Source organism: Carcharhinus amblyrhynchos, chromosome 8, assembly GCF_965287045.1.
Source record: "Carcharhinus amblyrhynchos chromosome 8, sCarAmb.v2.hapA, whole genome shotgun sequence".
NCBI classification, from domain to species: domain Eukaryota; kingdom Metazoa; phylum Chordata; class Chondrichthyes; order Carcharhiniformes; family Carcharhinidae; genus Carcharhinus; species Carcharhinus amblyrhynchos.
In genome coordinates, this window is record NC_137331.1 from 103,126,421 (window position 1) to 103,181,263 (window position 54,843).

At 43.4% G+C, this 54,843-nt stretch overlaps 2 protein-coding genes, 1 long non-coding RNA gene and 1 other non-coding gene across 4 annotated transcripts; 3 read left to right on the forward strand and 1 right to left on the reverse strand.

Annotated features, from left to right (window-relative positions):
* The first annotated feature begins 1,635 nt into the window (after positions 1–1,635).
* Positions 1,636–1,791, forward strand: LOC145347135 (U1 spliceosomal RNA). Its single transcript, XR_013887790.1, has one exon. It is a non-coding gene; the product is annotated as a U1 spliceosomal RNA (small nuclear RNA).
* Positions 1,792–21,841: 20,050 nt separating this feature from the next.
* Positions 21,842–26,955, forward strand: LOC145347079 (uncharacterized). The gene is made up of 3 exons (XR_013887764.1): positions 21,842–21,906; positions 23,345–23,389; positions 26,923–26,955. It is a non-coding gene; the product is annotated as an uncharacterized LOC145347079 (long non-coding RNA).
* A 604-nt stretch (positions 26,956–27,559) lies between these two features.
* Positions 27,560–39,953, forward strand: LOC145346389 (uncharacterized). Its single transcript, XM_080193547.1, has 6 exons — positions 27,560–27,568; positions 28,513–28,659; positions 32,093–32,147; positions 34,559–34,741; positions 36,999–37,076; positions 39,063–39,953. The coding sequence occupies exons 1-6, from the start codon at positions 27,560–27,562 to the stop codon at positions 39,272–39,274; spliced, it is 684 nt and encodes a 227-aa protein (XP_080049673.1). The 3' UTR covers positions 39,275–39,953.
* Positions 39,954–47,537: 7,584 nt separating this feature from the next.
* On the reverse strand, positions 47,538–49,700 carry LOC145347080 (uncharacterized). The gene has a single exon (XM_080194986.1). It carries the CDS (start codon positions 49,627–49,629, stop codon positions 48,904–48,906), a length of 726 nt encoding a protein of 241 aa, XP_080051112.1. The 5' UTR covers positions 49,630–49,700; the 3' UTR covers positions 47,538–48,903.
* Positions 49,701–54,843: the final 5,143 nt, after the last annotated feature.

Genomic DNA, 54,843 nt, shown 5'->3' on the forward strand with positions numbered 1-54,843 from the left:
AGAATCTACTCTGGATCATGAAACCATTGTCGATTGTTGGAAAACCCCATCTGGTTCACTAATGTCCTTTAGGGAAGAAATCTGCTGTCCTTACCTGGTCTGGCCTACATGTGACTCCAGACCCACAACAATATGGTTGACTCTCAACTGCACTCTGAACAAGGGCAACTATGGATGGGCAATAAATGTTGGCTAGCCAACAACAACAATGTCCCACGAATGAATAACAAAAAGCATGACGTTAGATTCAATCCAATCATATTATTACCCAACATTCAGGTTTTGGAAGGATCACCAGATCGCAAGAGTTGGTTGATTTGCTGTCAAATTGAACTGAAGAGATTGAGATTAGTAGGAAAGCTCCCAGTGTGTGAGCTGAGTTAGCAGCATACTTGTCTCTGATTTCACATGATTCTGAATTCAGTTCTCACTCTCGGACAATACTGAGGGTGTGCTGCACTCTCAAAGTTTGAATAAGAGGATAAATCAAGGGCTTAACTGCCTATTCAGATGACTATAAAGGATCCCTTCGCGTTATTTTGAAGAAGAACAGAAATGTTATCCCTAGTATCCTGGCCAATATTTATCCCTCAATCAATGGAGAAAAACAGACTAGCTGGTTATTATGAGCATGTAGGAATTTGCTGAGTGACAATTGGCTGCCCCCTTTCCTACATCACAACATCAACCTCACTCCACAATGGACTTCATTGACTGTGAAGCACAGTGGTGATGAAAGCTGCTATAAAAGCGCAAGTCTTTCTTTTTCACTGCTTTCCAGTGGAAAAGAATTAGCTTGGCATAGAAAATGAATCAAATCAGAAGCAAAGGTGAACAAGTCAAGAGGGCACTCGATAGAATGTATACCTCTGCCACGCTGTATTAATTCAATGCTATTATAATTATGTAGCTCTTCCTTGCGGCTTTTCCCCTATCTGATTAATAATACTCCTGTAGCTACTAAGGTGCAAAAATATTTTTTTTCACTGTGAGCCCCCATCTCACTGAGGATGTTTCAGATCAACAACCTGCTTTGAAAAGTCTGCACGCATTTTGACAGCTGTAACAAATTGCACCACAACAGCTGAGGCAATCCATAACTTTCTAAAACAATCAACCACACTCTAGATCAAATAATTCACACCATTCTTTAAAAAAAATTCAATCGTCCTATCTGCCAATGTTAACAGAGATTTTATGAATTTGAGGATCTGGATCCAGATCCACATCTTCATAAACAGTAATCAATTCTTCCTTGGGCCAGACCCTATCCATCCATTGAATTTACGATAGGGGCCTGAACATGACCACGTTGCTCACCCCGGAATCGGCGCAGGTAAGGGTCCCGCAGTGGAAATCTCTGTTGACCTTGGGCGGGATCTTGCTGTCTTTCCAAGCGAGGCTGTAAAATCCTGCCCATGTAGTTACAAATAGACTAACAAAGAGGTGTCAAAACATTACCGTATGCACCTTCGGTGATGGAAATCATAAAAACTAATCATTGTTGAGGTAGCTTGTGTTTATTTAATCTTTTTACAGCTTTTCTTTGTTTTCTAGGGTCCAGAGGGGCCTCGAGGACCATTTGGTGCTCCTGGACGTAAAGGTGAACATGTAAGTCTTTAACATTATTGGTCCATACTTACCTGGCAGGGGTGAAACCATAATCAAGCAGGTGGTTCGCCCAGGACGAGGCTAGCCTATTGCGCTTTGGGTGTACTGACACCTGCGGTGTCCCCAAATGCGGAATACTCGACTGCAAAATTTGTAATGAACATAATCATTGATTTATAAAATAAGGTGTAATTTTCTGGGCGAATAGGATCAAAAGTTATGGAGAGAAAGCAGGATTGGCTACTGAGTTGGATGATCAGCCATTATTGTAATGGCTCAAAGGGGCAGATGACCTCCACTTGCTCCTATGTTTTTATATTTCTTAAATTTGTCCTCCCAATCTTTTCCTGAAGGTGCCTCAAACCCTTGCTGGAATAAATTTCACGTGCAGTGGTTGGGCAGGAGCTCATGTAGCTAATATTCACGCCTAAGCAAAATACTGGGGGGTGGAGTTTTCCCATCCTGCCCGCCACGGGAATCGTCGGGGGCGGAACAGGACCAAGCAAAGGTCTGTTGACCTCGGACATGATTTTTTGGTCTTGGGGCAAGCGTGGTTGTAAAATCCCGCCCTGAGTGTCAGTGGACTATCTGACTATGGCGGATTACAGCCAGACCTATTTCTATCCTTTCAGTACATTGTCCACAAGACCAGCAATATGAGATAGTGTTAAAAAGCAGGAGCCAAGGCTATCATTTGCTTCCCAAATTCAGGGGCATTGTGATTAATTTTGTAAATGCCTGGCTGGCATGAATTATTTTCATATAAACCAGGGTGGCTCCAAGCTAGGACACACCTGACCTACCTAACACTGAGATACACGGGGATGAAGCCTTGTTTCCTTTTTGAATTACTCGGGAGCACATTTCTTTCTCCTCGGCAACATCTCAGCCAGTTAGAGTTGACTTATCAACTATCAGCACTCGTTTTTCCTGCAGTTAAATTACTGAGATCATTTGAAATTTGGAATCCTTGTGTTTATTCTGAAGAGTGCAAGATGAAAAGCTTTGGCAATAAGTCACTCTTTTCACCAATGTTCAAATTCTGTACAACCAAGTGACAGGGTATACTGAAGTACAGAATAACATATAGCTGTGCTAGGGCCATTAATTTCTGCCGCTTGTCTCCATGTGGTTCATGTACTTCTTGGAGCTAAAGGGATCAGAAGACATGAGGGGGAAGGGCATTGAATTTGATGATCAGGCATGATTATAATGAATAATGAGGCAGGCTTGAAGGGCCAAATGGCCATCTCGTGCTTCTATTTTCTATGTATGTTTCTATGTATGTGTTTGAACAAGCTGATTCTCAACCTGGAGATCTTTGAGCAAATACAGCAGATCAACACATGAAGCAGTGGGATTTGGAGTAAGGATTGCTTCCTTTCCTCTCTCTCACTGTTGCCACTCTGTCGTAGCATTAAGATTTTGTGACTCAAAGCATGATTATGCTTGATGGACAAGTTTTCATCATTCTGAACGTTTGGTAGCAATTTATTCTCAGTCATTAATGTCAATATTGCTGTGCTTCAGGGAGAGCTTTGGAATGTGTATGAAGCAGTTTCTTCACCCTTTGGCAATTTGAGAGTTGATAAACAGAATCTGTCGGAGGAAGCAGTCTTTAGCCATTTGGATCATCCAATTGATCATCGTTGATTTTACAGGAACTTTGCCTGAATGTTTATGGAACTGAATTCAAGAAGGACACTGGCATTTGTTCAATGATCCTGCCCTTGAATGTGGAGGATTGAGAGGGAGCATTGCTGATGGAATTTCTCTGGTGCTCTCATGTGTGGCTGATACACTGTCCTAGAGTGTGGCGACGACAACTGCCATGCACATGAGGACTCCTGTTGACTTGCAGAGGTCTTTGTTGCCAAATACTCACTGCCGTAGTTTAGTTTGTACAAAGCTGCACTAGTGCAACTGATTCAATGTTGGATCACCTTGTCAATGGTGGCCTTTTGAGAGATATGACTGCCAAGGTACGGGAAATGTTCAACATATACTGACTCACTTTTTTAACCTACATGGGAGGTGGAATATTTGTCAGACCAGATGTGGGTTAATATGAGTTTTGTTTTGGCAACACACAAGGACAGGTCACGTTTCTTGTACGTAGAATTGAAGAGATTGAGAGTTGCTTGAAAGCCTGGTGCCGTGAGTCTACTGTCATTCACAAACTGTAGATCTACGTATATCCGTGGTGATCTGTTTAGATATGGCACAGAGGTGACTGAGGGTAAAGAATGTTCATCCAGACTTAACACTTGACACTAGAGGACAGTTGATCTTTGATGCAGCGAATAACCGCTGTCAGGTGGATTGTTAATAGTATAGGAGTTATCACACAGCCTTGCTTGGCACCTGTCTGGATTTTAAAAGCATCTTCAGGACTCTGGCTCGACAGTTGCAGTCATATTATCATGAAACAGGCACAAGATTGTGATGAAGTTTCTTGGCCATTCAATCTTTAGAGCATAATCCTTAGAGATTTGTGATTTCGAGTCAAATGCTCATACTCTGAGAGGACTGATTCAGGCTACTGAGCATGGCTTGCACTCTTTCTTAGCTGAGACTCCACGTGTTGCTAGATGTGTGTCTCTGTGAGATTGACCATCTTCCATGGTCAAAGTTTTTTTCACTCAGAGGGTCGTGGGTGAGTGGAATCGGCTGATGTTGGTGGTGGTGGAGACAAATTCGATAGGGTCTTTTAAGAGACTTCTGGATAAGCACATGGGACTTAATAGGATTGAGGATTATAGGTAAGCCTAGTAGGTAGTGATATGGTCAGCGCAACTTGTGGGCCAAAGGGCTTGTTTGTGCTGTTTATCTGTTTATAGATAAACAGCACAAACAAGTTATTATGGTTGACCTTCTGTTACAATGTGGAGCTCACGTGAAGCGATGGACTTCTCCTTTCACAGTCCTACAGCTCTCACTGCCTCAGGGAACTCTGCCAGATGTCCACACATCTACTGCTGGTTCTCTAAATGCTGTTCCCCAAAAGGTGACACCTGAGGCACCATGTTCCCAAAGGAACATCATCATTACTTTGCTCATCTGTAGAAATTCACTCTGCTAAGGAGCCGCTTGTTTTAGATAGAACAATATTAAATATTGAAGAGAAAAATGTTCATTCTTTGTATTTGTATGTTTTAGGGTTTACCTGGGCAAGCTGGACGAGATGGGAATCCTGGAGCAAAGGGCCAAAAGGTAACAACAAGAAATTTGTTGAGGCTGCAATTGTTGCTAAGTTGATAACTTAGATTTGTTGATAACAATGAAGCAGGTGTGCTCACCACTGACCTCCAAGAAAGCTTCATTAAATGATCTAGTCATTTCTGTGGTCAGAATTTTCCTTCTCTCACCATATAGTATACTGTAGTGTAATTATTTAAAAAATTGTTTACACGGGTATGAAGAAAAATTGGCACATCGGCATGTGTAGAAGCTGAAATGTCATGGACAAACTTTGGAAAAAGTTTTCATCACACAACAAATCAAATTGAAATGACCTAGCAATTAGTTATGACAGAGAAATCTTACAACATACCCAAGGACAACAAGATCAGAGGTTATTACTCAAATCATGGATAAAATCCCAGTTAGTCAAGACTTCATGTTATTTGAGGATTCTAACAGTGATATGAATGTGGAAAGGGGGAGGTTCTTATTAAATTGATTACCTATTTTGAGTGGGGTTCAAAGAGCAGCCTATGACAGAGCTGTGAATGACAGACTTATCACAGAATCTATAGTGCAGAAAGAGGCCATTTGGCCCATCAAGTCTGCACCGAAAACAATCCCACCCATGTTCTACCCTCGTAACTCCACATATTTACCCTCCTAATCCCCTTGACATTAAAGGGCAACATATCATGGCCAATCAACCCAACCCACACATCTTTGGACTGTGGGAGGAAACCAGAGCACCCGGATGAAACTCATGCAGACACAGGGAGAACATGCAAACTCCATACAAACAGTGACCTGAGGCTGGAAGTGAACCCGGGTCCCTGGCATTGTGAGGCAGCAGTGCAAGCTGCTCTGAGGCAGGAGTGCAAGCCACTGCGCCATTGTGCCACCTCAAGTTCAGGATTTCCATATTCGTCTGCATTGATGGTATATCCTGAAGTTGCTGTCAGATTCATAGAGGTACTGATAGGGGTCATTGACAGTTCATTATCAAAAAGCTCTCAAATTCTGGAGCAACATCTCTTCTACACAAATTGAAACTGGGCTATAATTTACCTTGGAAATAATGTTAAGGTGATCATTGTTACTTATAGAAATTTTAAAAAATTCTTTAATGAGATATTTGTTGGTTAGGCTAGCGTTTATTGCCCATCCTTAATCGCCCTTGAGAAGATAGTGGTGAGTTGTCTTCTTGAGCAGCTGCAGACTATGTGGTGTAGGTATATCCCCAGTGCTGTTTGGAAGGGAAGCGCAAGTGAAGGGCAGTGGTATGTGGTTTGGAGGGGAAAGTCCAGATTATGGTGTTCTCATGAATCTGCTGCCCTGTGGTGAGTTTGGAAGGTGTTTTCTAAGGAGCTTTGGGGATTCCTGCAGGGCATTTTGTAGATGGTACACATGGCTGCCGTCTGTGTCCAAGCTAGCTTCATCTTGGCCTCGGAGATGTCTTAATGACTTCTGGTGAAATGTTGTTCCTCCCTTTCCCCACAGTGGTTTGCACTGTTGACTCAGTGCCCCAGGTACCTGGGTTCGATTGCCGGCTTAGGTCACTATCTGTGTGGAGTCTGCATGTTGTCCCTGTGTCTGCAAGGGTTTCCTCTGCCTCCTCTGGTATCCTCCCACAATCTGAAAGACATACTGGTTAGGTGCATTGGCCATGCTAAATTCTCCCTCAGTGTACCAGAACAGGTGCTGGAGTGTGGTGACAAGTGAATTTTCACAGTAACTTCATTGCAGTGTTAATGTAAGCCTACTTATGGTATTAATAAATAAACTTAAAAGTTTTCTTCAGGGAGACATCAGAAAATCCTGGAACAGTCTTCCCAGTCACCCTAGCTGACCAAAAGCATTTTCCAACAGTTTGAGTCAGTTTAAAAATTGTTTCAACTTCAGGACTGCAATGGGGAAAGATGTGCATCTCTGCTTTAAGTACAGCTGGGGAGAATTCTCATAGAAAGAATTTTCATCGAATCCCTACAGTCCAGAAGGAGGCCATTCAGCCCATCAAGTCTGCACCGACCACAATCCCACCCAGGACTTATTCCCATAACCCCATGCATTTACCGTAGCTAGTCCCCCTGACATTAAGGGGCAATTTAGCATGGCCAATCCACCTAACCCGCACATCTTTGACTGTGGGAGGAAACCGGAGTACCAGTTTCCCCGGAGGAAACCCACATTGACACGGGGAGACCGTGGAAACTTCACACAGACAGTGACCCAAGCCGGGAATCAAACCCGGGTCCCTGGCACTGTGAGGCAGCGGTGCTAACCACTGTGCTATCGTGCAGCCCCCTCAAACATCAGGAGTACCTGTAACTCTCCACCATGAGGATTGGCAAAGTGATGGAGGAGTTGGGGTTGAGCTGCTGCCTGAATTCTGAAGCCTGTCTGCAACCCTGCCCCCACGAGTCCAGCCTTAGAACGATAATTTTCTTTTCACTGAGAAAAGGATCAAACCTGTGGGATAGTGGCCATTAACCATTCCTACAAATTCTTACATTTTCAATGCAGGGTGGTGCTGGCATACCAGGTCGGATGGGAGAAACTGGAGCTCCGGGTTTATCGGTAAGTATTTGTACTGTAAACACAGCAATTGTCTTCATGAATGATTTATTTACTCTGCTTATATTAGTTCCTAATTGCCAAGCTGGCTGTGCCCTCTAACCTCTGAATCATATAGCCATGTATTCTCCAACAATCTAAACTGGTCCCTCCACACTGTTATAGTTAAGAAAGCCCAACAACTCCTCTACTTTCTCAGAAAGCTAAGGAAATTCAACATGTCCACCACGATTCTCACCAATTTTTACAGGTGCACCATAGAAAGCATCCTTTCCAACTGCATCACAGCTTGGGATGACTCCTGCTCTGACCAAGACTGCAAGAAACTACAAAAAGTTGTGAACGCAGCCCAGTCCATCACGCAAACCAGCCTCCCATCCATTAACTTCATTTACACTTCCCGCTGCCTCGGGAAAGCACCCAGCGTACTCAAGGACCCCAAGCACCTCAGATATACTCTCTTTCATCGGGAAAATGATGCACAAGTCTGAAATCACATACCAAACGACTTAAGAACAGCTTTTTCCCTGCTGCCAGCAGACATTTATGCTAATCTTTCTCCTTACTCTATCGGCAACTGCGGCACTATATCCTGCACCCTTTTCTTTCCTTCCCCCCTATGTACTCTATGCACAGTATGTTTTGTCTGGAGAGCTCGCAAGAAACAATACTTTTCAATGTATCCCAATACATGTGACAAATCAAAGAACAAAGAACAAAAACAGCCCGGGAAACAGGCCCTTCGGCCCAACGAGCCCGCGCCGCCATCTCAACACCACCAGTCCACCACTCTACCCATGACCCCTATCTAATGTTTTATGGCCATCCAGATAGACGGAAACTGATTTAGGGACAATTTATTCCTGCCAATCAGCCTAACAACACATCTTTGGGATCTGGGAGGAAACCGGAGCACCCGGAGAAAACCCACGCAAGCACGGGGAGAATGCGCAAAGTCCCACAGACACCAGCCCAAATCCATGTGTCTGCACAGCAATCAGCGATAGTCACTGAGCTGTCGTCTTGCCCAGTATCTTGTCCAGTTTAGGCACACACTAACGACATGAAGCACTAGGCCAATCTTGAACAACCAAGAGCAGCCCCAGTACGACCTGTCGCGTGTATGCCCCTCGTTGGACACGAGGTGGACCGACTTAAAACCTGTGAATGAAAAGAGAAAAAACATTATTATCATACTATACCCATTTACATTACCAGGGACGCCCCAATGCTAATGACCCTTATTTAAAAGGATCTCCTATATCCACCCATCTCCAACTCAGTCATGTGCCTGTCTAAGTTACTCTTAAAGGACTCTAGCGTGTTTGCCTCCACCACCTTACTTGGCAGAGCATCCCATACCCCCACTACCCTCTGTGTGAAAAATCTCCCTCTAATATCTGTGTTATACCGCTCCCCCCTCACCTTAAGTCCATGGCCCCTTGTCCTACATGTCTCTATTATAGGAAATAGCTTACCTCTGTTTACTCTATCTATACCCTTCATAATCTTATATACCTCTATTAGATCCCCCCTCAGTCGGCGTCTTTCAAGGGAAAAGAGCCCCAATTTATTCAATCCTTCCTCATACCCCAGTCCTTCCATACCAGGCAACATCCTGGTAAACCTCCTCTGCACTCTCTCCAGAGTCTCCACGTCCTTCCGGTAGTAAGGCGACCAGAACTGTACGCAGTACTCCAAATGCGGCCTAACCAACGTTCTGTACAACTGCAACATTAGACTCCAGCTCTTATATTCTATACCCCTTCCTATAAAGGCTAACATACCATAGGCTTTCTTCACCACACTCTCCACTTGCACTGCCACCTTCAAAGACTTGTGCACGTGCACCCCCAGGTCTCGCTGCGACTCTATACTCCTTACGGGCTTACCCTTTATCATATAACTTCCTCCTACATTATTCCGGCCAAAATGCATCACCTCACATTTATCCGGATTAAACTCCATTTGCCACGTATCTGCCCAATCAACTAGCCTATCAATATCCTGCTGTATTGCCAGACACTGCTCCTCACTGCCCGCCAATCCAGCCATCTTGGTGTCATCAGCAAATTTGCTGATCACACCGCCTACTCCCTCTTCCAAATCATTTATATACACTACAAAGAGAAGAGGTCCCAGTACTGAGCCCTGTGGCACACCACTAGTGACAGACCTCCAGCTAGGAAAAGACCCCTCCACAACTACTCTTTGACTCCTCTTTGCAAGCCAGTTCTCTACCCATCTAGATACCTGACCACATATCCCATGAGCTTTAATCTTCTGTGCCAACCTACCATGAGGGACTTTGTCAAACGCCTTACTGAAATCCATATAGACAACATCAACGGCTCGTCCTTCGTCAACCGTTTTTGTCACCTCCTCAAAGAATTCTACCAGATTCGTAAGGCAAGACTTCCCCTTGACAAAGCCATGCTGTGTATCCTTAATCAGATCGCAACGCTCCAAGTGCGCATACATCCTATCCCTAAGAATCCCCTCCATCAACTTACCTACCACTGACGTTAAGCTCACCGGCCTATAGTTACCTGGGCTATCCCTCCTACCCTTTTTAAACAACGGTACGATGTTCACTATCCTCCAGTCCTCTGGGACCTCACCTGTGTCCAAAGAAGAGACAAAGATTTGCGTCAGAGGCTCAGCAATCTCATCCCTCGCCTCTCTAAGCAGCCTAGGATAAATGCAATCAGGCCCCGGAGATTTATCGGTTTTAATGCCCTCTAAAAGCCCTAACACTTCTTCCCTCGTAATCAATAGATCTTTCAATCGGTCTACCGCTCCCTCAGTGACCGTACTAGACATCAAGCCCCTCTCCTTCGTGAATACCGACGCAAAGTATTCATTCAAGATCTCCCCCATTCCCTCTGCCTCTAAGCACAATTCTCCGCGTCTGTCCCTGAGAGGGCCGATTTTACCCCTAGCCACCCTTTTTTTCTTAAGATAGGAGTAAAACGCCTTTGGATTCTGCTTAACCCTACTTGCCAAAGCCATCTCATGTCCCCTCTTTGCTCTCCTAACTCCCCGTTTGAGATCCCTCCTACTCTGTCTGTATTCCTCCAACGCTCTCTCCATTCCCAGCTGCTTAGACCTGACATACGCCTTTCATTTCTTCCTAACCAGGTCTTCTATATCTCTAGTAATCCACGGTTCCCTAATCCTATCTTTCCCATCCTTTCTCCTAACCAGCACATGCCTTTCCTGCACCCTTTGCAGTTTTCCCTTGAAAGACTCCCACATGCCTAACGTGGTCAATTTAATTCAATCCAAGTCTTACACAGAGCTGGAGAATGCAATCTAGATGGCTATTGAAGTGCATTTCTGAAGCTATCTTTCTTCAGATGAGATGTTAAGCTGAGGTCACATTTTTCCTGTGATTCAGGTGGATATTAAACATCTTGTAGTACTATTTTGAAAGGTAGCAAAGAGTTCTCCCAGCACTTGTAGCCAATAGTCGTTCTTCCTCTCCCTAGCTATTCATTCTAATTCTAATGTTGTTTGTGGTCCTTGGCAATGTATAAATTAGTTTCTGTCTTTCTCCTCTAAAATCAGTAGCAACATTTCTGAAGTAATTGATCTTCACAAATAAAAATGAAAAAAAGTTATAACTATGGCCATTGTGAGTTCTGTGTTCATGTGATTTGAGACATTTTTAAAATGTTTTAGTAAATTTAAATACTGCTCTCCATATATTTGAATTTCCTGAATAAAGTGTGAGCATTAAAGGATACTTCCTCAAATTACCCAACTTAAGGTAATGAATGTGGCAGAACTGCAATTGTTCACAATACCAGGCCATACAATACTGGAGCCCCGAATGGCTTGTAATTAAACCAAGTTGCAAGGTAAATGATAGGACACTGAAGAGTGCAGTAGAACAGAGGGATCTGGGAATACAGACACATAATTCCCGAAGAGTGGCATCACAGGTAGATAGGGTCGTAAAGAGTGCTTTTGGTCCATTAGCCTTTACAAATCAAAATATTGACTATGAGAGTTGGAATGTTGTGGTGAGATTGTATCAGGCATTAGTGAATTTAGAGTATTGTGTGCAGTTTTGGTCACCTAATTACAGGAAGGATATTAAAAAGGTTGAAAGAGCGTAGAGAAGGTTTACAAGGATGTTGCCGAGACTTGAGAAACTGAGTTACAGAGAAAGGTTGAATAGGTTAGGACTTTATTCCCTGGAGCGTAGAAGAATGAGGGGAGATTTGATAGAGGTGTATAAAATTATGATGGGTATAGATAGAATGATTGCAAGCAGGCTTTTTCCATTGAGGCTCGGGGAGAAAAAAAAACTGGAGGACATGGGTTAAGGGTGAAGGGGGAAAAGTTTAAAGGGAACATTAGGGGTGGTTTCTTCACACAGAGAATGGTGGGAGTGTGGGATGAGCTGCAAGATGAGGTGGTGAAGGCGAGCTCACTTTTAACATTTGAGAAAAACTTGGACAAGCACATAGATGAGAGAGGTGGGGAGGGATATAGTCCAGGTACAGGTCAGTGGGACTAGACAAAAAATGGTTTGGCACAGACAAGAAGGGCCAAAAGGCTTGTTTCTGTGCTGTAATGTTCTATGGTTCAAACTGAAAATTAATAATAATTCATGTATCTTTTTTAAGGGACTGCATGGATCACCGGGACAGAAAGGACCTATGGGGCAAAAGGTAATTGTTTATATTTTCGATTATGTGAGAAATTAAGTGAGGACTGTTGCATGTTACAAATGATAAACCCAAAGCCGCAGGATAAAAACAGAAAAGTGGGTTCAGAGTATGAGGCCATGTGATGAGTTTCGATTCCAGTATAATGATGAACCTATGAAGTTCAATAAAGCGGACAGAGTACTTTCAGTTTCAGAGAACCATTTGTGAAGCGATGGTTAGAATGTTATTGATATAGACCAGAAAGATAGTGACAATGACAAAGAAATTGGGAGTACAAAGTGAGAAATGACCAGGAAAAAGAGAGAGCACGAGAGAAAGTGATATCCAAAAACTATCTTATATTAAGAAGCTGTATTAAAATATTGGATGAAATAGAATTATGAATTGTTGGAGATGGTTTAGGGGTGGAGAGGTCGGGTAGAGGTGGACAATCTGGAGTAATTGATAATAAAAAACAACAGGGCACTTTATGGAGACAACCTGAGCAATAGAGAGATGTCAACATTTCATTTGAGAACAGAGAAGGACAAATGCAAATGAGCACATACAAAACTGATTGATTCTGGCCAAACTCTTTTGATGAAAAATGCAATGTTTCAAAAATCTTGCCAGCAATGCAAGTTAAATGTAGACAGAGGATTTTCCTCTGTTCCAGTCTCTGTGATGTTGCTGTGTTGATTCTTCATCATGAAGGTTTCTGATCTTTGGTCTTCTGCCTTCAGTCTGTTATGGGTTTTGTTTGAATCAGCATTCTTTGTGATCTGTTTAAGCATATATTACTGTAGGTGAAGTTTAGTGTGAGAAAACTAAAGGTGTTAATCGCTAGTAATCTGAAACAAGGGCAGAAAGCATTTGAAATGTTGTCAGGTTAATGTTTTGTTTGTGGATCTTCCAGCAAAGATGGAGAATGGAGTGTAAGATAAGATATCAAATCATAGAATCATAGACCCTATGGGCCAACATATCTATGCAGTCCTTTTTTTAACCCCAAGCTAATCCCAATTGCCCGCATTTGGCCCATATCCCTATGTTGTAGCATAAGGTTAAATCTCACAACATCCACGGTGAGGTAGCAAAATGGATACAAAATTGGCTTGATGATAGAAGACAGAGGGCGGTTGTAGAGGGTTGTTTTTCAAACTGTTTCCCTTTCCCCTGTGGCAATTCCCCTTTCCCCTATTCCCCTGTTATTTGCGAGGTGATGCATTTTGATAGATTGAACAAGGGCAGGATTTATTCAGTTAGTGGTAGGGCATTGGGAAGAGGTATAGAACAAAGAGATCTAGGGTACATGTTCATAGCTCCTTGAAAGTGGAGTCACAAGTGGACATGGTGGTGAAAAAGGCATTCGGCATGCTTGGTTTTATTGGTCAGAACATTGAATGCAGGAGTTGGGACGGCTTGTTGAAGTTGCACAAGATATTGGTAAGGGCACACTTGGAATACTGTGTACAGTTCTGGTCACCTTATTATAGGAAAGATATTATTAAACTAGAAAGAACGCAGAAAAGATTTACTCGGATGTTATCGGGAATTGATGGTTTGAGTTATGAGGAGAGACTGGACAGACTGGGATCTTTTTTTTTCTCTGGAGCATAGAAGGCTTAGGGGTGATCTTATAGAAGTCTATACAATAATGAGGGGGATAGATAAGGTAGATCATCAACATCTTTTCCCAAAGGTAGGGGAGTCTAAAACTGGGCATGGGTTCAAGGTGAGAGAGAAGAGATGCAAAAGGGTCTAGAGGGGCAATTTTTTCGCACAAGAGGGTGGTGAGTGTCTGGAACAAGCTGCCAGAGGTAGTAGTAGAGATGGGTGCAATTTTGTCTTTTAAAAAGCATTCAGGCAGTTATATGAGTAAGATGACATTGATGGATAGGAGCCAAATGCAGGCAATTGGGACTAGCTTAGTCGCTTAAAAAAAATTGAGCTGAAAATCCAAGCTGTAAACCTCTATGACTCTATGACTATTTCCATTCTATTCTATCATGTAGTTCTCCCCTTTTATTCAGTTCTTTCCCTTCCCATTGCTCATTTACTTTCCCACTTAATGTCCTCTCAGTTCAATCACCTTTCTTCTTTAACTTGGATTTTCATACATTTTCACAACTGTGCAGTGAATTCTGTGTCGTATGAATTGTCCCTATTGCAGGGTGATACTGGTGAGTTGGGAGAAACCGGACCTCCAGGAACCCCAGGCGAGCCTGTAAGTATCATTTCTAACACCGAATGATTTTTTTTTACAGTTGAACACTTGGCCATCTAGTATTTTCCCCCCTTCAGGCAATTTGCTTCACTCCCAAACTCGAATTTGCTAGAGGGTTTGAAGGCATGGGCACATTAAATCCAGTGGGATGTGTGCTGTCACCCTCCCCAACCACCTCTGTCCCCACCGAACTTTTATCAGAGGTAAGAATGAGTTGGGGCAGCCTGCGTGCCAATGTGTCAGTTATGGCTGAAACTGGTGGTGGGAGAGCACCATGCAAAAGTGGTGAGCCCAACAGGTTCCCCTGGCTGGTGGGGGCAGGTGGACCCTTCTTAACCCGTGTGCCTCAGACGCTTACGCACAAGGTGCTGTTCTGTCTCTCCAAGGTTCCCCTCCTTCAAGGCCCCTCAAATTGTAACCTCCTCAGTTCTCATTGAACACCACCCCCCCACATATTTACAATGTTGCGGTACATTGCTGATTGCAAATGTCTCAAGAATGCAGTATCTGCAGTATCCATACTGGCATTGCCAGTACGTTCTGTCCCTGAGAGGTAAATTTCCCATTTCCAGGGTAGGATTTTCCGATCCAGTCTATCAATGGCCAGTTTATCAATAAGTGGCTGAGAGGCAGCACTTCTTCCCCTGGATGGATCCTGCTCTGAACCTTTTTTCCAGGAGTGGTGGAGGGATGGGCTGGTTAGGTGGCATGGTACCCTGTTTAACTCAGCCTTAAGCTTTTCACTGATTGACGGGGAGCTCCTGCAAGTGATTATTTGTTATGTGTGGCCTTGTCTAATCCCAGTGGCAAACATGTAGGCAATTTTAGTCAGAGGTACAGATAGTGTGAAACATGATATTATCTACCCAATTCTGAGCAGCTAAAGCCTACTAAAGCACCTTTGCTACAATCCTGACTGACATCAGCTAACTAAGCACACACTGGGCAAACAAAGCTAAAAAGCTAAATCTTTCTGTTCTATATGGCCCCAGCTGCTTAAAAATTTACCTGTTAGAGAATTAATACCTCACTTATTAACTGTTTTTTTCTTCAAATTAACTATTGTCAACTAAACTATTTTAGATTTTGACAGAATGAGTAAAATAATGAAGAGGATAAGGTTGAAGGAAAAAAAGGCATTTTGTTTTCAGTATCTTGCCATAGTCCAGCTGCAAATTTCTATTCTATAGCCTTGTTAATTAAAGTGTTTCTATTCTTCAGGGTAACCCAGGAGCCCCAGGACAAAGGGGACCCCAAGGACAGCAAGGCCCTCCTGTAAGTACAATAACACTGATATTGCCCCTAACAGTTTTTGTGCTTGTTCAAATTGTACAATATAAGATGAGAAGGCAGGCATAAATTTCCCACTGAAATAGATAATGCTAAAGAAACTGAAATATTAGTGTTTCACTAAAACAGAAAAGAAAAACCATGACCCCTAAAGACTCAGTGTTAAGTAATTTTCCCAGTTGGAACTCAGTAATGTGGACCAGATCTCAGTGTTACAAGATTTCTTACAAGATGGTGGCTGAGGAACTACATTTGGGGCAGGGTTTTCTGGTTGCGCTCGCCCCAAGACCGGAAAATCCCGCCTGAGTTCAACGGACCTTTGCACGGTCTGTGTCCCTCCTGCTGTGATTCCTGAGGCGGGCAGGAAAGGAAAATTCCGGCCCAGGTTTCAAATGTCCCTTTAATAAGGAAGAGAAAGTGTCAGCGAACACAGTAGTTCATGCCAGACAGGAGGACAGGGCAAGGCTTGCCTGTGATGTTCACAACATCCAAATATCCAACCAGCACTTACGGAATGACACAGCGGCACACTGGTTAGCCCTGCTGCCTCATAGCTCCTGGGATTTCGGTTCGATTCTGGCCTTGGATGCTTGTCTGTGTGGAGTTTACACATTTTCTTCGTGCCTGCGTGGATTTCCTTTAGGTGCCCCGGTTTCCTCCCACTGCCCAAAGTTGTGCAGGTTAGGTGAATTGGCCATTCTAAAATGTGTAGGTTAGGGATGTGAATATGAGGGATTATAGGAATAAGGTGGAGAAGGGTGCAGACTTGATGGGCCAAATGCCCACCTGCAAGAATCCAAGAATTCCATGAATGTGCTGGAGCAGGCTTCACCCATGTAGAACGTCTCATGAGTTCTCTGTTTTAGGAAGGCGATGAGGAAGACGGTCAGGATGAGTTCTTTAGCCCTGCTTTAAATAAAAGATTAACCCTCAGCAGAGTAACCTTAGTCCAAGGTATCTCTGCTTATTGTATGGCCATACATCTTGCACATTTATATTGTATCAAGCCAAGAATTTAGATCCTTTTGATGTTGGCACGCAAACTGAGTTATTGCATTACTTACATAAACTCTGATTGCTTCAGATTCAACCAACTGGGGGAATGAGAATAATGCTTTTATCCAATGCGATTCAGCCAAGTAAATATTTTGGCAACTTCAAAGAATCCCTTGGCCCATATTGCAGAGTTGATGAACAGAACAACCTCAAGCTACTTCTTAAAAGCAAATTACCACGGATACTGGAGCTCTGGTGAAGGGTCATCAAGATTCGAAATGTTGGCTCTATTGTCTTTCCACAGATGCTGTGAGACCCACTGAGATTTTCCAGCATTTTCTGTTTTTGGACAAGCTACTTGAAATAACTTGTCAGTAGCTGGTGTCCCTTCATCAAATTCTCTTTATTACAAACTCAGTTCCATTCCTAAGAGTGCATCAGGTACAACGTTAAAGTCAGGAGTGCCAGTAGACTTGGCACTTCTATATTTATGTAAAGATGAGGCTCCCTGATTGAGCAGGTAATTATGACCTCAATCAGGGAGCTCATACTCATGGGTCTAGTTGAAGTCATTGCACTACTTCTTTCCCACTTTTTGTTCCGCCCTCCTTCCTGGATGACACTGGGTCCTAGTGATAATATCATCGTCAGAATTTAGGTTGTGTGTGGCAAGGGCCAGTCCATATTGCTAATGTTGGCAGTCACTTTAATGGCAATGAGTCTTTAAACGGATGTTATAATTTAACAAGCATGCAGCTAATTTATTGCTCTGAAAATGAGCTAAGAGCAACAAAGCTAATTTCTTGGCACTTCATCAGAGCTGAAGTCTGTTGGGATTTGTTGCACACATCCTAATTGAATGAATAAAGGGCACAAAACATTTCCAAAAGATTCTGTTAATTGTTCAGTTTCTCAGCTGCATGCTTCTATCTCACGGTGATACTCAAAATTAGGTTAACTAAAATAAATGATTTCATGCAAAGAAGAAGCGAACAAGTTACGACAAGAAGTCCTTGTATTTATATAGCAACTTCCATTCTCTCAGGACATCCCATTGTATTTTAAAGCTAATGAAATCTTTCTCAAATGTAGTCATTTATTATCCATGCCATAAGACCATCAATTTTGGAGCAGAGTTAGACTATTCAGCCCATCGAGTCTGCTCTGTAATTTAACGCTGATATTTCTCAATCCTATTTTCCCATTTTTCCCCTGTAACTTTTGTTTCTTACCAATCAAAAAGCTATCTGTCTCTGTCTTAAATATACTCAATGTCTTGGCCTCCACAGCCTTCTATGATAATAAATTCAATAGATTCAGCATCCTCTGGCTGAAAAAATTCCTCCTCAGCTCAATCCCTTTACTCTGAGGCTGTGTCCTCAGATCCTAATCTCTCCTACTACTGGAAACATCCTCCCCACATCCACTCTATCCAGGCCTTTCAATACTCTGCAAGTTTCAATGAGATCCCCTCTCGTCCGTCAGGTTATCCGAATCCAAAATCCATCTTGGATACCAAAGTCAGGCTAAGTATCCATTCAGTTTCCATTTTGACAGACTCAACCATCCCTGTATCCAATGAAAGTCTTATCCAGCTATGTGCACTGTTGGAAATCTTACAAAGCACATGTTATCATTAATATGAATTTTTTTTTACAGGGAAATGCTGGAGAGCAAGGACCAAGTGGACCCCCTGGTTTGCCAGGCCCTCCCGTAAGTAACACCAGCAGATACATTTAATTCTGTTGAAAAGCTCACCACATTTATTGTTTTGAATAATGAAGTTCAGATTTTCACTCCTGTGTTGCGTGCGCAGTGGTGGGACTGTGAGCAAGACCTTTAAAAAAGGTTGGCCACACTTTTGACTTTCATTCTGAGGGTGTGGTTTGCATTTTGTACTTTCCACTCCTAGAATGAATGCAGAGGCTGCCAGGGCCAAAGTTGAAACAAAAAATAAATCCCGGCAGTCTTCAGTCCTCACCCCTCCCACACACGCTCCATGCCCCAATCATGGTACCCTATGTCACCCAATGTCCCCTACTCTTTCTCCCCCACACCCCTGTATGCCAACCTATGCTCCCATGGCATCTTTATAACCCCGACCCATACTTTTTTGAAAATGCAAAGAACATAAAAACATGAAGAACATGAGTAAATCATTGACGTGCCCACCAACCCCTCTCCCCTGTCTCCATGATGCCACATTTTCACTGGTTAAACATATTTGCATGAATTAACAAAACCGGAATCAGTGGGTATCGGGTGGCAAACTCTTCACTGGTTGGTGTCATACCTGATACATCAGAAGATGGTTGTGGTTGTGGAGGGTCAGCCTTCTCAGTTTCAGGACATCTCTGCAGATGTTCCTCAAGGTAGTGTCCCAGGCCCAACCATCTTCAACTGCTTCAACAATGACCTCCCCTTTGTCGTAAGGTCAGAAGTGGAATGTTCACCGATGATTGCAAAATGTTCAGCACTTTTCGTGACTCCTCAGACACTGAAGCAGTCCAGTTCAAATGAACAAGACCTGGACAATATCAAGCTTGGGCTGACAAGAGGCAAGTAATATTTGCAACACACAAATGCCAGGCAATGACCCATCATCAATAAGAGACACTTTTAACCACCATCCTTTGACATTCAATGGTGTTACCATCACTGAATCCTCCACTGTCAACATCCTTGGCGCTACCATTGACCAGAAGCTCAATTGGACTCACCACATAAAAACAATGGCTACAAGAGTAGCTCAGAGGCTAGGAATACTGCGGTGAGTAACACACTTCCTGACACCATCTTCAAGGCACAAGTCAGGAGTGTGATGGAAGACTTTCCACTTGCCTGGATAGGTGCACTTCCAACAATATTCAAAAAGCTTGATATCATCGAAGACAAAGCAGCCTGCTTGATTGGCACCACATTCACAAACATCCACTCCCTTTACCACCAAGGCTCAGTAGCAGCAGTGTGTACTATCTACAAGATGCACTGCAGAAATTTACCAAAGATCATTAGGCAGCACCTTTCAAACCCATGACCACTTCCATCTAGAAGGACAAGGGCAGCAGATACATGGGAACGCCACAACTTGCAAGTTCCCCTCCAAGGCACTCACCATCCTGACTTGGAAATATATCACTGTTCCTTCACAGTCGCTGGTTCAAAATCATGGAATACCCTACTTCATGGCATTGTGGGTCAACCCACAACACATGGACTGCAGTATTTGAAGAAGACAGCTCACCACCACCTTCTCAAGGGCAACCGGGAATGGGCAATAGATGCTGGCCAACCAATGATGCTCATGTCCCACGAATAAATAGAAAAAAATTAGGGATTTTGGCTACATTGCTTTGACCTTATCTCTGACCCACAATCTGCGTGAATAGTCGCATAGTGGTTAGCACTGCTGCCTCACAGCGTCAGGAACCTAGGTTCAATCCCTAGCTTGGGTCACTGTCTGTGTAGAGTCTGCATATTGTCCCCAAGTCTGCGTGGGTTTCCTCCAGGTGCTCTGGTTTCCTCCCACAAATCTGAAAGATGTGCTGGTTAGGTGCATTGGCCATGCTAAATTGTAAATTCATTGCAGTGTTAATGTAAGCCTACTTGTGACAATAATAAATAAACTTGTAAAGAGTGCAATTTCTTATTGAATTACGACTATAGCTCAGTTAATTTTCCAACTGATTCACTATTTTGTGATTACCAGGGGTCTAAGGGTGATTGCGGCCGTCCAGGGCTTCAAGGCCCACTTGGTTTTCCTGGGGGAAGAGGAGATAAGGTAAGACATCAACAAGTTAAGTGAAAGAATATGCTGTATATATAATAACAATGGGCAATAAATGCTGGCCTAGCCAGCGAAGCCCAAATCCTGTAAACGGATAATAAAGTATATTTGTAAAGGATTAGAGTAAGATTTTATACAAGTGTTAAAGACAAACATTACGAAATAGGGTCCAGATGTGGTCAAAGAAGAAGGATCATTTTGTTGTTGGGACCCTTGCATTTGAAGATGTGCAAATATTTTAGTGCCATTAAAATGGCAAGACGTATCACATATAAAAGACGTGATTTAATGGTGAATATCTGTAAAACTTTAATAAGACTAAGTTGCAGCATTGTCTGTAGTATTGAACCCCACACTACTGGGGGCATTATTGAATCAGTAGATTTACAGGTTCATTGGAGTGTTGCCTGGTATGAGGAAATACAAACATAAAAAGTAACTCAAAAATTAGGGTCACAGGGTTTGTTGGCAGTATTTAATAATATGAAGTAATTGTTCATTCAAGGGATGTAGGCTTCACTGGCTAGACCAGCATTTATTGTACATCCCTAATTAATTGCCCTTGGAACAGAGCAGAAAGAAACAGGTTTTTCCAGTGATTACAGGACTTAGAACAAGGGGATAAATGCCAGAAACCTGTGACCTCGCCTGTGGCTGGAAGTCTCTGATGCTGCAGCAGTGAATGGAGTTTTGGCTGAGTGCCAAGTTCTCCATTCTCACTGGCAATGCGACAGGTAAGATCAGAGAAACCTATCCAAAGATAAAAATTAAATTTTAAGAGATGTAAGACAGAGTCCAGATAAAAACTTTTACCTTCTGGAATGAACTATTAGAGGTACTAATGAAGCAAAAACCCTATCAACATTTAAGAATAAGGATTGTGACCACCTCTGTTATGCGATTGAGACTACTGTTCTTGTGGAGGATAAGACAAACACAAAATCAATGGACTGATCCCCCTGTCTCTAGCTTGTAATTCTATGTACATAAACAATTGGATAAAGAAAGTTAATGAGTTGAAAGACCTGGGACTGGGGTGTAGTCAGTATACACTATGTATACCCCTTTTTTAGTTTCAAAATTTGCTCACCTTTCAGCCACTGCAATGTGGCACATACTTCTTCCATGCACTAAACTTGAAGTTAGAACTGCAAGCACTTGGAGAGTTTGACCTAGTGGGTGTGTTGAGTGTTCAACTGCCAAAAGCAGCTGTAATGTGCAGCAAAAGTTTTCTGGGGAAGTATTTTGCACACTGCCCACCTTCTCACTGAAGGACATTTCACCACTTTTAAAACTGGCAAAACGGCACCAGCTGCAGTTAGAGATGCAGGAAACTGTTTGATGATGCAGCAGATCTGCTCGGTGAAGCAATGGAAAGAGATCAGTGAATGGTCAGAAGAATGTGCTGATAGCTGAACTGGTTGAGAGTGTCAAAATAAGAGAAAAGTTACTGATTGATTAATCCCAGGAATGAATGATATAAGGTCATTGGTACTGATTTATTTGGATGCTGTGAACCTGTGTTTGTTTTGTCTTTGCAGGGCGCTAGTGGTATTCCTGGACTTAAAGGAAATGAGGTAAAATAATTGTGCATCCCATTTAGATATGTTGGCATTCAGAGAGGCAACTGGCGAAAGCAGGTGAACGATTTTCAGCTTTTTTTATTCATTACCCGTTACGGTCTTGGAATACAAAACCTTGACAAAACTCCAAAAAAGAGCACCTTTCTACCTTGTGGAGTTTCCTCAGTGCTCTTTCGTGGCAGTGCTGCTCTCTCACAACATAGCTGCTGCCTTATGGCCACCTCAGTTCATTGTGACCACGTAGCTATTTATAGGCTTGATTTTGCAAAACCAGCAGTTAATTTCCAGTTGTCTCCTGAGTAGTGAATTGTCCAATTGAATTATTGGTGAGTTGTGACAGTGTTAAATATTTCTGTTGCTCCTATCCATTTCTGCACCATACCCTGCCCCCATTATTCAAACCCTTGCCAATCTACACTGGCTTTTAGTTCACAAGTTTTAAATGTAGATCCTTACATTCCTCCCTGCCTTGCCTCTCCCTGTCCCTGTAATTTCGAACGACAGTACAACCCCACAGACCTCAATTTCTTCTCTCACTTCGGTTGTCTCATTGCCTGGTCCTTCACCATGGGTGATCATGCCTTGTGCTGCCTTGGCTGCATTGTCCAGTTCTCATTCCAAGACACCTTTTTTAATGGGCTTTTTAAATTCACAAATATGATGAAGTTTTTAGTCACACCTCTCAATATCAGTTTTTCTGGTTTGGCATTCTTTTAAAAAATTATACCTTTATGAAGTTTGGCACTGTAGCATAGTGGTTAGCACTTTTGTCTTACAGCACTAGGGACCCATGTTTGATTCCAGCCTAGGACCACTGTGTGGAGTTTGCATGTTCTCCCCATGTCTGCATAGGTTTCCTCCAGGTACTCCGGTTTTCTCCCATAGTCCAAAGATGTGCACGTTAGATAGATTAGTCATGGTAAATGCACGGGGTTACGGGATAGGGTTGGGGGGGTGGAGTGGGGTGGACTAGGGTAAGATGCTCTTTTAGAGAATATGTGCAAATTCGATGGGCCAAAAGGCCCCCTTCTGCACTGTAAGATCAGTGGTATTTTTTGTTTTATAGTAAGGGAACAAAAATATAAAGGCAAGTTTATAATTCAGGCAAAAAAAAACACTTGCATTTATATAATTCTTATATTCCTCCCAGTCCAGGAAGAATTTTTTTGAAATGTAACCACTGTTGTAAAGCTAGAATTGATTATTTATCATAGTCATCGTAAAAACTGTGTAATGAATTAATGCACTGATTGGGTGCTGTTTTAATATCTGGATAAAACTCAGATGTAAATAAGAAAAGATGTTTGATATTCGGAGATCAAATTCCATGATACCAATGTTAATTGGTCTTTGCTGTTTATCTGCAATGACACTGTATCATGGCCCTGATAGAACCATGCACTGGCTGATTGAATCTTCTTATTTTTAAAAGGGTAAACCAGGTATGAATGGCGAACCTGGAGAAAAGGGGAATCAGGTAAGTCATGATATCAATTCAAGCTCTATGTAGTGAGGCTTGTAAACATGGACCTTCATTTTCAAAATGGCGGAGGCTTAACCCTGACCATCCGAAGGGTTGGTGGAGGGTACTGCCCCACCTTTTCCAGTACTCTGATGCCTTATTGAGTTCCAGTGAGCATTGATTGCATAGCACCCTCGCTCAGGAGGAAGTCCTGCCTTGGAGAACAGCCAGACAATCAGATTGGCAGGCAGCTCTCCAGTCATCCAGGCACAGCGCTGCAGTGGCCAAAAGAGGCACTGTAGGGAGCTGCCTGACACTAAGTCCCGGAACTAGAGGACTGGTAAGTGGCAGGGGCCCCAGGGCAGAGAGGCAGGGAGGATGCAGAACACTTGGGGGGTGGGGGGAGTGCGGTGTTGTGCAAGGGGAAATCTGGCTCTCAGAGGATTGGCTGGGAAGGGAGAGAAGATGGGAGGGGATGGGAAGTCTGAAGGTCACTGGGCCTTTTAACAGTCTTAACTGGGGAAAAGGTGGGCATCCCATCCGAGGTTATGCCCACCCCAGCATTAAATCGTTACTTGGTTGGGCAGGAAACTGGAGGGAATCCCCTCCATGCAGTTTCTCACCCCCCACATCTCAATGCCCATTGCGGGGTGCAGAATCTAAAGTTCTGTCCATGGATCATGACCCATGTTCCACCTAGTGGCTGTGGGCACTTACTGCACTATGAAATTCTCCAACCAAACTGCTCAAAATGACATTTCTGAATAAAGTCATCACAGGATAACTTTTAGTTACCATTAAGTATTTTGGAAGGAATTGATGATTCTCACTGATTTTATATTCTTAAATCCAATTGGAAGGATAAGAAGGAAATCAGGAGGGCTAAAAGAAGGCATGAGGTTGCTTTGGCAGACAGAGTGAAGGAAAATCCAAAGAGCTTCTATAGGTATGTAAGGAGCAAAAGGATAGTGAGGGATAAAATTGGTCCTCTTGAAGACCAGAGTGGTAGACTGTGTATGGAACCAAAAGAGATGGGGAAGATGCTAAATGTGTTTTTTGCATCCATATTTACTGAGGAAACGGGCATGGAGTCTACGGAAATAGGGCAAACAGGTAGGGAGGTCATGGAACCTTTACAGATTAAAGAGGAGGAGGTGCTGGCTGTGTTGAGGCAAATCAGAGTGGATAAATCCCCAGGGCCAGACAGGGTATTCCCACAGTCCTTGAGGGAGGCTAGCATTGAACTTGCAGGGGCCCTGGCAGACTTAATTAAAATGTCAGTATTCATGGGGGAGGTGCCGGATGATTGGAGGGTGGCTCATGTTACTCCCTTGTTTAAAAAAAGTTCCAAAAGAAATCCGGTAATTATAGGCCAGTAAGTTTGACGTCGGTGGTGGGCAAGTTATTGGAAGGTGTGATAAGGGATAGGATCTACAAATATTTGGATAGACAGGGACTTTTTCGGGAGAGTCAACACGGCTTTGCGCGTGGTAGGTCATGTTTGACCAATCTATTAGAGTTTTTCCAGGAGGTTACCAGGGAAGTGGATGAAGGGAAGGCGGTGGATGTTGTCTACCTGGATTTCAGCAAGGCCTTTGACAAGGTCCCTCATGGCAGGTTAGTTAGGAAGGTTCAGTCGCTAGGTATACATGGGGAGGTAGTAAATTGGATTAGACACTGGCTCAATGGAAGAAGCCAGAGAGTGGTTGTGGAGGATTGCTTCTCTGAGTGGAGGCCTGTGACTACTGGTGTGCCGCAGCGATCGGTTTTGGGTCCATTGTTGTCTGTCATCTATATCAATGATCTGGATGATAATGTGTTAAATTGGATTAGCAAATGTGCTGATGATACAAAGTTTGGAGGTGTAGTGGACAGTGAGGAAGGTTTTCAAAGCTTGCAGAGGGATTTGGACCAACTAGAAAAATGGGCTGAAAAATGGCAAATGGAATTTAATGCAGACAAGTGTGAGGAATTGCACTTTGGAAGGACAAACCAAAGTAGAACATACAGGGTAAATGGTAGAACTCTGAAGAGTGCAGTTGAACTGAGGGATCTGGGAATACAGGTACAGAATTCCCTAAAAATGACGTCACAGGTGGATAGGGTCGTAAAGAGTACTTTTGGTACATTGGCCTTTATAAATCAGAGTATCGAATATCAAAGTTGGAGTGTTATGGTAAGGTTGTATAAGGCATTGGTGAGGCTGAATTTAGAGTATTGTGTACAGTTTTGGTCACCTAGTTACAGGAAGGATGTAAATAAGGTTGAAAGAGTGCAGAGAAGGTTCATGAGGATATTGCCGGGACTTGAGAAGCTGAGTTACAGAGAGAGATTGAATAGGTTAGGACTTTATTCCCTGGAGCGTAGAAGAATGAGGCGAGGTTTGATAGAGGCGTATAAAATCATGATGGGTATAGATAGAGTGAATGCAAGCAGGCTTTTTCCACTGAGGCTAGGAGAGAAAAAAACCAGAGGGCATGGGTTAAGGGTGAAAGGAGAAAAGTTTAAAGGGAATATTAGTTGGCGGGGGGGGGTTGGGTTTCTTCATGCAGAGAGTGGTGGGAGTGTGGAATGAGCTGCTGGATAAAGTGGTAAATGCGTGGTCACTTTTAAAATTTAAGAAAAACTTGGACAGGTTCATGGATGAGAGGGGTGTGGAGGGATATAGTCCAAGTGCAGGTCAGTGGGACTCGACAAAAAATGGTTCGGCATAGACAAGAAGGGCCAAAAGGCCTGTTTCTGAGCTGTAATTTTCTATGCTTCTATGGAACAACGCTTATGTGCCCTGAGTGTCCGTGATAATTTCCAGGATTCTGATGTTATTGTCAATTAACACAGCAGCAATTGCTACACATTCTCATTTGACCAATTAAACAGCAGATCCAGAATATATTTGTCGGTAAATACATATCGATATACAAATATATAAAAATATATCTACACACAAATAGGGTGGCATAGTGGCAGAGTGGTTGGCACTGCTGCCTTACAGTGCCAGGGACTCATATTTGATTCCTAGCCCGGATCACTGTCTGTGTTGAGTTTGCACATTCTCCCCTTGTCTACGTGGTTTCCTGCAGGTGCTCCGGTTTCCTCTCACAGTCTGAGAGACGTGCTGGTTAGGTGCATTGGCCATGTTAAAATTCTCCCTCAGTGTACCCAAACAGGTGCCTGAATGTGGTGATTAGGGGAATTTCACAGTAACTTCACTACAATGTGAATGTAAGCCTACTTGTGACTAATAAACTTTATATATCTGTCAGTCCCCCATGAATTTGGCAATTGAGGTCAAGTGTTGTCTTTCGGCCATTTTCATCTTTGCCACCTGGGTCTCACCTGGGCGGAACAGAGATACGATTAAAAAAAAAGTCAGACGGGCTACCTATTGGGAGAGTGATCCGCTGTGCAAGTTCACTGCCTCAATTGGTAGGAGGTGAATATTACACACTCCCACTCCCCACCCCATGTTTTATTGAAGTGTTGTTAGTATTGTTTATGCTTATGGAAATTTCCTATTTTGAAGAAAATTACCTGTTTGTCTTTTAAAGGGCAATCCTGGTGTTCAAGGCAAGAAAGGAGAGGTATGACCTAAATGGAGTTCCGGTACATTGAGTCCTTGCAAACATTAGTCCAAGCCTCCACTTAAACAGTTAGAGGGACTTCAAAACAAATATCGACTCTAATTGCTCCACAGTTGATAGTGGTAGTATTTTGTTTAGGATGAGGTTAAGGTCACACACAAAATCTGTACCCTCCCAATTACTCCCCTATTCCTTTTGAAAAAAAAATGACTTAATGGAATGATAAGGTATTACCAAGGTAGGATTTAAAAAGCTTGGAGGCCAATGAAGGAAGTTGACACTGAGACAGACAGGCAGGAGTTCCACAGATTTGACTTCCTCAATACGTGAATTAGAGAAGGGGATGATGTGCTAAATTTCAAATTGTCAGTGTTGGATGAATCACAAGAAGAACGTTCAAATTGGAACAAATATAACAGCATTAATAAAATTGAAAGACAGGGCCAGCTGCAATGGAGAGGCATCAAAGGCAGATTAGGTGGATTGGCACAGCTTCTTCCCTCTAGCCATCAGAGATTTGAACCTTATATTAAGCTGATCTTCCTCTACACCCTATCTGTAACTGCAATACTTTATTCTGTACCCTCGCCTTTCCTTCTCGTCTATGTACCCTGTGAATGGTATGTTTTGTCTGTACGGCGCTCAAAAACAATACTTTTCACAGTATCCCATTACATGATATAATCAAACCAAATTATATTGCCCCTTAACATCCAAAGATCTATAGGTCGGGTTGATTAGCCATTGTAAATGCACAGGGTTATGGGGAGGGGCTGGGGTAAGATGCTCATTCAGAAAGTCAATGCATATTCAATGGGCCAAATGGCTGTCTTTGGCACTGTAGGGATTCTGTGTTTCTGTGAAAAGCTGGAAGCTGGAGATCCGGCAAAAAAAACATTTGGCAAATGATGCGTTTTCTTGCAAATAGCAAGATACTTGCTGCAAATGATGATGATCCCAATAAAATGCAAGGTGGTTGAAATACAAAACAGGTCACTTTCCATCAATAAGTAGAAGGCAGGTTAATGTATTGAGTATTATTCAATATATTTTGAATATATTATAATACATTATTCATCAGAACTAGAAAGTATTCATGGAACCAATCAAAGCAAATAGGGAGAGATAATGTGTTGAATATCTAAATAATTTGTTTTTAAAAATGATAAAGAAATAAAATCCAATAGATGAGACAAAAAATTATCCTCATGAAAGCTTCCTTCAATCCCACCCATGAGTAGAAGTTTTGTTCGTAGAAAAACCTGTCTGAATGTCAGAATGTATCCAAATCTTAAATTTCGTACAGAACTACAAGCTAAGTACAAATGTGGCTCCATGAAATGAAGCCATAATATCTGACCTGCAGTCTCAATCAGTAAGGCAAGGATACAAATTAATTCAAAATAAAACTTGAGATCCAGCAGTCCGATCACCAAGATACAATTGGCTGAATCAAAATTCCAGTTTGTAAATGCGTTTTGGTCAAAAGTTTTGTTATACATTCGAATCGACTGTGCATACTGGCTGGAGTCAAACCTTTTAACTTTACCTTCACAGCTTGGGGCTCCTGGTGAATCTGGTCCGAGTGGGCCAAAAGGACCTCCTGGGAGGCCTGGTTTCCAGGGGCCTTCAGGTGCAGTTGGTGCTCGAGGATTAGAGGGAGTACGAGGACCTCCGGGACTCCCCGGATCACCAGGTAAAGATGTAAGTATCCGAGGGCAGATTGGCTCTGTAGACGACAGGGTAGATATTGCAATCCTGGGCAAAGCTGCGGAACCTCCAATTCTGTTTCTGCCAGTTCAGAGCTAAGCTAACTTTGTCCCAGGTTGCAAGGCCGGGTCATTTAAGAAAATTCAGGAATAAAGTCCACCACTGCCATTTCAATGACAGTTAGGAATATACAACAAATGCTGGCCTTGCCAGCAACGTGCAATCCCAAGAAATAAACATTTTATGAAGTTAAACATCAAGGCACGTAGATGATCCCATAAACTGCAAGAGTGTGCACTTCAACTCAAAAAATCTGATTGTTTTAGCTAATCAAGGATGGCATGGTGGCACAGTGGTTAGCACTGCTGCCTCACAGCATCAGAGGGACCCGGGTTCAATTCCTGGCTTGGGTCACTATCAGTGTGGAGTTAGCGTGTTCTCCCTGTGTCGGCGTGGGTTTCCTCCACGTGCTCCAGTTTCACCCCACAGTCCAAAGATGTGCAAGTTAGCTGCATTGGCCATGGTAAATTCTCCCTCAGTGTATCCAAACAGGCGTCGGAGTGTGGCGACTAGGGGATTTTCATTGTAACTTGCTGTGATAATGTAAGCCTCCTTGTGACTATTAAATAAACTTTAACTTTAAACTCGAATATATAGTACTTTTTAAATATATTAATGCGATGTGGACATCACTGGCAATGTCAGTATTTATTGCTTATCCTTAATTGCCTTTGAGAAGGTGGGAGTGAGGCCATGTGTTGTAGGTGCACCGATCGTGCTGTTAGGTGGGAAACTTTGACTGAGTGGAGATGAAGAGACAGGACATATTTCCAAGTCAAGATGTTGTGTGACTTGGAGGGAAAATTGCAGGTGGTGGGGTGTTCCCATGTGTGTGCTGCTTTGATTCCTGAGGCGACAGAAATTGCAGGTTTGGAAGGTATCATTGAAAGAGCCTGGGTGGTCTACCACAATGAACTGCTGCCCTGATCACACTGAAAGCGGAAGGAGCGAATGCTTGCTCAGGTACATTTTAGAGAATTCTTTTATTGAGGCACCGTTCTACAAATAAAGTTACAGATTTAAATAGCCAGCACACTAATTAATTGCAGAGATTCTTCTTCCTAGATGGGTCAAGGTTACTGGTAAAAAATGAATTTTAAGCAGTTTTTGAGACATTATTGATATGCACGGCACTCAAACATTTGACAACTGGCAATTTGAGTCGAAGTGAAAGGAACAAGTTTGTAGCAAGCTGTTTGCGGGTACCAGGGGACTATTTGGAGTTTCCTTTTTGGTTCCCACTATAAATCACTACAAAGAGCTGAATTTTCATACCCTGCCCACCACAGGAATTGTAGCAGTTGGGTGGGGGGCAGGGGATGGCAGACCATTCAAAGGTCCATTGACCTGTGGTGGGATTTTCTGTTCTTGGGGTGAGCATGGCCGGAATGTCCTATCCTGGGATTTCTGGAAGGTTTCCTTCATCCAGTCCTCCTGTGGCAAGTGATAACGACTCACCATGCATCATTGTGATGATGCCCTGGTGCAAACTAGTCTGACTCCTGCCTTCTAGTCTGAACAATGAACATTTTAGGTGGAATTTAATACCCTCTTCCTAAGTAAGTTTGGAGGTCGGGGGGAGGAGTTGGGGGGGTGCATTTAATCGGATGGAGGGTGCTGGGTGGGAACTCTGCCACAATCTTATCCCTATCCAATTAAGTCTGGGACGGGAAGACTCATGGATGACCTGAATTGCACAGATAGGGGCCTCATCCCACCACTGCTGCTACTTAACCACAAGCAAGTGAGGCAGTCACCATGCAGGAAAGCACTGGAGGTGGGGTCGTGTTTCCTCGGTCACAGGCAAGTATCCTGTGCGAATGGGCCAGGAAATGGCAAATGGAATTTAATGTTGGCAAGTGTGAGGTGGTCCACTTTAGTAGGAAGAATGGTAGGAAGGACTATTACTTACGTGGCGAAAAACTGCAGCAGGCGACGGTGCAGAGGGACCTCGGGGTCCTTGTGCATGAGTCGCAAAAACCCAGCCTGCAGGTGCAGCAGGTGGTCAGGAAGGCGAATGGGATGCTGGCCTTCATAGCGAGGGGGATTGAATATAAAAGTAGGGAGGTCTTGCTGCAGCTGTATAGGGCATTGGTGAGGCCGCAGCTGGAGTACTGTGTGCAGTTTTGGGCGCCGCACCTGCGCAAGGATATTTTGGCCTTGGAGGGAGTGCAGAGGAGGTTTACTAAGCTGATACCGGAGTTGAGGGGGTTGAGCTATGAGGAGAGGCTGAATAAACTAGGCTTGTACTCGTTAGAGTTTAGAAGAATGAGGGGAGATCTCATTGAGACGTATAAGATGATGAATGGGATGGATAGGATAGAGGTGGAAAGACTCTTCCCGCTCAAAAAAGACAGTAGGACTAGGGGGCACAGCCTCAAGATAAAGGGGGGGCGGTTCAGAACGGAGTTGAGGAGGAACTTCTTTACTCAAAGGGTGGTGAATCTCTGGAATTCTCTGCCCGTTGAAGTGGTGGAGGCTACCTCGCTAAATATTTTTAAGAAGCGGGTTGATGGGTTTTTGATAAGAGAGGGGATTAAGGGTTATGGGGAGAGGGCGGGAAAGTGGAACTGAGCCACGACAGATCAGCCATGATCTTATTGAATGGCGGGGCAGGCTCGAAGGGCCAGATGGCCTACTCCTGCTCCTATTTCTTATGTTCTTATGTTCTTATGTTCTTAAGTAGGTGAGTCCTCTGTTACCTGCATTAAGTATCACCCTTCTTGTTCATCAAACTTTTATGCCTGCATGCTGAAGAAAAAAACATATTCTGTAAATGTATTGCCTGTTGTGTTGACAGTAAGAAGTCTCACAACACCAAGTTAAAGTCCAACGGGTATTTTTGGAATCCCAAGCTTTCGGAGTGCCGCTCCTTCATCAGGTGATTACAAATAAACGTTTTAGATTTTAACCTGGTGTTGTGAGACTTCTTACTGTGCCCACCCCAATCCAACACTGGCGTCTCCACACCATGGCTGCTGTTGAGTAAGAGGTAATTTTGTGTAATGGATTTGCTGCCACCAGGAGTTAGATTATGAATTCCAATATAACACGCTTACATATATCCCATTAGTCTGGACTGGATTCCAAGCTGAGCCTCAGGGAGGAAGGAAATTGCATAAACATGCATCTGCTTTGGGTAAACATAGCATTTACTACTTTATTTTTCATTGTTATCAAACATTAGAATTCACCTGCGTGTATGGGATTGAAACTCTTGAATATAAGCCAAGTATTCTGCCAATAAAATAATTGAAAGATTCACCTCGATCGCTCAGTGCGGTAATTATAAGGACAAACAGTGACTAAGTATTTTGCTTTGAACTTTCATATATGTCTTGGCTGCTAAACTGAATCTTCTTCACAGGGCAAAGAGGCGAGTGAGCGTCGAATCAGGGAGGTGTGTATGAGCATGATTCAAGGTGAGGCAATGCTGTTTCCAGCTGGTACTTTGACATTTTTCATTTTCAATGGATCTGCCCCTCCACCTGCCTGGCTCCACCTCCCTCTGTTCACTTTGACCTTGAAATATTCCGAGAAACTGTTACACTTGGTGAATCTGCTATTTTAATGGAGGCAATTATGTCCAAGGATCAGAAAAGCCAACAGAAAAATTTCTCATGAGTTCACGAAGCATGCATATGCTCCTTTAGTGCAATATAATCTCAAAGCACCCAGTTAGGATTTTCCAGCCCTGTCCGTCATCAGGACTGTCTGGCCTTGCTGAAACTCAATGGGATTTTGACTGGCCTGCCACATTCCCCATGACAGACCCGGGGTCTGGAAAATCCAAGCCGGAGTTTGTGTTTCTCCTATTCTCCTTTTCCAAATCCTTGGCGGGATTGGGATGGATGGGCACGCAAAGTTGGATGGCATAGTCTTGCTGCTTTGATTTCTATTGATGACCTTCAATATTAGCTGCACTCTCACCTTAGCAATATTGAGTGGGATTTTATAGCCCCGCTGATCCGAGTCTGGAAAATCCCACCCAAGGTCAACGGACCTCCCCATTGTCCACCTCTTGCCCGCTCCGATTCTTGTGGCGGGCCGGGAGAAAAAAATCCAGCGACTGAGACCCAGGGCATGAAGTTACTGGCTGTACATGTCACACTCCCACTGCAGCGGGGTCAGAATATTTGGCACCCATGCAAATCTCCATTCACTGCAGCAGGAAAATCCAACCTGCGGGAACAGTGGTAACATTTCAGCCCCAGTGTTTGCATTGGAGAAATTGGGAACAGTAGCAGAGTGGTTATGTTACTGGGTCTAATAATCCTGAGATCCAGACTAGTAATCCTAATTGTTACCTCCAGGCTTAGTTTGCATTCTCCCCCTAGCCTCTTGAACTTTCTTGGTGTCCTCTACTTAAGGTTGTGGTTCTTCACCTCGGTTTCACAATAAAATAAAACTAGCTGAAGCATCTCAAAATGTTATTCAGCAATAAGGAAACTGGGGAGAATTTCAGCCACAGTGAGGGGCGCAAAGAGGTTTAATGAGTTGTTAAATAGGTAAAAATGTAACACCCAACTCCAGTTGTCGCAAATGTGCTAACTTCTAGCCGTGGTTAACATCACCTTAGAGGAAATGTGAGCCCTTATTTGCATGCGGAGACATTTTAAAAAATAATTTCTAAGATTCCTCCTGATGTCCACTGTAGCAAACTCTGTTCTCCTATTCACCCCCTATGGCAGATCATGCCCCTCCATGCCATGCCATGACACTTCCACGCCTATTGATACGCTGCCTACAATCAGTGAACTGTAGTGACAACAGGATGTGTTTTTAAGGATAACTTCATGATACAATTCATTCATAACTATCTCCCATACTAGAAAAAAGTCATTTTTCTACAAGCTCATTAAAGTATCAATCATCCAAAACTTTTGGACGTCAATAACAAAAACCACAAACCTTTGAAACCATAATGTTACATTAAAAACATTGTTACGTTGACAGCAACGATCAGAGAGGCTGAGAGGTCAATCAAAAATTGTTTTTTTGGGGCGTAGCTGTTTTATCAAGCATGATGGATGTCTGAACTCTGAGCTTTATTATGTTTTCTTGGCTGAGAGCCCAGACATCCATCCAAGTATTATAACACTTGCATCAATGTTGCTCGATTGACAGCTCAGGCTCTTTGATGGTGGAGGAGGTGGTGTAGTAGTAATAGGAAATCTCAAGTCTGGGCACACAGGTTCAAATCCCACTATGGCAGCTGATGGAATTTAAACTCATTTTAAAAATCTGGATTAAAAACTAATCTCAGTGATGGTGACCATGAAATCACTGTCAATTATTGTAAAATCTATTCAGAAAATTTGCCATCCTCCCTAGTCTGGCTTCCATGGCCTACATGTGACTCCATTCCCACAGTAATATGGCTGACAGGAATGTGATCTGAAATGGCCTAGCAAGCCATTCAGTTGTATAAAACCACTATAGAGACCATGAAAAGGAATTAAAAATTGGTGATCGCCCAGCACCAATCTAAGCACCGCAAACGACAACATCAAACTCAGCCCTGTGGACTCTACAGAGTCCTCCTTACTAACATCTGGGAGCTTGTGCCAAATTTGGGAGAACTGTCTAACAGACTAGTCAAACAACAGCTTGACATAATCATACCTTACAGATCATGTCCCAGACACCACCGTCACCATCCCTGGGTATGTCCTACTCCACCGGCAAGGATACAGGAGCTGAAATCACACAAATGGTGCAGAGCATTAGTAGAATTGGGCTGAACTAATGTTGTGTGAGCTGCAACTGGTTGAAAGAACATTAGACCTTGCAAATTAATGTTCAATGTGTTCATTTGTTCTTTTCCTTTTAGAGCACATCTCTCAGCTCTCTGCCAGCATGAGACGACCAGTATCATTTGAGAAACCAGGCCGGCCTGGACCACCTGGACCACCGGGGCCAGCTGGCCCCCCAGGATCGACAGGTCACCCAGGTGCAATAGGCCCACAAGGTGTCAAAGGTCACCATGGTTACCCTGGTGAACCAGGACCCAAAGGTAAGAGTATCATTTCAAGTGATTGTGTCATTCATGGAACCTTCCCGTCAGCTATTTGGCATCAAGGTGAAGATGCACATTGGTTGGAAGGGTGTCTTGGTAGCATGCTGATTTCAGCTGTGTGGTATAGGAGAGGTACAGGTTTGTTGCTTCCCCACTCTGTGTTCCCTTGGCTCACTTTTGTCCAATGAGTCTTCTCCTAACATAACACAGGCTAACAAGTGGGAGAAAGTCACTCACTTACTTACCGACCCTTAATGCAAGAGAATATTATGTATCTAAAAAAGATCAAAGAGATAAGAAAGAACAAATTTATAGTTGATTATGTGAAAGGCAAGTAGCAAAGTTTGCATGGTGGCACAGTGATTAGCACTGCTGCCTCGCAACGCCAGGGGTGTGGATTCGATTCCCGTGTTGGGTCACTGCCTGTGTAGAGCCTGCACATTCCCCCTTGTCTGCTTGGGTTCTCTCTGGGTGCTCCAGTTTCCTCCCACAGTCCCAAAGACTGTGCTGTTTAGGTGCGTTGGCCATGCTAAATTCTCCCATAGTGTACCCGAACAGGCACTGAGATGTGATGACTGGGGGATTTCTCAGTAACTTCACTGCAGTGTTAATGTTGGCCTACTTGTGACACTAATAAACTTAAAAAAAAAAGTTCATTTTGAATTTTGCTCTGGAGCAACTGTGTAAACAGGTAAACAAGAGCAAAATACTCTGAATGCTGGAAATCTGAAATAAAAGGAGAAAATGCTGGAAAACTTCAGAAGGTTTGGCAGCATCTGTGGAGAGAGAAACAGAGTTAATGGGGAGAACTTTCCCGTCCCGTCTGCCATGGGAATTGTTGCAGGCGCGGTGCAGACAGTGAAAAGGTCCGGTGACCTCAGGTGGGATTTTCTGGTTTTGGGACCAACATGGCTGGAAAATCCCACTCAACGTTTCAAGTCCATCTGACTTTTCTCTAGAACTGTAACAGGTAAGCTCCACCTTCCTCACTAACTGTGGTAACTATAAATGCGTGGCAATGGAGAATGCTAGGCAGTGCACTGATCTAAAATTAAAACAGAAAATGCTGGATGAACTCGGCAGGCCTGGCAGCATCTGTGGAGAGAGAAACACAGTGTGGTAACCTGCAATTAACAAGCTTTACATATGTGGCCTTAGGTCTGCTCTGCCCTGCACCATTCAGTCAGGTGAGTGTGAGCAGTTCACTTGCCCTGGTGGAACAAATTAATTAATTCATCCATTTCTGGCATTCCATTGCAGTCCCCTGGTGAGACCCTGGGCACTGACCGCTCTGAGACTTCCTCCCATGCAGTGTTCGTCTAACACTCGGCTTTCTCCTTCCATCCACTGAGTCTCCACTGCACTAAGCAGGATTTACAATGACGCGTCACTGAATTTGGAGGCTGGAGTTGCCTGTGACTGGTGGGCCATCTCTTCTTTTAACAGTGGGCAAGTTGAGGTCTAGGTGCCTTTTGAATGTAGCACCTGATTTGACAGCGGGGAGATTGCCATCCAGTCCACCCCATTATACAAAACATCTGGAAATCCCCAATGACATAATTAATTCGGCCAACATTATGCAATATGATGCATGTTCTCACTGGCCTCTGCAGTGGTAAAAACTCTTGGTTCCTGTCCCCCGCCACAGGACTTTGTCTCGGGCTTTGGGCTTTGACTCTACCTGAGCACCTAGCTGGGCCTCATTTCCAACAGAAGCCAGGCAGCAACATCTGGCGTGACCAAGTATCCCTTCACTGCCGTTATGTCAGTTGCCAGTTGAAGGCCTGTTTGGGGAAACTCTGGTTTGCCAGAGCTACAAACCCTCTTGAGAAGTGGCAGAGTTGCTAATATGCCATCATGAAAATATTTAGCTTAATGCCCATACTCAGTGGGCGAGGTTTTCTGGACGCAGTCGCCCCAAGACTGGAAATGCCCACCTGAGGTCAATGGACCTTTGGTCTGCTGTATTCTCTGTCCTGCCTGCTGCAATTCCCATGGCGGGCAAGAGGAGAAAATTCTGCCTAGTGTATCCATGTCTTGGCCGTTCTGGCAGAGCCCACTTGACATGTGGCATATCTATTATTAATTACCGATTTTTGAGGTCAGTCTCTGGAAAAAGTGGGTTGATGCACCAAGAAACATTACCTTTCTCATTTCATAAGTTTTTTTTTGATGAGTTTTCAGATTTCTACTTGTTTTCATACTAACCTTTGCTCCTAGAACTGAGCTTGAACTCTGACCTTTTGCCTGACAGGTGCACAAGGTGAAAAGGGCGAGAAAGGAGAAGAAGGCGTCGGACAACGTGGACCACCAGGGTCTCAAGGTTTGCCAGGTAAACCCTTAATACAGGAAGTCTTAGTGTTACAAATTCTCTTATTACAATCCTTTTACTCTAAGGTCGATAGTCAACATCTTTTCCCAATGATTAGGGAGTCTACAACTAGAGGGCATAGGTTTAAGATGAAAGAGGAGAGATACAAACGGGTCGGAGGGGCAATTTTTTCACGATAGGGCGATGAGTGTCTGAAACGAGTTGCCAGAGATAGTAGTAGAGGCAGGTACAATTTTGTCTTTTAAATAGCATTTAGACCGTTATATGAGTAAGATTGCTATAGTGGGATATGGGTCAAATGAGAGCAGTTGGGACTAGCTTAATGGTAAATACTGGACAGCATGAACAAGTTGGGCCGAAGGGCCGGTTTCCATGATGCAAACCTCTATGACTCTGTGATTCTATGGCTCTAATGTGAAAAGTAATCCATGGGTTCCATCAAGGACAGGTCATATCTCATCAGGTAACCCCTTCATTGTTGTCAACAGGAGAACTCTTTCTCATCAGATAAATTGTGGAACATAGGCTGCGTATGAGTCAAGTATTCAGAAGACAATGCTGAAGCGATTTACCAGACTTACACAACACAAGGCATGAGTCTAATGTGAGAAAACATTGAGAAACACAAGAAATCTGATTAGGTTGGATTTGCAGATATAATTGAGGAGGTGATAAAGATGGCTGCAAGCTTGATGGGTGCCTTTTAAAAGTTCCCTCCATTTAAAAAAAATTATTGCCACATGGGTGATCATGTGACATTTTCCCCATGTTTCAGAATAATCAATCATTTCCTTAAGGAGATCTTGCTTTTGATCCTGAGTTGTGTGTCTTCCTGCTCAACATCCATGTTAAATAGTAATGTAACCCCAGGACCAAATGCAAGAACAATATCCAATGGAATTAATTGTTGTCCATTTGAGAAGGATGCAGTACGATAACTGTTTACTCTTCTGGGAGAATTTAGAACTAAGGACCACTGGTTAAAACTAACGGGCTGCCCTTTTAAGACAGAGATGAGGAGTTTTTTTTCTATCTGAGGGTAATGAGTCTTTAGAACTCTGTTCCTCAAAAGGAGGCGGAAGCAAAGACTTTAAATATTTTTAAGGTCTATCTAGGTAGAATCTTGATAAACAAAGGGTGAAAGACTTTCCGACATGGGCAGGAATGTGGTGTTACAATCAGATCAGCTGTGATCTTATTCAATGGCAGAGCAGACAGAAGGGACCAAATAGCCTACACCTGCTCCTAGTTTGTGTAGTCATATCTACTTGCTCATTCTTTCAAATAAAAAAAAACAAGACTCACAAAATTTCGCGTGTGTTACTGAAACAAGAGACATGCTTTTGAAGTTTTTCATATTGCACTTACCAGGATGCCTTGCAAGAATATAAAACTAAGGGGAGAATTGTACTGACTGGGAAGAGAATGCTAATATGTTGGCAAATTGATGCTGATTGTGGAGGTGTTGCCATGGAGAATGCATAGTGGATGGTGACTGACAGTTAACTGCCAAGCATTGTTTAAAATTCAAACCAGGCAGCTTGATACTGATTGGTTAGGGCATCAACAGGAGGAATGAGTCAGCAAGTGGCTGTCACTTATTTTGATTAGCTGTAATAGGCACCATGTGTGTACATGTTCATTTTGTCACACATCCTTACATATGTTACAGAAATAGCATTTGGACCAACCAGTCCACATGGATTGCAGCTTATGCTCTACTCAAGCCTTCTCCTGTCTTTTCTACAATTGTAATCATGTATTTCCTCCTTCCTTGTAAGCTTGTTTAGTTTTCCCTTAAATGCATCCACATTATTTGCTTCAAACATTCCCTGTGGTTATGAGATCCACAATGATTTCACAATTTAGAAAATTAAGGTTTTTTTGGGTTCCAATTTCATCTCAACTCACTCTCAGCAAATGTGGCAACTAAACCCAAGTACTAGCAGTTCTTTGGCTCTCACTGCATTTTCTCTCTGGCTATAGGTGTTGCTGGCTTGCCTGGAATTGGGAAAGATGGGCGAGATGGGTCCCGTGGTGAACCTGGCCTACCTGGTGAACAAGGATCTCCTGGCTCACCTGGGCTCAGAGGCTTTCCTGGTATCTGTGATGCATCTGCCTGCATGGGTCCACCTCACCTCTTCATGGGAATGGGAGGTGGCAAGAAATCCATGAGTGTAAAAGGACCTTCAAAATAACAGAAAACAAATTCAATGATTGCAACGAGTTGCCTGTTGATCCACAGCTCTGAATGCGTCAAGAGTTCGGTTGACTCTCAACTGATTTGAAGAATTTATTCACCTTGATTCCCAGGATATTTAATTTTGGTCTCATCAGCTTCATTATCACATGAGTTTTGCTGGAGTTGAGAACTGCCTACCTGAACCATTGGATGCCTGATCACTAAAGAAAGCTTGAAGTTTTTAAAATCAACATTCAGACAGAAGAACTTCAGGATAGTGTATCCACCAAATAAAATGTACTTTAATTCGTCATTTGGCAGTACAGAACTTGAGTATTACTTAAAAAAAAGACATGTTGAAGCTTTTTGTTTTGTATTCATCAGGACATTCTCAAGAATACCAAATGTAAAGGGAACAATTTATACTTCATGAGAATAGAATGTTGATTGGTTGGCAAGTGAACTCTGATTGGTAGAGGTGTTGCCATAGAGAATGCACCAGTTAACTAAAAACTGACAGTTAACTGCCAAACTTAATTTAAACTCAAACCTGTCCTGTTAAGATTCGAACAAAAAGCTTTGACCTGTGTCTTTTTTCAGCAGTACTCACAATGTACTTTATTGACAAACAGATGAGCATTTTGAGATGTTGAAAGTGGTTGTTCTCAACCAACTGGTGTTTCTGCAAAATTCTTTCTCACTATTAAACACTGTTGAAGTCTAAATGGTGAAATGTCTCTTCTTGATCAATTTCAAATGAATGATTTTTTACATGGAGGGTGGTGGGTGCCTGGGACTCGTAGATGGGAGAGGTAGTGGAAGCAGATACAATAGTGACTTTTAAGGCGTGTCTTGACCACTTCATGAATAGGATGGGAATGGAGGGATTTGGCCCCTGGAAGGGTAGGGAGTTTTAATTAAGTTGGGCAGCATGATCGGTGCAGGCTTGGAGGGCCGAAGGGCCTGTTCTTGTTTGTAATTTTCTTTGTTCTTATACAGCGATTTCTCCATAAGTAATTACCTGACATTTTCAGAAGAATCACACATCTATTGTGAGAAGCAGTGCAGACAATGGTATTATTGGTCAGGTTAAACATAAGGGTCTCTTCTGGCACATGTTCCTATGTTTTTTGATTGATTTATTACTGTCACGTGTATTAGCATATAGTGAAAAGTATTGTTTCTTGTGTGCACTGCAGACAAAGCATACCATTCATAGAGAAGGTGAGAATGCAGAATGTAGTGTTACAGTCATAGCTAGAGCGTAGAGAAACATCCATTCAAAAGTCTGATGACAGCAGGGAAGAAGCTGTTCTTGAGTCAGTTGGTCTGTGACCTCAGACTTTTGTATCTTTTTTCCGAAGGAAGGAGGTGGAAGAGAGAATGCGTGGGGTCCTTAATTATGCTGGCTGCTTTGCCGAGGCAGCAGGAATGCATTGGCAGACAATAATTAAGGAAGTGTTCATTGGAAATTTCACCTCCCAGCAGATTATTAAATCTCCTGATAATCTCTGCATAGAAATAACACTTATTGAGTTATGGAAATGTCCTTGCAGTTTTCCACAGAAACCGAGTGAGTCATTGGTAATTATCGAGTTGAATTTTCTTTGGTGTCCTAATCCTCAATTCTTTGCAGGAAATGTAAACTCTTATTTCACAGGCTTAATTTTTATTGTATTTTGTTGTCTACCCTGGAAACAAGGGCTTCTGTCAGCTTGGATTATCAACACAAAGAATGGAGAGGTGGGTACAGCTTTATCTTTTACCTTTGTAACTTTATTAACTTCTTAACACATACAAATGGTGAGGATGCCAAGGCAGTTGTTTTATAAAATTAGTTAAAGTGAGTCTTGGCATGAGTCCTGCAGTATCTCTTGTATAGTTCAGCTCGTGAGTTAGGCTGCCCTAGAAATTTCTAAAAAGTAAACAAACAAAAGGTAGCTGGAAGTCTATTTTCCACTTCTGTGGATCATCTTGGAGAGGTTTTCCTTATTAACCATTTTCACCTCATTTTCATAATCCTTAAATCAAACATCGCAACACAAATGCCCTGATTTCACCAGTGTTATTCTCCCATGTTTGAGTTTTAAATTTGAAAGATTATGGCATTTTGGGGTAAAAGATTACTTTGGCTGCATTGCATTCAAGTGGTTATCCTCCATGTATAAATGTAGACATGAAGAATATCACAGATGAGCCACATATTCTGGAATGCAAAACCGGTTTGATGTTCTCCTCTCTGTTCTTTTGACGTATGTTCCTTTGGATGCTGGAATCACTTTAAGAACTATTGCAATTGCATTCAAAGAGAGTGGTCTTGGGACAGAAATGGAGTGCGGGGGTGCCGAGGGGATCTCTTGCTTTTTCCGCCCCTACATGGATTCCAGGCGATGTCAAATTCCTGACACTTAGTTTGGCTTCTCCTAACCATTCACCAAATTCCACCATAGTAAAACTGTGGGTTTGCAGGTGTCCTGAATTTGAGAGTTAATATGGGGTCGTAGCACATTTACTCAACTTTTAGATTTGATTACAGTGTCAGTGAAGATGAAGCCTTGCTGTGTGGGAACAATGTGGTCTCAGGCTGCTGAGTGTCTTCAGATGGGGTGTGGATTTTCCGCCCTGCTGCGCTATTCAAGGAGCGTAGAGGGAAATATGAGAGGCAAAAATTAGATTTGCGCTCAATTTCTTGCCTCTCCCGAGCTCGCCAGCCCGGTTTTGCTGATGAAATCCATGGGGGGAGAGTGACTGATCTTCCAGCAGGGAGAGTGCTCAGCAGCTGGCTTTCCGATGAGCTGAGACCCAAGGTGTTCCCCCACCATTGGCAAGAATTACATTATGGCCTCTGTATTGCAGAGTGCCGTAAGTTACCACCAGTTACCTTGCTGGAAAAACGGGCAAGAAAACTTTATGTTTCCTCACCCGTTTTCCACTTGGAATTTTTCTGAGAAAATTCCACCCATGGTTTTGCCCCTCCTCCAATCAGAAGGCGAATGGGGTTTAAAATCAACTCCAAGATGTCAATGTCAATACTCAGAACAGTACACCATACTTTTTTTTTCATTGCAGTAATGGCGTCAGAGTTGATATGAACTTTCCCTTTGCTTCAGAGTTTCCTTAGTGTTCTAAAGATGGGTGATCTGAGACAAAGCTTTGTTCAATAAATTCAGAAGGTTGATGCTTTATTGGTTATGCAAGGTCACATGACCATAAATAAACATGACTAACAGTGGTTACATGAGTAAACATGGTCAACAGTAGAAGGTGAGGCAGACAAAGTTTTAAATGGTCCAAAGCTTGTGGAAGTAGGGCAAAGATCATCCATGAAAGGGGGTAATGTTCCAATGGGCTAAAGGGACTACCCCTTTTTGTATATTCTAATATTGTATTCATAGTCCTTGGCACCCATTTCCCCCAAAATTTTGTTTTAATTTAGTTCTCTTCAAATGATTTTCTTTCCTTTCTTAAGTACTGTTTTCTTATTTCTTGGCTGAAACCCAGTACCTCGCCTGCCCTAGAATCAATTGGGGAGGCGGGGGTGGGGGGGGCCCCAGAACGGAAATCTTCATTGGCTTCAGGTGGGATTTTACGATCTCACCCGAACGAGGCCTAAAATCCCACCCCTGGTGTTTTTCCATTCTTTTCAAACTTCCATGCCATCATTTCCCTCACCACTTCAGACGCTGCCTATGACTAAAAACATGGTCAAGTGGCCATAAAATTGTAAAGCTGGTCAGTGAGAGGCAGTAGCTTGTTATCTCACAGAGAGTTAAACTCCATTCTGCCTTGGTCAGCCATGATTCATGGGTCATGACAAGTGTTGTCCATCTACCACAGTGTGAGATGATTTGGCCCATGGTGCTTGTACTGTTTTTTTTTTGCAAGAGCTATTTAATTAGTCCCACTCCACTGCTCTTTCCCTATGGCCCTGCAAATGTGCTTTTCAATTTCTTTTCTACAGCTGAATCTGCTTGAACCACCCTTTCAGGCAACACACTGTGAATAAAAAATAAGTCTCTTCACTTGTTTTACCAATTATCTCAAATCTGTGTCCTCTGGTTACCAACTGTTCTCCACCACCACCACCCCCCCTACCCCTCCCCACCCGCTGCACTAGTTTAAATAGATCAAAGTATACATCACTTTTAACACCTCTATTTAATATCTTTCACCTTCTCTGCCCAAAGGAGGGCAATCCCAGCTTCTTTAATCTCTCCACATTAATGAATCCCCTCATCTCTAACATCATTCAACTAATTCACCAAGGCTCCTTCAACTTCCAAGCATATAACCTCTACCATCTCGAAAAACCAGGATAGTTGACTCATGAAAACACTACTGCTTGTAAGTTTCCTTGCAAGTCACTCACCATCCTAAATTGGAACTATATCAGAATTCCTGCTCTATCACTGGGTCAGAAACCAGGAATTCCCACTCGAATAGAAAGTGGCTATGAAGAGAGACTGCACTGTTTTCTTTGGAGCAGAGAAGGTTGAGGGGGGACCTGATTGAGGTGTACAAAATTATGGGGGACCTAGACAGGGTGGATGGGAAGAAACGTTTCCCCTTCATAAAGGGGCCAATAACCAGGAGGCATAGGTTTTAATGTAAGGGACAGGAAATTCAGAGAGGATTTGAGAAAAAACTTGCTCACCCAGAGGATGATCGGAATCTGGAAATCTACCCAAAAGGTGGTAGAGACAGGAACACTCACAACATGTGAGAAGCATTTAAATAAGCGCTTGAAATGCCTCAGCATACACTATGGATCAAGAGCTAGTAAATGGGACCATAATAGATAGATGCTTGATGGCCAGCACAGACAAATGGGCTGAAGAGCCTCTTCCTATGATGTAAAACTCTACGATTCTTGATGTACCCACACTACATGGACTTCTGCAGTTTGAGAAGGCAGCTCATCACCACCTTCTAAAGGAGAATTAAGGAAGAGGAATAAGTGCTGGCCTTGCCAGTGATACCCACACTCCCAGGAAAGAATTAAAACAAAATCTCCCAACCTTGTCTGAAGCTCTGACATCCTTCCTCAAGTGCACTGCCAGAGTTGGACATTATACTTCAGTTGAAATCTAACTCGAAGTGGGATGGTGGCAGAATGGTTCGAACTGTTCCCTCATAGCGCCAGGACCTGGGTTCAATTACTGCCTTGGGTGACTGTCTGTGTAGTGTTTGCATGTTCTCCCCGTGACTGCATGGGTTTCCTCTGGGTCCTCCAGTTCCCTCCCATAGTCCAAAGATGTGCAGGTTAAGTGGATTGGCCATGCCCCTTACTGTTAAAGATGTGTAGGTTAGGGGCATTAGTGGGGTAAATACATGGGGTTATGGGGATAGGGCAAGGGGTGGGCCTGGGTCGGATGCTCTGTGGCAGAGTCAGTGCAGACTCGATGGGTATCGTGGGGATTCTATGAGTCTACTGATTTATAATCTTTAGCTTAAACTTCCCTGCTTTTGTACTCTTGTCTTCTATTTATAAAGCCAAAAGTTCTGTATTCATTTTATAAACAGCCTTATCAATTTGTCCTGTCACATGCAAAGACGTATGTGAAGCCCCAGGTCTCTGTACCCTTTTTAAAATTGTATCATTTATTATATGAGGATCATATTTCCTTCCAAATTGCATCAGATCACAACTCTCTGCACTATATTTCATCAGCTGCGTTACTGCCAATTATGCTATTAAAAGAAAAGTCCTATACATGAGAACAGAACTATATATTTCCCTCAAGGCTGAAATACAAGAATTTACCACTGCTCTCTGTCATCTCTCTTCGCCCACATTGAATCTACCCTTGCCTCTTTCATCCCATGGGTTTAAATTTTGCTACCAAATCTATTATGTGGCAGTTTGTCAAATTCTTTTGTAAGTTAATGCACATATCTCTGTTGTTCCTCCGAGTTCTGCACTTGTGCCTCAGCTTTGCAGCATATAAATGAACAACTATATTGGGAGTTGAAGTAAAATTATGTAAATGGGAATAAAGTCATAGAGGTTTACAGCATGGAAATAGGCCTTTCAGCCCAACTTGTCTATGCCACCCACTTTTTACCATTAAACGAGTCCCAACTGCCTGCTTTTAACCCATATCCTTCTGTACCTATCTTGTAACTGTCTAAATCCTTTTAAAAAAACAAAATTGTATCCACCTCCATTATCTCTAGCAGACACAGTGTGTGAAAAAATTGCCTCTCCCCTCTGACCTTAAACATATGCCGTCTGGTTTTAGACTCCTCTACCTTTGGGAAAAGATGTTGACTATCTACCTCATTGACGCAGCTTATTATTTTATAGGCCTCTATAAGGTCACTTCTCAGCCTCCTACATGCTAGGGGAAAAAAGTCCCAGTCTATTTAGCCTCTTCTTATAACTCAAACCATCAAGACCTGGAAGGAATAAAGTAGCAAGTTACAAAAAAGACAAATTAATTAACAAAATATTAATTAGCTTAAGTATGAAATTGCATAAAATGGGTTGTGTTACTTGAATTTAGACAGTGTGGATTGATGTTTAATATAAAATAATTCAATATGGTATGTACAAAGAAGGTATTTCTACCATTGGTTGAATCTGGAACAATATTTATTTCAATATTCGAATTTGAATTTGAGCCAGGCTATTCAGGAGTGAAATCAGGATGCTTTTTTTCACTTATAGGAGAGAATTCCAATTTTCACTCCACTTTAAAAGGCTGTAGATGCTAGGTGATAGACTGATTGATTTCTTTAAGTAAGAAATACAGATCAAAAGCACGTGAATAGATCTGAAATACAGATCAGCCAAGGTCTAATAGAATGGTGAAATAGGCTGAATGGCCAATGTATGTTCCTACACTCAGGTCTTGGAATCCAGTTTATACTCGTGCTTGTGTGTGGGGCTGGGTTACATATTATTGCACTGTTCTTGGGCTAAGAGGATTAGTGTTTTGGGATAGAGAATTCTGGGTTGTGTCCTCCTGCACCAGATGGACGTCTCATTTGGGAGACAGCAAACTCGAGATAAGTGGGGTGCCCTAACTGAATTGGGTACTTTTCATGTACAAATCTGAGTCCTCGATAGTTGGAGACTCTTGAAGTGAAATGCGTTGTCAGTTGGGTGGAGGTGGTACTACGTATGCTCCATCCATTGTTCTTTAGCAGCCTAACCAGTGGTTTTGAAAGGGACTGTTTGACTCGGTCCATAAGAAACTTTTAAATAGTTTTTATTTATTATTGTCACATATATTAATGTACAGTGAAAAGTATTGTTTCTTGTGCGCTATACAGACAAAACATATCATTCATCGAGAAGGAAACAAGAGCTTGCAGAATGTAGTGTTGCAGTCATTGCTAGGGCGTAGAGAAAGATCAACTTAATGCGAGGGAAATCCAATCAAAAGTCTGACAGCAACAGGGAAGAAGCTGTTTTTGAATCAGTTGGTACATGACTTCAGACTTTTGAATCTTTTTCCCAGCGGAAGAAGGTGGAAGAGAGAATATCTGGGGTGTGTGGGACCCTTAATTATGTTGGCTGCTTTGCCGAGGCAGCAGGAAGTGTAAACAGAGGTCAATGGATGGGAGGCTGATTTCTGACTTACTATTTTACTTTGTCATGTCAGGAGAGATAAAAGTACCAGGCTATTGTCCGCTGGGGCTTGTTACTCTAACTCGCCAAGACCTACCTGTGGGGAGAAAGAAAAGACTTGTATTTACATCACCACTGAACCTTTCAAAGTGTTTTACAGCTAATTAAATGCTTTTGAAGTCTTATATTTTGGCCTTGGAGGGAGTGCAGAGGAGGTTTACTAGGCTGATACCAGAGTTGAGGGGGTTGAGCTATGAGGAGAGGCTGAATAAACTAGGCTTGTACTCGTTAGAGTTTAGAAGAATGAGGGGAGATCTCATTGAGACGTATAAGATGATGAATGGGATGGATAGGATAGAGGTGGAGAGACTCTTCCCGCTCAAAAAAGACAGTAGGACTAGGGGGCACAGCCTCAAGATAAAGGGGGGGCGGTTTAGAACGGAGTTGAGGAGGAACTTCTTCACTCAAAGGGTGGTGAATCTCTGGAATTCTCTGCCCGTTGAAGTGGTGGAGGCTGCCTCGCTAAATATTTTTAAGAAGCAGGTTGATGGGTTTTTGATAAGAGAGGGGATTAAGGGTTATGGGGAGAGGGCGGGAAAGTGAGACTGAGCCACGACAGATCAGCCATGATCTTATTGAATGGCGGGGCAGGCTCGAAGGGCCAGATGGCCTACTCCTGCTCCTATTTCTTATGTTCTTAAAGTAAGGGAAGGCTAAATTCCTAAGGTATCAGCTGGTGGCTGCACAGAAGGCACCCAACTAATGTCTTTTGCTTGGCATTTAATTCAAACGAGGGCCTTATCCCAAATTTGTCTGTCTGTCTGTCTATCTGTCTGTCTATCTCTCTCTCTGAGTACATGTTCAGCCCACGTTGCCCCAGAAACAGGAGTGATTTTAACATCTCCATAATTTTCAATGTCACTGATAAGATGCAATGTAAATGGAAGATTTCTGAGAGGCACAAAAAAAATCATTTATGGGATGTAGGTATCACTGGTTAGACCAGCATTTATTACCCATCCCTAATTATCCTTGAGAAGGTGCTGGTGAGCAGCCACCTTGAACTGCTGCACTCTCTGGTGCACCCACAATGTTGGCAGGTAGGGAGTTCCAGGGTTTTGACCCAGCAAGACTGAGACAACATCGATATATTTCCAAGTCAGGATGGTGTACAGTTTGGAGGGGAACTTGCAGATGGTGGTGTTCCGATTCATCTGCTGACCTTGTCCTTCTAGATGCTAGCAGTCACGAGTTTGAAAGTTGCTGCCTAGGGAGTGTTGGTGATTTCCTGCAGCGCATCCCACAAATGGTACACACTGCTGCCATTGTGAATTGGTGATGGAGGGAGTGACTGTTTGTGGATGAAATGCCAATCAAGTGAGTTGCTTTGTCCTGAATGGTGTTGAGGTTCTTGATTGTTGTTGGAGATCCACTCATCCAGGCAAGTGGAGAATAGTCTATCACACTCCTGGCCTGTGCCTTGTAGATGGCGGACAGACTTTGGGGAGTCAGGAGGAGAGTTAATTGGCATAACATTAATGCTGCAGATATTTATAAATCCATCTTTTGTCAAGGTTCGTTCAGAGAAAATCAATGTTTTTCTGCTCCAACATGTGACTATATATTCCTTTGGTTGGATGTGATCAGTTCACGATGGCACAATGGTTAGCAATGTTGCCTCACAGAGCCAGAGACCTGGGTTCAATTCCTGGCTTGGGTCACTGTCTGTGTCGAGTCTGCATGTTCTCCCCGTGTCTGTGTGGGTTTCCTTTGAATGCTCCGGTTTCCTCTCACAGTCCGAAAGACATGCTAGGTTCCGTGCATTGGTGTGCTAAATTCTCCTCAGTGTACTCAAAGAGGTGCCGGAGTGTAACTTCATTGCAGTGTTAATGTAAACCTACTTGTGACAATAATGAATAAACTTAGATCAGTTGGATAGATTTCACAGTAACTTCATTGCAGTGTTAATGTAAGCCTTACTTGTGACGAACAAATAAACTTTTAACTCGGTAGTTCAAGCAAATTGTTAAAAAAGTAAACTCAGAAGGATGCAGTGGGGCATTTGGTCTTCAGTCATCCCACCCAGCAAAATAGCGGCTGATCTCCTCTGGGCCTCCTCTGCAGATCTCAGGAGGGGGGGATTCCAGCGGGTTGTCCTCGAAGTTAGAGGAGCAGTGAGAGCGACCCCATTCCAGACTGGCCAGCTGCCCAAAGTGGCTGGGCAGGCTCCGGAGCTGGTTCTTGCCCAGCCACAGGGTGCACAGGCTGCCCAGGCGGCAGATGGAGTCAGGCAGGCTCTGCAAGGCGTTGGAGTAGAGCAGCAAGGACTGCAGCCGCTCCAGGTTGCCGATGTCGGCGGGGATGGTTTGGATCCGGTTGTCGCTGGCGTCCAGGAAGTTCAGGCGGCGGAGCTGGCAGACCTCGGGGGGCAACTCCTGGAAGTGATTGTTGGCCAAGTGCAGGCTGTGCAGCCTCTGCAGCCGCTCGGTCTGGGCGGGCAGGCGGCTCAGCTGGTTGTTGCTGAGGCTCAGCACCTCCAGCCGCTGCAGAGCCCCGATCTCGGGGGGCACCTCTCTCAGTTCGTTGGTGTCCAGCTTCAGCACGGCGAGGTTGGCCAGCTGCCCGATGGCCCGGGGCACGCTGCTCATCCGGTAATTCAGGCAGCCCTCACGTTCCGGGCTCATCTCCAGCACTTGCAGTTCCCCCAGCTCGAATATCTCCAGCGGGACGGACAGCAGCTCTTTCCCCTTGAGTTTCAGTTTCTTCCTACCGTGGCTGGTTTGCTCCATCTCCATCCTGCACTTGCAGAACTTTTCCACTGCCCTCTTGGCAGAATAAAGGGACAGGCTGCTGGTTTGAGAGGACTTCAGGCGCCTTGTTGACAGCTCGCAGCCCTCCCCCCAGCTTTGGCACATAGCGACTTTAATCTAAAGTTGTAGACAAGACACAATAAAAACATCCCCCCTCCCTCTAGAGACCCATTCATTCATTCATTGGAACTCTGTGTGTGTGTTTCAACGTTCTGACACCGACACAACGTTCTGAGGTTACCTAGCAACCCCTGTGTAACATTTGTTCTTGAAATGTTGCACTCATTCAGCTTTCGCGTCAGCAAAATGTCAATCTGATCCTCTGAAGCTTATCCCCTCTCTCTGCTACTCTGTGACTGAATGGCTCTTTCCTTATCCCACGCCCCATCATGAGGTGGAGGCAGAGAGTTAAGTCCCCCTTCTGACCTGCGGAGCTGACCTGGCCCAACCCCAATTAGTCAACAAGCCTGTGCCAATCCTGCCTCTTGGCTGCCCTGGGCTGGCTTGGGAGCCAACTCAACTCTTCCTGGCGCCAGCAGCGACTGAGGGCACTTTGTCGCCCCCACAGACAGAAATAAGGCTTGGGAACGGACTGCTCGTTTTGACACGCGGGTGAAATGGCACCAACAAAGATTCTACCCGGAGAAGTGGTGGATTAAAGCCTGGAAAAGGATAAGACCAACCCAGAAAAAAAGTCCTGCTCTGACCAAGGATCATCTTGACTTGAAACGTTGGGGGGAATTTTGTCATCCTGTCTGCCAGCAGGAATCGTAGTGGGGGAGGGGTGAGGGGGGACAGTGCAAAGGTTCATTGACCTCAGGTGGGATATTTTGGTTTTGGAGCAAGCATGGCTGGAAAATCCCACCCACTCCTCAGAACTGCTGAGATTTCTGCTTTTGTTCCCACCCAGGCTCTATCCCCATAACCCCAACATATTTACATTTCAGGAATGCCAACCCTGAAAAAATACTGCTCTTCTCTTCGACAGAATTTCTGTATTCCAGGAATACCCCACATATTTACCCTGCTAATCCCCCTCACACTAAGGGGTGATTTATCATGGCCAATCGACCTAATCCATGTCTTTTGTTTGTGGGAGAAAACTGGAGCACCTGGAGGAAACAGGGAGACACAGGGAGAACGTGCAAATGCCATACCTGAGGCTGGAATTGAACCTGGGCCCCTGACGCTGTGAGGCAGCAATGCTAACCACTGTGCCAACATACTGCCCTTCAACCTTTATCAGAAGCACCTGGTTGTATGCATCCTATTTGGTGTTCCAGAATGATTATGGTCAGTCCCTGGATTTAATGATAATTGGGGTCATAATGAAACATATTACTTGAAATTAGCCTGGATATTTGCAAGATTTCCAGCCAGATAAAAGCTTAATCTGGCTGAAATTATATCAAATTTTATAGAATCATAGAGTCCCTACAGTGCAGAAGAAGGCCATCTGGCCCATCAAGAATGCACCAACCAAATCCCATGCAGGCCTTATTTGTGTAACCCCATATATTTATCCTGCTAATCCCCAGACACTCGGATTAATTTAGCATGGGCAATCAACCTAACCCGCACATCCTTGGAATGCAGGAAGAAACCAGAGCACTTGGAGGAAGCCCACACTGATACGGGGAGAACGTGCAGACTCCACACAGACAGTGACCCAAGCCTGGAATTGAACATGGCAGCAATGTTAACCATTACGCCACTGTGCCTCCCGAATATGTTCAAGGGAGATGTGCATTATGTGAGTATCTTTAATCTTTTACATTAATTTAAAAGACTCTTCACCTGCCACTGGCCCTGAAAGATGAGTGTCTGACTGTTATAGTCTTTCAAGGAGGAGGTTTGTAACGTTGTTCACTGATTCTCAGGAACCAATGGTCACCTGAGTCCTGTGTTGGTCATATGGATTTTGTCAGTTACCTGTCAATTAAAGTCACAGTCCACACCACATCTGCCCTATTTGTGAAATAATGAGCAGAATTTTCCTTTCCCGTCCTGGGAATCGTGGCAGGTTGGACACGGACCATGCAAAGGTCCATTGACCTTGGGTGGGACTTTCCGACCTTGGGGCAAGTGCGGCTGGAAAATCCTGCCCAATATATTTAAAAAGCAAGGTCATAGCATTAAATTAGATGATCTGTCTGCCCTACTTCAGAATTATCAAGTGGTTAATTGGAGAGAGCAGTGACCAGCAGTTCACTGAAATCACAGGACTGCCCTACTGCAGATATCATCAAATAGTTAAAGAGAGTTGAAGAATGGTTTATTTACTGTAAATCCACTCCTTTGTTTCAGTGAAAAATCAATGGCAATTCATTATGTTGCTTCTCCACATTGATTCTTAGAAGATTTATGTTTGGGTTTATCCTAATATGTTGTGCAATAGCTTGAGTGTAACTTTACTTTGACAATCTATTGCATTGTTCTGCATACATATATAGCTGAAACTCCAGGCTAATGTATTTAATCGCTCCAGGTACATCAGGGCCTTGCTATAATCATGCTGGTTGACTGCATGTATGAAGTGGGGAATGTCCCTCTTATTTATCTGTATTTTTACATTTAGTATACATCTATTTCAGGTGCTGCCCTTGCTCCTTCCTGCTGGGCTACCCTGCAAATTATGGGGTGATACAAGTAATTCAGAGACATGGTACAACATTCCCCTTTATTCCCTGACCACTTTGCCTGGGGGATATATATTTTGAAGTGGGATAATTGGAATGATTTCATTTTTATTGATATTAAAATATGTATTAACAGCTTTAGAATATATTCTCCAGTTATGTGGGCAGGAAGACTAAAATGTCGGACAGTTTATGAGCAGTGGTCGTTGTTTATGGAGATATTCAATTATATTCAATATATTCCAGACAGGAAAAGAGATTCTAATGTAGATGGAGAAAGAATGGCTACAACAGTGATTTAACAGCAATAATGGCAATAGTGACTTTAAACTGACTATTCTGGCTGAGAGTTAAACAGACTCTGGGAGCTGTGATCTGAAACTTCCTGTGTTGACTAAATAAAGGAAGTTGTTTACACTGATTCAGAAGTTGTGGCCTTAAATTATATTGCTGTTATGTGTGGGACATATCATGCAAAGTAAACGTAATGGTGCCCTTCACAAGTAATTTCTTTGGATGTTTGGATGGATTGGCTGGATTGGCGGGCAGTGAGGAGCAGTGTCTGGCAATACAACGGGATGTAGATCGGCTGGTATATTGGGCAGATATACGGCAAATGGAGTTTAATCCTGATAAATGTGAGGTGGTGCATTTTAGCCGGAATAATGTAGGGGGCAGTTATATGATAAAGGGTAAACCTATAAAGAGTATAGAAACGCAGCGGGACCTGGGGGTGCAAGTGCACAAGTCTCTGAAGGTGGCAGTACAAGTGGAGAAGGTTGTGAAGAAAGCTTATGGTATGTTAGCCTTTATAGGAAGGGGTATAGAGTATAAGAGCTGGAGTCTAATGTTGCAGTTGTACAGAATGTTGGTTAGGCTGCATTTGGAGTAGTGCATCCAGTTCTGGTCGCCTTACTACCGGAAGGACGTGGAGACTCTGGAGAGAGTGCAGAGGAGGTTTACCAGGATGTTGCCTGGTGTGGAAGGACTGGGTTATGAGGAAAGGTTGAGCAAACTGGGGCTGTTTTTCCTTGAAAGACAGCAACTGAGGGGGGATCTAATAGAGGTATATAATATTATGAAGGGTATAGATAGACTAAACAGAAGTATGTTATTTCCTATGTTAGAGACACACAGTACGAGGGGCCATGGGCTTAGGGTGAGGGGGGAGAGGTATAACACGGATATCAGAGGGAGGTTTTTCAGACAGAGGGTCATGTCGGTATGGAATGCTCTGCCAAACAAGGTGGTGGAGGCAGGCACTCTGGAGTTGTTTAAGAATTACTTAGACAGGCACATGAATGGGTTGGAGATGGGAGGATATACAAGATTGTTTTAAATAAGGTTCATTAGCATAGGGACGTCCCTGGTAATGTAAAAGGATGTGGAATCATACTAATGTTTTTCTCTTTTAATTCACGGGTTTTAAGTCGGTCCGTCTTGTTGCCCAACGAGGGGCATACACGCGATGGGTTGTACTGGGGCTGCTCTTGGATGTTCGAGAATAGCCTAGTGCTTCATGTCGTTAGTGTGTGCTTAAACTGGACCAGATGCTGGGCAACATGACAGCTCAGTGACTATCACTGTTTGCTGTGCAGACACATGGATTTGGACCAGTGTCTGTGGGAGTTTGCGCATTCTCCCCGTGCTTGCGTGGGTTTTCTCCGGGTACTCCGGTTTCCTCCCACACCCCAAAGGTGTGCTATTAGGCTGATTGGAGGTAATAAATTGTCCCTAAATTAGTTTCCCTCAATGTGGAATGCCAAAGCATAGATAAGGGTCATGGGTGGAGAGGGGACTGGTAATGTGAAAATGGCAGCGCGGGCTCGTTGGGCCGAAGGGCCTGTTTCCCGGGCTGTTTTTGTTCTTTGTTCTTTGAGCCATGTGATCAGTTTCTGTTTACACAGTTGGCTGGATGACAGAGAATCTTTGGAAGCAAGTGGAGGATTTGTGGACAAAAGTCACTGCAGTCGTTCATTTGCCAGCAACAACTCCATGGAGACTTCTCATCGCAAGAAGCATGTGCCCGGAAGGAATTTCCCTCAGAGAAGAAAATAGATTCTACATCAGGGATATTTCTTGGCCAACGCTTTTCCTAACTTGGTAGTATCTATTTTTAGTTAAATAATTAATGTTGATGTTCAGTTAAAATCAATGTGAAGTAAAGAGTTAAAGTTCAGTTGAGAGTTGATTTTAGTTACGATTTAATTATTATTATTAATAAGCATTATTGTCACAAGTAGACTTACATTAACACTGCCATGAAGTTATTGTGAAAATCCCCTCGTCGCCATACTCTGGCACTTGTTTGGGTACACTGAGGGAGAATTTAGCATGGCCAATACACCTAACTAGTATGCCTTTCAGACTGTGGGAGGAAATTGGAGCACCCAGAGGAAAGCCATGCAGACACAAGGAGAATGTGCAGACTCCGCACAGACAGTGACCCAAGCCGGGAATCAAGCCCAAAAGAGTTAATGATTTGCAACTGTTTATGTTTGAGTTGGTACCTGAAGTGTTAAATAAAGAGATAAATTGTTGAACAAATTAAAGAGTAAAT

Coding starts and splice junctions, on each gene's coding strand:
- LOC145347080 (XM_080194986.1), bottom strand. CDS start 49,629: ATGGAGATGGAGCAAACCAGCCACGGTAGGAAGAAACTGAAACTCAAG.
- LOC145346389 (XM_080193547.1), top strand. Junction 28,660..32,092: donor CCGGATCACCAGGTAAAGAT/GTAAGTATCCGA, acceptor TCTTCTTCACAG/GGCAAAGAGGCGAGTGAGCG. Junction 37,077..39,062: donor AGGGTCTCAAGGTTTGCCAG/GTAAACCCTTAA, acceptor CTCTGGCTATAG/GTGTTGCTGGCTTGCCTGGA.